At 40.3% G+C, this 69881-nt stretch overlaps 7 protein-coding genes and 1 pseudogene across 8 annotated transcripts; 2 read left to right on the top strand and 6 right to left on the bottom strand.

The window, feature by feature from the left end:
• The first annotated feature begins 5022 nt into the window (after window positions 1-5022).
• On the top strand, window positions 5023-9892 carry LOC115690245 (transmembrane 9 superfamily member 2-like). Its single transcript, XM_030616529.2, has 7 exons — window positions 5023-5285; window positions 6581-6621; window positions 6711-7293; window positions 7429-7566; window positions 7692-7848; window positions 7930-8414; window positions 9471-9892. The coding sequence occupies exons 1-7, from the start codon at window positions 5110-5112 to the stop codon at window positions 9688-9690; spliced, it is 1800 nt and encodes a 599-aa protein (XP_030472389.2). The 5' UTR covers window positions 5023-5109; the 3' UTR covers window positions 9691-9892.
• A 4834-nt stretch (window positions 9893-14726) lies between these two features.
• On the bottom strand, window positions 14727-17724 carry LOC115690241 (zinc finger protein SHOOT GRAVITROPISM 5-like). The gene is made up of 3 exons (XM_030616521.2): window positions 17024-17724; window positions 16500-16914; window positions 14727-15710 (listed from the first exon to the last, which is right to left on the bottom strand). Exons 1-3 carry the CDS (start codon window positions 17142-17144, stop codon window positions 14909-14911), a joined length of 1338 nt encoding a protein of 445 aa, XP_030472381.2. The 5' UTR covers window positions 17145-17724; the 3' UTR covers window positions 14727-14908.
• A 13087-nt stretch (window positions 17725-30811) lies between these two features.
• Window positions 30812-37468, bottom strand: LOC115690234 (putative 3,4-dihydroxy-2-butanone kinase). Of its 2 annotated transcripts, XM_030616511.2 has the most exons (21): window positions 37338-37468; window positions 37139-37243; window positions 36766-36839; window positions 36596-36659; window positions 36135-36247; window positions 35975-36022; window positions 35667-35738; window positions 35490-35579; window positions 34901-35074; window positions 34547-34630; window positions 33841-33896; window positions 33595-33725; window positions 33439-33531; window positions 33168-33232; window positions 32903-33046; window positions 32766-32809; window positions 32467-32547; window positions 32290-32354; window positions 32105-32217; window positions 31914-32009; window positions 30812-31181 (listed from the first exon to the last, which is right to left on the bottom strand). In XM_030616511.2, exons 2-21 carry the CDS (start codon window positions 37176-37178, stop codon window positions 31056-31058), a joined length of 1773 nt encoding a protein of 590 aa, XP_030472371.1. In that variant the 5' UTR covers window positions 37179-37243; window positions 37338-37468; the 3' UTR covers window positions 30812-31055. The 2 variants fall into 2 exon arrangements, with proteins under 2 accessions (XP_030472371.1, XP_030472370.1); XM_030616510.2 differs by having other exon boundaries at window positions 37139-37462.
• A 2949-nt stretch (window positions 37469-40417) lies between these two features.
• On the bottom strand, window positions 40418-43823 carry LOC115690233 (uncharacterized). The gene has a single exon (XM_056314663.1). It carries the CDS (start codon window positions 43392-43394, stop codon window positions 40710-40712), a length of 2685 nt encoding a protein of 894 aa, XP_056170638.1. The 5' UTR covers window positions 43395-43823; the 3' UTR covers window positions 40418-40709.
• A 1252-nt stretch (window positions 43824-45075) lies between these two features.
• Window positions 45076-49372, bottom strand: LOC130138979 (uncharacterized). Its single transcript, XM_056314814.1, has 8 exons — window positions 49169-49372; window positions 48346-48733; window positions 47918-47956; window positions 47758-47828; window positions 46165-46229; window positions 45968-46057; window positions 45748-45840; window positions 45076-45646 (listed from the first exon to the last, which is right to left on the bottom strand). Exons 1-8 carry the CDS (start codon window positions 49206-49208, stop codon window positions 45233-45235), a joined length of 1200 nt encoding a protein of 399 aa, XP_056170789.1. The 5' UTR covers window positions 49209-49372; the 3' UTR covers window positions 45076-45232.
• A 2173-nt stretch (window positions 49373-51545) lies between these two features.
• On the bottom strand, window positions 51546-55782 carry LOC115690235 (uncharacterized). The gene is made up of 7 exons (XM_030616515.2): window positions 54834-55782; window positions 54388-54426; window positions 54228-54298; window positions 52635-52699; window positions 52437-52526; window positions 52216-52308; window positions 51546-52113 (listed from the first exon to the last, which is right to left on the bottom strand). Exons 1-7 carry the CDS (start codon window positions 55469-55471, stop codon window positions 51700-51702), a joined length of 1410 nt encoding a protein of 469 aa, XP_030472375.1. The 5' UTR covers window positions 55472-55782; the 3' UTR covers window positions 51546-51699.
• Window positions 55783-59245: 3463 nt separating this feature from the next.
• Window positions 59246-62080, bottom strand: LOC115690229 (uncharacterized; annotated as a pseudogene).
• Window positions 62081-64177: 2097 nt separating this feature from the next.
• LOC115669218 (mitogen-activated protein kinase kinase 9-like) lies at window positions 64178-65463 on the top strand. The gene has a single exon (XM_030590488.2). It carries the CDS (start codon window positions 64352-64354, stop codon window positions 65294-65296), a length of 945 nt encoding a protein of 314 aa, XP_030446348.2. The 5' UTR covers window positions 64178-64351; the 3' UTR covers window positions 65297-65463.
• Window positions 65464-69881: the final 4418 nt, after the last annotated feature.

Here is a 69881-nt window from a genome sequence, read left to right as displayed (position 1 = left end):
ATTTTAATCAATTGAATCCTTAATTGCTAGCTGAAGTTTACATTAAAAGATATCTCTAAATTATAAGGAGGATTTTTTTGATTAATTTGTTGAAGGGGAATTGTATAACACGCATCATGTCATGATCCCCCCTTGCAAAAGGTCAGTGTGCAAGAGCTGACTACTTGGTAAAATGAGAAACCCGAATCGGACGAACACGTGCGAATTACTTGTATCATCGTCAATGCGGTGCCGCCCCATTTTTAACTTTTCAAAAGGGCAGACAAAATAATGGACTTCTACGTTGTACATTGCTGGTAAAAGGTTAGTTGTCACCAATGTGTCATCATTGTGCATTTCGAATTCACGAAAGTCATTCCTTCTTCGAAATACAGGCTTAAATTTACTCCATTCGTCTCGTTAAACTAATATGTATATTTTCTGCAGATATAAATAAACGATAATCTCGTTGATTCACCGAAAGCTCGCATGATTATTCTACGACATGATGTAATTTAGATAATGGGGCAATATCATCTTGATTGGACCTATAACTACCGAATTCACTTGATTCTAGCATAATACCTTAACAAACCGCAAAATAATGGTGAGATTGATGGTTCTTCGCAAGGCGCGCACGTTTGATCAAAATATAGTTATCGACAGCGACTTCTAACAACATTTGAACCCATCTTCATCGATATGAATCTTAAGTTGATGCCATCATATATAATATTCGTCGTACGCAGAAGTAAAAGCTGATTCTAACAATGCCTCAACTCGATTAGATAGTTATTTTTCATCACTTACTATCCGGAATACCCTCACGGTAATCGTCACAGATAAAATATTACAGAATGCTAATTTCTCCAGCATCTAGCTCAAACCCTATTTAATTGCGTATAACTTTACATATTCATTGATTTGTAATTCTGTTTGAGCTTGTAAGTTCCATTCATATACTTGTAGCGCGAAGATGGTAAAAAGACCTTACATGTCGAGGAGAGTTGCAATAAAATAAGTACATTTGCGAGTGTTCGCTTGCCCAACTCTAGAATACTTTATCCGGGCACCGATAGCCACTTGGTGCAAGATTTGATATATCTATGTCTGTGTATATATGCGCAAAATGCTCGTGCTCTCTCTTATTTGTCTATCTAATTAGGTAAAACTGATTAATCTAACAATTTGTTTTGCGATTGGGTTTCATGTTCCGTCCCCATTGTATGCACCCTTTTAGTTTACACTACTTGTGAGTATTCCCTAATGTAGATAATGGTCCAATGACCATCTTGGGGGTTTATGCACAGATAGAATGTGGGATTGGTGGACTGTACATGTCCAAAGGGATCAATTACTACTCTCAGACAAATCAAAGAAAACTAAAAATTGCTCAAAATCCCAAAAAATAATTTAAAGAAAAAGAGTTTGCACCAAGAAGAACAACGACCTAAAATCTTGCCCGGTGGAAATAGCTTTGACCCTCCAACCCAAGAGCACTGCCATTTCCTTTTCTGGGACAGGCTTCATGTCTTCTTCATTCCTGGTTCGATCGTTGGTATTGTCTTTGCCATTCCAACTAACTTGAGTTGCTACCTCTCTTTCTTTGTGTTCTTGCTTTTGCATAACAACCTTGTACCGATGCCATTCTACTTGTACCAAGTCAACCATCAATGGGGTGGTATTCCAATTCTCCAACCACCATCGAGCCTCTCTCTCGCTTACTTCCAACGTACGAATGCTAATGAGCTCCGGTTTAAGGTTTTTTTTTAATAAGGAAGGGGCTTCGATTAGATCTACTAACGATACGGTAAAAAGGGAAGTTAATCATCAACCGTCGTGTAGATGGGATCCGCTGGCGGAGGCAACAACATAACGAGGCGAAGCCTTTCGGATGTAAATGATAAGAATCTTGTTCGAAGTTTTTACACGAGACATGAATGAGAACGGTAGTATTGTTAGAACACACACGGAAAAATGTCATTGCGAAGAACCGACATTTTAAATTATTGTCGATATTATCTTTGCCAAAAAGAAAAAAAAAACATGGGCAACGAATAATCATGTCTATAATCCGCAACATGTGTCGTAATTAGAAAGCGATTGAGAAATTCGGGCACCACATTCGCACCCCAAGCCCCTAGAACGGGATTATAAACGGCTGCAAATTCGGTCATTATGAGCACCAAGTTTGCTTAAATGCTTTGTTAATTAGATAGATGTTAGGATGATAGAAATGGCTCAGCATCCACGAAAGAATAGTGCTAGGGTTGACTTTTCATCAACAACGCTCGTTACCAAAATAATGTTTCGTAATATAGAGTATGATGACATCGAATATGAAAATTATGTGCTCCACCATTTGATTTTCTATATAAATATTTGGGAAAATGACATGAATAGTTCTCGAACTTTGGCTCAATGTGTAATGTGGTCCGTGAACTTTTAATCTGTTCAATGTGGTCCCTGAACTTTAACCTAACATGCAATATAATCCCTGAACTTTTAATTTATTCAATGTCGTCCTAAACTTTTGATATACTTTCAATGCAGTCCCTTGGAACCATATTGAACATGTACAAATTAAAGACTCGAGGATCACATTGAACATTAAGCTAAAGTTTAAAGACCATATTGAACATATTAAAAGTTGAAAGATTACATATTGGGTCAAAATATAGGGACCATTCGTGTCATTATTCCTAAATATTTCTTTCAGGTTTTTGCACGGGGATTTCGATATACGAGAGATTTTCTTCCGCTCACATGGTCTTTAATGTACGGGCGGGCCGGGCCGGGCTTTGAGCCCAAAGATTCATTTGGGCCGTCCACGTGGCAGAGGGCCCACAATCGGTCTTCGTGTGACCGGAGGCCATTAAAAGAGATCCGACGACGGTGATTGGATGTGAAGGTCAAAGTTATGTTTCCTAGGCATTGACCAGATCTCGTGGAATTCAGGTCAGGCAAAACCACACGTGGCACGCACCAATCACGAGGCGCCAATCATGACACTTCGTACACGAAAAAGCATGTAAAAAGTTCAAAAACTTGACTAGATGTCAACAAAAAGTCAACGGTTAAGGCAGTAGTATTTACTTCGGCCTAATTTCCCCAAAAAAAAAAAACTCTGAACTTTAGGTTATGTCCTCAATTTATTATAAACTTTCTTTTGTTTCAGAAAAAATTTCAAACTTTAGATTAAGTTCCAAATCTACCCCAAACTTTTTTTTGTCTCAGAAAAAATCTCAAATTTTAAGTTCAGTCCCAAATCTGCCCCAAAATTTATTTTGTGTAAAAAAATCACCAAAATTCAATTTATTTTTAAAAATATACCCCCCGATCTAGTCCTAACTTGATGTGGCACTTTCACGTCGATAACAAATCCACATCAACAAAGTAATGGGGTTTTTTTAGACAAAGAAAAGTTCGGAGCAAATTTGGACCGAACCAAAAAATTAGGTTTTTTTTAAATTAAAAAAATATTTTTGGGGGTAGATTTATTATCGTCCATAACTTTCATATCCTATAATGGTTTTATTTTGAAAAATTTCAACAATTTTTATTGGGTTGGATTTGTTATCGAAGTGGAAATGCGACATTGGTCTATACCTATTGTCCTATTACTTTTTTAATGTGTATTTGTTATTGATGAAGAAGTGCCATGTCAAGTTAGGACTGGATCACAAGGGTATATTTTTGAAAATAAATTGAAATTTGTTGATTTTTTTTACACAAAACAAAATTCGGTGCAGATTTGGGACTGAACTTAAAGTTTGAGGTTTTTTCTTAGACAAAAAAAAAGTTCGGATACAATTTGGAACTTGAATTAAAGTTTGGGGTTTTTTTTAGGGAATTCACCCTATTTACTTCCATCACGGGGCAATAGTTTCCAATGGGCTCCGAAATAAGATTTGAAATGACCGTCAAGATAAAAAATCCAAAGAAAAAAACGTTTAAAACACGATGTATTCAAATTCAAACCCGACTCGATATTTAATGAAAAATCAAGCATAACAGGTAAAGATTTCATTCATTTTAGGACCAAGGTGAAATCATCAACTCTAAAAACGGTTTCATATTAAATCATCATTGGCCCATTTGTTTCGTGACAAACAAATGATATGAAAAAACATCATCCCCAAAATAATCGATTGTATCGCTCATGAACTGAACGAATAAAAAAAAAATTTCATTATCCACAAAAATGTTTAGACATAGTTTGTTAACTAATTACTTCAAGCAATACAACTGATTACTTTTATGAAAAATGCTTTCCAAAATTATTCATTTTCCAGCGAAAGAGACGGAGAGCTTAGCTCACTCATTTCGGTCAACTCAAAATAACCTGAGATCCACTAACTGTTTTCTTCACTCAAAAAAGGAAAAAAAAAATTAGGCACATAGAAACTATATGGAGTGATTTTAAAAGGTTAATTATGTAAGAAAATGGAAAAATGACACAAATAGTCCATGAATTTTGGCCCAATATGTAATTTAGTCTCTGAACTTTTAATTTGTTCAATATAGTCTCTGAATTTTAACCCAATGTGCAATGTGGTCCATGAACTTTTCATTTGTTCAATGTCATCCCTGAACTTTTGGTACATGTTCAATTCAATCCCTGAACTATATGAAAATGTTCAATGCAGCCCTTTCCATTCATTCAAGTTCAGAGACTATATTGAACATTTTCATATAATTCAGGGACTGAATTGAACATGTACTAAAAGTTCACGAATGAAGTTGAACAAAATAAAAGTTCAGGGACTTGATTGAATGAATTAAAAGTTCAGATATTAAATTGCACATTAAATTTTAAGTTCAAAGACGATTTATGTCATTATCGTAAGAAAAGACATGCGTCGAGAGTCAAGCGCCAGGCAATTAAAAACCGAAGGAATTTCCAACCCCCGCGGCCCCGCCCATCTCTTTCGCTCGACACGACGGGACGATTAATAAATAATAATAATAAATAAATAAAAGAAAAACAATTGATTTTCTCGTAGATGAAATCTAGGAAGAAACCAGCAAACGGAGGAGAGGTGACGAGCGCCGATCTCTCCGTCTCCTATAACCGCGTCTTCTCTCTCTATCTCTCCCTCGTTGGCTCGGTCTCGGATCGCAGAGGCCATGGCGAAGACGACGACGACGACGACGACAACGATGTCCCCGATCTTCGGCCTCGCCGCCGTCTTGGCGCTCTGCTTCGCTCGGGCCGCCGTGTCGAGTCCCTCCGACCACCGCTACAAGGCGCGACACCCCGTCCCTCTCTACGCCAACAAGGTCGGCCCCTTCCACAACCCCAGGTGAGTCGTCCTCGTCGTCGTCGTCGTCGTCCTCACGCTGGAGCTTGACGCGATCCATCTCGATGTGACTGGCGTTGGGCTCGGGGAATCCCGGGTCTCTCTCCTGTTCCTTTTTTCTTTTCTTTTTTTTTTTTGTGTGTGTGTGGTTGCGTGGGTTCTGGTTTTGACCGGCATTGCGATGTCGAGTGCTGAGATTTTGAAGCGACTCGAGCCTCCGTCAGTTCGGAGAATCGTAGGAGACGGAGGTAGGAGATTCGAAATGTCCAGGGTTGACCTGGTCGAGTCGATTGTGCCTCAGTGGTTTCGCGCGGTGTCTTCCAGAGCTCGATGGCATTGGGAATTAGAACGTCCATCGGAGAGATGCACGCTGTTTGCTTTACATTTGCTATACTGTAATGGAATCGGGCTCGTGTAGAGCCTGAATTAGTTCTAGGTAGGGTCGCTTGAGACGCCGGGATTACTCCTGCTACGGTTTTTGGATTTTTCCATCTGAAATCAATCCGAGAAATGAGCGAAATGGTAAATTTTGAGGAGTTCTTTCTGATGAATCTACGGGTTTCTTGTTTATGCGCTGCAATCATTACTACTTCCTTGATGCTGCCGTTGCTGCGGGTGTTATGCATCCTTATCTTTCGCGAGAGAAGTAGCAGCTGATTGGGGGCGCCATTGCTTTTGTCGCTGATAACCCGTAATGTAAATCTTGCCCGCATCGTCACGAGAAACAGATCTCTTGTGACCTTGGATAACGGAAACCAATAACCTTGTCTTCAAAGGAAAAGTTCTGTCTTCTTGTCCTGAGCAGGAGCAATTTGACCCTGAATAACCAAACTGAAAAGGCCGTTGCATCTGATCATGTAGATACTTGCTCGAACATAGCTAGACCAGTTGATCTTGCGTCCTTCAGGTTTCTACGTGGTTTCTGCAGGATATAAGAGCCGAATTATTGATGGATTCATCACAAGGCCTTGCTAAATCGAGGAGAGTGAAAAAATGATTATGTAATCTAGATTTTTTGTGTGAAAATTTGTTGTAAATTGTGATTCATCATAACTGTGTCATTTGAACCACAAACAAGAACAGATTTTAAATCTAATAAGAGGGATAATTTCGGAGGCATGTAACTTTAAGAATCTCCTAGATTTGCTATATATGTTCTTTCAAGCCTGTACATATCTCCTTCGACTCATAGATTTTTGTCCTCCACTTGTCCATGGAGTCTCTTCTAAGGGTAATAGTCCAAGAAACTTTTATATCTCAAGCCAAGCTAATGATTTGACATTTTTATTTTCATGCAGTGAAACATATCGCTACTTCGATCTTCCGTATTGCACACCAGGTCTGTATGCTGATATTTCCAGAGTTGGGTTTCTTTCTGAATCATTATATCTCAGAAGCTTTGATTCGCTAATTTGTTTCCTATCACAGATCATCTGAAAGAGAAAAAAGAAGCTCTGGGTGAAGTGTTAAATGGAGATCGTTTAGTTAGTGCTCCCTTCCAGCTTGACTTTTTAACGATTAAGGAATATGAAGTTGTTTGCAAGAAAACACTTTCAAAGGTAGAAGTGGCACGATTCCGGTCTGCAATCATCCAGGACTATTACTTTCAGATGTATTATGATGACTTGCCTATCTGGGGTTTCATCGGGAAGGTTGACAAGGAGGGCAGGGATCCAAGTGAATACAAGTATCTTCTTTATAAGCACATTATCTTCGAGATCTTTTACAACAAGGACCGTGTGATCGAGATTAATGTCCGGACAGACCCAAACAGCGTCGCAGATCTTACAGAAGACAAAGAAGTTGATTTTCAGTTTATGTACACAGCAAAGTGGAAAGAAACAAATATTCCATTTGAGAAAAGGATGGATAAATACTCTCAGTCATCTTCACTGCCTCATCATCTCGAGATTCACTGGTTTTCAATCGTAAATTCATGTGTTACAGTTCTTTTGTTGACTGGATTTCTTGCCACAATCCTCATGAGAGTTCTCAAGAATGATTTCGTCAAGTTAGGATCCCTCTTCTATTACTCGTTTGCCTGCCTAATTTTCTCTAAACGTTGATAAGTTGTGTGCCTTCTTTCTTTCTACGAACATGATAGGACCGCTCTGTCTTTTGTTCTGTTTTTGTTTATGACAAATAGGTACGCCCATGACGAAGAATCGGCTGAAGATGAGGAGGAGACTGGATGGAAATACATCCACGGGGATGTGTTTAGGTTCCCAGGGTATAAATCTCTTTTTGCTGCTGCAGTTGGTTCTGGTACTCAGCTGTTTACTCTGTAAGTATCAAGATTATCTGGTGTCTGTGGAAGCACTTTTGCAAGAGGAATTTTGCACCTCCTTTTATTGGACCCATATTCCTCTGTTTATCTTAATTGGGCAATTTTTGATTTGTGTTCTGCAGTACCATATTCATCTTTATATTGGCATTGGTTGGTGTCTTCTATCCGTACAACCGAGGCGCACTATTTACGGCGCTGGTTGTTATATATGCACTCACGTCAGGAATTGCAGGCTATACTGCTTCCTCCTTTTACTGTCAGCTGGAGGGAACAAACTGGGTATGTGATACTGAAATCTTCCTATGGACATTATTTACAGCACATCTGTTTGTTGATTAAATTCCTTTTTTGACGTGGCAGGTCAGGAATTTACTATTGACTGGATGCCTCTTCTGTGGGCCCCTGTTTCTCACATTCTGCTTCTTAAATACGGTTGCCATTGTCTACACTGCCACTGCAGCTCTTCCATTCGGCACAATTTTGGTCATAGTTCTTATATGGACACTTGTAACATCACCTTTGCTCATATTAGGCGGGATTGCTGGGAAGAATAGCAAGGCCGAATTTCAAGCTCCATGCCGCACCACTAAGTACCCCAGAGAGATTCCACCATTGCCATGGTATAGGGAGACAATCCCTCAGATGGCAATGGCTGGTTTTCTCCCTTTCAGTGCCATATACATCGAACTATACTACATTTTTGCCAGTGTCTGGGGTCACAGGATCTATACCATATATAGCATCTTGTTTGTTGTTTTCATCATTCTCTTGATAGTCACTGCTTTTATCACAGTGGCATTGACCTACTTCCAACTTGCTGCTGAGGACCACAAATGGTGGTGGAGGTATGCCATACAATGATTCAGCGTTTGTTTTTCTTTGGCTAATTTTAATAATGTGCTGTAGATATCTGCTTGCTGGTTTTCCTTTGAGTTGCCCTTCACAGTTAAAAATGAATACTAAACACGATGCATGGCATCCCCAGTCACATTTAGCTCGCTTGAGTCAAATTGTTTACCTATGATCTTGTGAGTTGCAAAAGTGACGTGAAGATATTGGAAGAAGATAGCGATGATTGCTAAGCAATGTCACGTCTCTGTTTAGCTTTTATTTACACATGGAAGCACTTTATATGTTGTTTATTACACAAAGACAAGCTTTCAAATTTAGAATTTTGACTGGTTTCTCAGGGGTAAAACTACCTTCTCAGGGGAGATATTCTAACTAGGTCATAAAAAGGTTTAGGTGCCACATTGCTTGTAGGACAATGGGCTAGAAGCAGCACAAAACTGACAATTCTAATTAGGTGTTGGAAAAGGCTTTTTTCTCTGCGAAGTATCTGTTCCAATGATAGGAAATTAATTTGGCTAATGATGAATATTCTTCTGATTTAACTTGAAAAGTTTAATGTTAGATAGTATTAGTCAATGAACTCAGAAGATTTGGTGATGCCACGGGACTGATCGTCCTCAATGCTTTATTGTTAGAGAGCAATTAGGAGAAAAATGCCAATAGAGGCTTCAGATGGGTGTTTGTTACTTTCTTTTTGTCAATAGTTTCTTCACAACTTGAAGGTTCACAAGCTTTAGCTGCTACTAGTTATTGAGTCAACACATGTAAAGATCCCATCGAATGCACGTTTTAAAAGCTGGGTTTTTGTGGAATATGAATTCTTTGTTGTTGACATCTGTGAAGAGCTTCCACATACTCTTGGAGAAATCCTGCACATAGCCATGACGATTGCAATTATTAGTTTATCTTAAGTCATTCGTGCTCAACATAAGGTTGAACTAACTTGTCCTTTTTAAGGCGCTAGGATTTACTCCAGTTGAATATGTACATCATACGTACGTTAGTTTTGACTGTGCTGACAGCAGCCTGATGCCTGTATCATTTGGCAGGTCTTTTCTCTGTGGTGGATCAACTGGATTATTTATCTACGGGTATTGCTTATACTACTACTACGCACGGTCAGATATGTCCGGGTTCATGCAAACTTCATTCTTCTTCGGCTACATGGCCTGCGTCTGCTATGGATTTTTCCTCATGCTTGGTACCGTAGGTTTTCGCGCATCCTTGCTATTCATCCGACACATATACCGATCCATTAAGTGCGAGTAGGTCGGTGGTCCTCGTCGATCTTCTTTTCCTCTTGCCTTTCTTCTTAGCTGCCCTGTATAATAACCTTTTCACAAAAGCATATAGTTCTCCTCACACATCTTGCTACTTGAGAAACATGTGCTTAGCATCACTTATCCTGGTTGTTTTGTGCTGATTTTTTCCAGTCTATTTAGGAATATGATTTTTTTTTGGTTGGTTTCAACTCACCTTGTGTACCTTGTGTCCGATTCTCCATCTCTTGTTACCATCCTCCGGCGCGCTTGATTCAATGTCTACGACACATTTGGAATCTAACCGTCGATCAAGCATCGAGACTATTTGGTTCTCGCAGCTGAGCCAACGTAAAAGGAAGAAACTAGGAGGAAGTTTTGACATGGCAGTGTTACCAAATTCACTGGTGATTCTGCATCCTGGTCTTTTCTTATGAACTTCCAAAGTAATGAATCTTGCTAATGAATTTTCCCTTACCACCTAACGTACTAAGACGTTGACCAGTTGCTAATATCATTTCGAACCCTTGATGATTTTTAGAGTTTTACTGGGAACTTTTCCGTTGGGGAATCGATGTGTTAGATCATTGAAGCGTGGGGCACCAAATGAATATCCACTTTGGATTTTTTTTTTAATTTTTCCAAGCGCCATTGAAAATCTTTCATAATTTGGAATTTCTAAGATTCTCAGTATAATTTAAAATTTTATTAGTCCCATAGAAGTTGCTTTGCATTGGGTAAAAGCTTATTATTCAGTGGTGGGTCGAATCCTGAATCTGGTCACAATTTCTTACAGAAAGTTGACGATTGTAGTTAGTGAACATCTAGTTATTCTTCCATCTAGATAGTCATTAACCACGTGAAAAATGTTTCTAATTATTCATGGGTAAAAAGTTCTTTGTCAAATTATTTTGGACTTGACCAAGGGGCGGGAAATCATGGCCATTTCAACCTTTTTGGGCGAAAAATTGACATGAATGATTATATTAAAATTTTGCGCAAAAATTTAGGATTGAACTGATAAAATTAAAAAAATTAGGACTGAATAATTGTATAATAAGTTAAGGATGGATTAAGTAATTTTCCCGTCAAAGGGCTGTCACGGCCTCTGTTTGAACATGGACCACAAGAGATCTCTTTTAAATCTTCTAGGCTTCATAGTACTAAAAACGTAGAAATCTTCGGAAATTGAGTCCCCTAGTTTGCCGTACTCGTCTCGCGTACACAAATTTGTCCATTATATTCACCATCATCGAGGTTTTACACTTGCGGTCTAATAGCGACAGGAAAAAGAGAACCATCTATCTCTAGAAAGAACATGGTTTCTATTTGTGAAAACTGAACTCCCACACATGAAGCTGTCTGGATTGGGACCCTGCACGCATTTATTGTCTGAAATTGACCTTTTTAGAGTTTGTCATTTGTTAGTCTATATTCGACTCTAGTCGTAGTAGTAATTTTCAGACAAATAGCTCACACCTACGAAAACTCTGCTTGGATTGTCTTACGCTCTCGAATTTTGATGCTTTGCAAATCTTGTAGTGCACGTACTTTGAATTTTTCTATGAGCACTTTTAAATTGCCGTATTATTTTATCCTAACGTTTTACGATTTAAATGGATATTTTAAAATTCGACGGGAAAAATCGAAATATAGTATTTTTTTACTCATAAAAAGTTAGCACCAACTTCAAGGAATGGATTCCATCCCACTTTTGCAGCATCCAACATGTGGTGTTTTTTTTTTTTGACTTTTACTGCTGGAAATGGAGGATGCATGGTGTGGCTGCACGATGGGGGAGCTTCTCCGTAAGGAAAAAAGACAGAGCTTTTTGATCTTTTGGATTTGATGCTTTGACTTTTGGACTTTCTCAGGCAAGATAGCTTTAATTCTTCTCTTTTTCCTTTGCCCTTATTCCCCCACTCACATGCTTCGTCTCTCGTTGAGCCAATCTCCAGCTTTTTCCATGGAAGGGTTTCCAACTCCTGTGGCCAGAACGAGAAACAGTAAGGAAATAGCTCAAAAGCAAAGGGACCCAACACAGCACAAGCTTGATGATTAGAGTTCGTGGGTTACCTAACTTCCTCACGACCCTAGTTATTATTGCTCCATCTTCACCAAGACTGATGAACATCCAGTAGTACTCCGCACATGGTCTCCCGAGAAAGAAAATAGAAAAGGAGGGAAAAGGAAAATTACCCTGTGGCACATACATATACAAAACCCTTTTTCCTTCCAAAGTGTTTTGATGGGCAAGGGGACCATTTTGGAACTTCTTTTCTTCTTCGCTTTTTGTTTGTATCTCTGTCACTTGGAGCTTTGAGTGCACGAAGAAATGATGGAGTTTTTGAATCTCTCGGGTATCAGAAAGTGACGCTACAACTAGAAATTAGATGAAGCTGGGACCTGGGTAAAGCAAAATCATTATCTGACTAGCCGGGCTAGATTGCTTTATCTCTGAGTTATATGTTGCCTCACGATTTTGAACCCTAAAGATAGTCTCATCTTCACCAAAATGCCAGGCTCTTGACCTTTTGATCTCTGCCCAAGCATGGTAATATATCGGGCACAGTATAGTTACAGATAGGTTAACCAAAAGGTATTTTTCTTGAAAAAATTTACGGAAATAATTGTTCGTGTTCGAGGCTCGAGTAGGTTTTAAGCCAATTCATCATATTTTGCCTCTTTTAGATGTGACAGCAAGAGTCAAATATTTATCATCTCCTCTTGTTTAAATATCCTTGAAGGGGGGGTCCTGCAAAGCTAGCTTTTCCTTCCACTTTCTTGTGCGTGTTCTTGCAGTCGTGCTTGAGAAACTTTTTGACTCGTCACATGTAAAAGGGGTCAAATTAACAGAACGAATGTGCTTTTCTGCGCAAACTGAAGCAAGAGCAAAAACCCTTAAACTGACGTGCATTGAGAATTCTTCAAGAAGGTTATTGAAGCAAACAATATTCTTGTGCTTAATGATAGCGTGCAAAGTTTGGACTATCGTTGTTAGATGCACATTAAAAAGGTGAAGCTTGACACTTGAAATTTTTCCACTTTTAGATCGGAGCACTCAATCATACATATGGCAAGTATAGCCTTACAACCCCGCGTCGCCTTACCTAAGGTTGGTGATTATTTTAGCAATACTAAAGTTCCATCTGTCAATATAGCAAAAGTGAGTCTTTCTATGGTTGCGCAACCAAAATGAAGTCTTTGGGGTTTAAGTAAGTTTTCATGTATTTTTTTCCATTTCAAGGTAGCAAATTGACGGCGTGAAAAATCCCTTTTCGCGAGCAGTTATGTTGGCATGAAGTTATGGGTACGTCTCTTGCACAATTTATAATGAACTTTCAGCTGACGTGCACAAAATGCAAGCTCATAAATAAGATAAAATTGCAAAGTTTGATCGAGTGTTAGGCATGCCAGACCGTGTACGTTGTGACAGTCCTATAGAAAGTGAAGAAGAGCTAGCTTCTCTGTGTACGCTATGGAAGCATGGAGGCAACGGAAGAAAGAACGGAAATGAAGATCTGGTATCTAGGCCTTTAGCTTCTCAGTTCAACTTCGTATTATTTTGTTTTATGTTTTATTTTTGACTTCTTTATTTGTTCTGGGTTTTTGGTTTTTCAAGAGGAGTTAGAGAATACATGTCTTTTTGGCCAGATTAAGTGTTGAAAAAACAAACAAAAGTATTGAATGGTGTCTGAATAAACGAGAAAGATGCTGAGCTTTTTCCTCTGCTGCTGCTGCAACTGCTAGCCCCACACTGGTTTATCAGCCTCCCTGATTCTCACAAAAAAGACACAGAAGAGAGAGAGAGAGAGAGAGATATAGAATGGTGGTGGTGGTGATACGGATGAATGGAGCCTTGTTTGTGTCTGTGTTGTTTGAGACTGACCACTGAGCTCTCTCTGTTGATCCTTCTCTCTCAAACTATGGCACTGAAAAACATGGCCTTAACCCTTTTGCATTTATAACCACCGTCCAATCTCTCTCTCTCTCTCCACATGTAAAGGAAAGTTCCACCTAATTTCATGGATAACCCAATTAGGTCTGTTATACTTCTTTTATAAATTATGCGATGCGGTAACAACAAATGCATATATAATATGGATCTTATTTAATTTTATGATTTAAAAATCTCATTTTTTATTGACTTACTTCTCAACATGTCATATGTATGATACTAATGTTGATATGTAAATATCATGCTCATGAAACGTCTTAGTTTAAATTTAGTACTGTACAAAAAAATATTTACTCTAGGCATTAACGCGTTGGAGAATGAAAGCCTCTTGCATATATGTTGAACTGTTATCAGCCTGCACTGCATTGAATTGAAGCTTCTTACACAACTACGCGTTAGATAACCCATTAAAATACTATTATAAAACCAATGCGCGCTCTCTCTCTCTCTCTCTCTCCCAAGAACACATGCTGCCACTTTTAATGCTCTAAGAGAAGGAGACTTTAATTTGACAGGCACCCCCCTGAGACCTCACCCTAAAAAGATCCCCATATAGTCCAAATAGAAAGTCCAACTCTATCAACAGTGGAAGTAAGAAGAAAAATGAGTGCCTCTGAAACTCTCCATTCAATGTCAATATTGGTTTCAGGGTAAAAAGTAATCCCTCATGATGTTGTTGTCCTCATCAAAATATATTTCGAATATTATAATTTGACTAATTCAGGAGGCAAGCAGATTCCCTCCCCTACTAGCAGCTCTCATTCAAGCAACAAAAACTCATGATGATACCCTATCTTCCCGGAAGACTTTATTAATGCAAATAACACCAAAGCAACTGCAAAAAGATTTCACAAGATCTACTTTGTAGGTTTTTAAAATATATTGTCTTTTCTAATATTTCTGGCATTGCTTACCGCAACCGTAAACGTATTCTAACCCCCCACATGAAAATGAGGAACTAAAGTTCCCTAAGATAAATCTCTAGTTTAGAAACTTTATTTAGTCTCAACTTAAACCATATGCGTAGCGCGGCATTTCACCTCTAACCGCAATTATTGCACAATCGTCCTAGAATATCGCCTGCGACAAACCGAAGAAGAAACATATAGGAATTTGCAACGGATGATTTACATGGAGCTTTTCCTCCTTAAACTCAATCAAGTTGATGTTACATTATTACCACATGCATGTGAGGACCAATAAGCATAAGCATATATCAAAGAAGCAGCTGAACTGATGGTTCTATCTAGTAGTAATTCTTGCCAAAAGATCATCTCTCTCCAACCTCTCCTTCTGTAACGACTGATGACATGTAACTCAACACCAGGACAGAAGACTTCTCATCCTTATTAGCCATGTCCCTTACAGCCCTTGCTTGAAACTGCTTCTTGCAAGCATGACAAGTGATCTGAAGGATGGCGGAATTTATTTGCTTAGATGCATGCTCTCTAAGTGCCAAGGCCTTGTCAAGCTCACTTTGTGCTTGTTGCCTAATTCTCTGTGCATTGGCAAACTCCTCCTCGGCCATTTGAATCTGCCTCCTGGCCAGTTCTCTCGCCTCCTCAGCGTAAGCTTTCTCGGCCATCGCCAGTCTAAACTGCTTGCGCGCCTCTTCTCTCATCTGTAAAGTGGCGACGACGCTATTGTGTCTATCGCCCATGTTGCTCATCAAGTGGCTGGCGTTGTTCGACTCGTTCTTTTCCCTGGCATCGCACGACGACCCGATGGAGAGCTGCAAGGGGGTCGAGTCCTTTTCATCGCCCTTGGAGGAAATGGAAGCTGCTTCAGCGGGAATTGATGAACTTGAGAGCTGAAGCTCCAAATTGTGACGGTGGTTGTCCTGACCATTTTTGAAGGAGTAGTCTTTAGTAGGGCTCAATAAGAGAATGGGGTGATCCATTGGCTTTGGCAATATGAAAGGTGGTAAATTAGGAGTTGCACTGAAATTGGTGTCGCTAGAAGGGCTAGGGCTAGAGGCAGTTCTCGAGAGACACGCTGGCTGCAAAGGTTGCAGCTCGGACCGAACGCGACCCATGTTGCAAGAATCTTGGTGCTCAATGAAGCTTTCGACCCTGGAGAAAGGTGTATAGAACTATATGAATAAAGGGTTTATATGCCAAAAGTAAGAATATGCCGTTGCTCTGGCTGTAACAGGAAGTGCAGCAAGAGAGGGTTCTTTCTTTTCCTATCTTTTTTTTGCTTATTTGGCCTGTCTTGTCAATGAAGATATGCAGAGAAACAAGGCAATAGAAGGAGATGAAGTCGTCAACCTCATACAAATATATCATTAACAAAATCACTCATATGTCCTAGTCATTCAATTCATTTTAAAATTGCGCTTTTTAAGGCGAGAGTGCAAATTATGAAAGAAAGTGTAGCAAACGTACGCACATGTTAAAAGACAACTTTGAAGCCCATTTTCTGATCACTTAATGAAAAAGAGTCTCTCTCTCGACCATATTGGCGAACTCTTCAAAACGAGGACGACAGTTACATGAAATTATTTATATGAACTTAAGAGTTGGTCCTTGGGTTCCTAAAAAAGAGATTATCAGCAAAATAACACGACCAACAAAATCTGATTTTAGGGAGCTGTGTTTCAACTGTCCATAAGAAAACTGTGGTTATTGAAACAACCTCAGAATTAAGGTTTTCCATGGTCAGTCAATACCTAGAGCGAGGTATATACCCTTTCCCACTTTCGACTTTGGCCTTTTAGAATCAATCAGGAAAAGGCAATGAAAAGGGTTGAGCAAAGGAAAATGTCTTCCCACATCAAAAGCATCCAATTAAAAAAGACGCTCAATTGCAACAGTATAATAACTTTTAATACATGGTTTGAGTCAAATTCAAGATCCAACCTGGAAAAAACTCTTCCACAGTCACAAGAATGGCCTCTGGTGCCACAAGTCTTGAGATGGGCCTTGTAATCAGACTGCACGGCATAACCCTTGGAGCACCTCTCACACACCCACTGCTTCTGGTTGCTGTGCTTCCTCCGGTAGTGCTTCTTGATCCCAACGAGGTCGCCGAGCGCGTGGCGGGCGTCGTGGTGGAGGCAGGCCGGCTCAGGGCACACGAACACCCGCTTCCTCGCCACTGCCCCCGGTCCCCCGGGATTCTCCCTCTTGAGCAGCTTCCACGGTACCTTGTGCCGCCGACGGTGCATCTGGAGGTTCTGGTCCCTCTGGAACCCCTGGTTGCAGATCTCGCACACGTAGCGGTCCGACTCCAATAGGGTTTTCGGCGATAGCGAAACTACCTCCGCATCCGGATCTGATAATTGGTAAGTTAAAGAAGTCAGGCCTTCTTCTAACAACCCCAGCTCTCTCAATTACCAATCAAATGAAAATGAACGATTGCTTGAGACAAAGATAGGAAGTACCTGGAGTGCCTGCTGGTCTTCTTTTCCTCTTATTGCCGTTGTTGTTGTTATTTCCATTTTCTGGTTCTGAAGAAGCAGGAACAACTGGGGCAGAACTAGAAGTGTTGTTGATGCCTAACATGGGTGTTGATTCAAGGTGATTCTTCTTTTTCTTCGTAGGAACTTTGTAATATACAGTTGAAGAGATGAGAAGTGGAGAAATAAAAGAAAAGCCAATTTCTAATGGTTTCTGAAACAGTTGATCTTGGGTTTCTATCTTTTTGAAGGATTCTTCTTCACTAGATGATGACTCAGATCACTATAGAGAGAGAGAGAGAGAGAGAGAGAGAGAGAGAGAGGAGCAACAAGAAGCCTAGAGGCAAGACTATAGGAAAAAAAAGAAAGCCTTTAACTTTCGGTCATCAGCTTTCTTTTTGGCTTTAAACATTCAGCTTTTCTATGGATCAGCCTTGCTCTCTCTCTCTCTCCCTAGACCCTTTTGATCTTCATCTGATGTTTCTGCGAACTCTCCTACAAGGAAAGACTCCGAACACTGGACGGAGGGAGGGAGAGAGAGAGAGAGAGAGAGAGACAGACAGACAAGCACTGTGGTGCTGAAAGGGGTAGAGCCAATCAATTGCTAGATAAGCTTTTGTTCACGCAACAAGAAATGGGCCAGAAGGAGAGAAGGAACAAACGCTTTTTATGTCAATACATTTTGCACAGTAAAAGACATTCTGCATGCATAAGTACAGTGCAGCAACAGAAGCACACAAGCCTTCCACTCCTCCCCATTATCTTCTTCTACTGATTATGGCAACGTGCATTGACAAAAGTACCCACTTGCCATGGCCGCTCAAACACGTAATTAATTATAATGTGAAGCAGCCTTTTTGTAAAAGTCGAATTGAATATGTCCCCAGTGATGTTAATAAGTCAGCAAGAAGGCAAAACATTAGCTGTCTGCCCAAGGGATTGTGTCTAATTTCTTTGATGATTTATCTTTTCATTTCTTTTTAAAAAGATCGCATTTTCTCATTCCTATTTGGTGGTTTTTTTTTTCTGGCAAGTCATTATATACAACAGTATTCAGTATCAGCCGTAAGAAATATTATTACATGGAAGCTGACCCGAAAATATATCATAATCCTTAAAAATAATTACACTAGATTGACGTCATAAACGCTCCGAATATAATGGAATCGAGTTCTAAACATTTCAAAAGGTACAATTTCTTTATGAGCTTAATGAAATTTATGTAATTAAGTCCTATATGACTTGTATGGATTGAGTGTTAATAGTTACACTTTTGATTCGGGTATTACCTGATTCCCAAAATTTAATGAGGCATGTAATGACCTGGGTCATGCAAAAAAACTACACTTGTGTCATCATAAGTGACTCTCTCTTTGCATTATTGTGGAAAACGAGGTTGATTTGTTGCTTCTGTCTGCGAGAGACATAAATGCCACAGGTATGTATAATTACCCGTTGACTATGGTGAAGAAAAAAGCCAAGAATTAATGCCACATGTTCAATTTTTTTTTTGCCGTGAAAATACTACTCTTTTTGAAAGAATTGATGCTACTGTAGCATGTATAATTACCCGCTATGTGTGTATATATATACATATATACATATATAAGTGGATGGAGCTCGAGGGAGATTGAGCCACATGGCATGCTACTATCACACGCGAGCTTTACCCAAAAATTTGCTTTTGATAGTTACTTTATTAAACCTCTAGCCTCGACAAATTTAAATTCTTATGCATATCTTGTTTATGTGTATGTAGATTTCATTTACTTAATTTGATAAATAAATATCATTAGATGATCAACAACAAATTCATCGTTAAAGAATTATAACCCACCTCTTACATATAAACGAATAATTTTAGAAAATCTCTAATCCTATCAAATGTCTAATTATGCATCTCCAATTCGGTAAACCGTATATGTATACACGGACTCTACTTCCTCTAGCTATCTATTAAATAAATGACGGTGGATGATCAATAGAAGAATTCTTCACTGTAAAAAGTTCATCTATAATTTCTTGATATTTATTTATGTTAATTTATTTCTCCTAATTTATATTGATTTTTATATATGTATTCATCTCCGGCATTACCCTTTGGTAAAAGCAAAGTCGTTCTTGTTTCTTCATCTTATCTTGTGCCATTTATTTTGAAATGTCGTAGCTTTCCACGGATTCTCTATTTTCATTTTTTCATCCATCTTTTTCTCTTTTTGAGAACGAAATTATGAAACCAAGTCGGTCAAGTTTGAAAGGTCATGGTACGAATTAGGCGGAGCTGGAGCGTGCTTAAAACATCATGACATGATGCCGTCAAAATAAAATAACAAAACTAAAAAAAATAGAAATAAAATCATGATACCACATGCACTTCGCCCCGCACCGAACCTCGGGATAATTTCTAAATTAATCATAAATTTACTATACAAATGTCAATTCAGTGATAAATTTTCTAATTTTATCTATGTAATTCTAAATCTTTGCACAAAAGGGACCGTGGAACCAGAATTTTGGCCTTTTATTCGGTGGCTGCCTTTAGCTTAATAAGAATGAAATGGACCTCCCATTTTATGTGAGAATTTTAAGATTTTATGAGCACAAAAACTGTAATGTTTTCCCCAATCGATGTTCTTTTTTAATTGACTTTATATGTGGGAGATATCTGTATTTGCAATCGTATCACCCCGATTGAGAAAAGTTTAAAGCAGAGATAAAGGAAAATACGGCTCTTGTTACATGCACCTCTAGGATCAATGCATATGATCCATCGGATCATTTGGATACCGTCTAGGGTTTGTATGGTTCCGCGGGCCGTATACATTGGGTGTATGCGCTCCGGTGTAGGCAAAATAATCAATTTCTTTGAGCACCCGACCTTCTTATCCAACGGTTTTTCCTAACAGTCCTGTGCCCTCAGTAAAAGTCACTAATGAATGTACTATCAGATCAAGATATTGTGTCGTGTTTTTTCAACATGTGAATGTAATTTTGTAGGCTTACCCATCTCTGTCTAATCAAGTCAATAATTGCATGCGAGCTTGTTATCTTTGGAAAGCTTTAAAGACAAACGGCAATCACTACGACAATTTAGACATTGACTTGAATATATAGAGATGTCGCTCTCTCAAAAGGCTTAAACATTTTGTTTCACTTTTTACCCTCACCGTAATTTCACAACCCTTACATAGTTTTGTTGGATTTACCCGTTTCTATATCGGAAAGTGCATGATCACATGCTATTAAAATTACCAATTCAATCCTAGATTTATTGTGCGGATGTTAATTTAATCCAAAACTTTCCAATTTTACTAATATAGTCCTAAATCTTTATGTGAAATTTCAATATAATCTTTCTGACCAATTATCGCCTCAAATCATTGACGTGGCAGCCCATGTAATTTTTCTTGTCAAATTGCCGGCTGTGTCACGTCAGCAACTTTATGTCAAAATTGGCTGGAAAGACTAATTGGAATTTTGTAAAAACGGCTTACGACTATTTTGGTAAAAGTGAAAAGTTTAGGATTGAATTGATATCTATACAATAAGTATATGACCGATTCGGTAATTTTCTTAGGATGCCAACCTAATAGCCAGGGTCGAGTTTGGGAATGGTGTGTACTCGCTAGAGCTTCGTCTCATTTTCAAATCAAGAACAATTGGAAAGGTGGCTTCGCAGTCGAGACGCGAGGACAAGTTTCAAATCATTTTTAGAGCAATCGATTGAACGCTAAAAAAAGGAAGAGAGAGACTCCACTAGCGCTCCACCACTAATGGAGCGGAACGAGCTCCGAAAGCAATCATACGTGACAACTTTAGGCAAACAATCATGTGCGAGAGCTTTTAATTAGTCAAGAGCTAAGACCATGTCCTTGGAGCTTCGTTCACATCTTGATCAGTCACAATGCAATAAAACAAGTCGGAAGATTATCAATTATTTTACACTCGATAGCCTAAAGTTCTTGAAAAACGAACGGGTTCAACGTAGCATTAGAGCTCCCATCGTAGTTTAAACTCTTAACACTCTCCACGAGTAGTGATGAGGGAGCAACGGGTTCTGTCGATCAGCCCTCAAGCTCCACTCATGTCTCGTTGATCGAACCAAGCCACTCGTTATTTATGCATGCAAAGAGCCAAAGACCACTTTCGGCTACAACCTAATAAGTTGGGTTCGAGGTTGAAGTTGCCGATTATGTGGAAAAGTTATCGAATCGGTGGATAAGTTACTGATTTTGTGGGTGTCATTCGATTACCTCGATGCCGATTTACAAGCTTGTTGTCGATTCCGAGGCTACTAATTAATTACCTAACAATCGGAGGCTCTTTTGGTCGATTTCTATCGCTGTTTGATGACATTTACAATGACCGTTTGGTTTCCAAGACTAGTACACGAATTTAGAGAGTCTTATCGAGTTTTATCAAGTTTTAACGTGTAGCATCCCAGGCCTGCCCCTTTTCAACTTGAATTCTCTAATTCTCAATAATTATCAGATTATTCGCAGGTGAAAGATGCTTCTTTCTAAAGGTCAGCATTTATAACATGAATGTGACATAGAAATATAAACATAAATAAATGTAAGGACACGTAAACTATGAAAGTACCATCCATCTCATATAATAATAAGGGTGATACAAAAGGTGAGTTCACACACGGGGAGACTATAGAACTACTCCAACCCGGCCATCCACTGAGACCCACTAGCCATATCAAAAACAAAAGAAGCTATCACCCAACACTACACGACTCTATCTCCAAAAAGTGACAGTTGTGTCAACTCAAAAACACTCCTTCCTCATTCTCCTCGTTACCGTTCTCACACGACCCCGCTACTAACATTGTCATCTGCTCCATCCTGCCCCTAGTATGGGAGTGGCCCCACCAACTGTCCACCAGCACCAATGTAGACAGCGACAAACCCCAAAAGAATGGGTCCCGCCAGGGACCCAATGTCTACGGTCAGAATAGAGATACATTTCACAAAAACAAGCTCCGAGAAATAAGGATCCACAAATTCATACAAGTGGCCCTCAAAATCGACGGGCACTCGAAGTGGGAAGTATCGGCATGGCTAAGGATCTAAAAAAAAGTGTCAACAATAAACAGTGAACAAAAGCTCAGCAAAGAAAGCTCTATCGCGCCATACTAAACAGATAATGTTATGCACCTCAAGAGAGTCAATTAGATAGACAACTAGACCAATCCACAAACCAGCCATAGCATGCATAGACTCCCTTTTTTCATTCGGCCACTAATCACCAAGCATAAGGATCGTCCATCAATGAACATACATTCACACGAGCACACTTCGCATGTGTTAATAATCAACTTTAATCACCACTCCAAGACACATGTCCGGTGCGCTCTCCAGCCATGCATGGAGGAACATCCCGACTAGTAGGGTCCGGTGCACTCAGTTCGGTCTGCTGCAGTATACGTCGGATTACTCAACAGCCCATGCGGGCTTCGTAGGTCCACTGACCATGGCATCCCGTTCGTACTCCCGGGGCATTTAGGGCATGGCTCGTCCTAGGCAACGTGAACCATCGGCCCACGGTATCCCGCTTTCTCGACGGGCTCCTCGGGGCATCGTCGTCTGTAGACCGACGGCATCAATCATCTCTTAGTCACATAAACACACGCACAAACGATCTTTTTATTTATCACATGCACATTTTGCATAGTTCACAAGGATCTTACCATTTACAAAGCACTCCTCGGACTCCAAAACCAATCATGAGTGTCAAATTTACTTCATCATATCGAGACCATCAATAACTCGTTGGAAAGCTCAGGATGTAAAGAGTTTGACCCTAGAAGACATTAAATCGAAATACCATTGTTTTCAAATAGGAAATGATGGATCATTGAAATCTGCCAAAACTGGGCAGTTTTGCATTGCTTGAGAAATCAGACTCAAAGACACAGTAAATGGGCTCCAAAAATTCTAAATTTCGGATATATTATAAACAAGACCTTAACAAATATTTTCCATAAAAACACAGTTTCTGAATCCTTATGTAAACGCCACTTTCAATGGCTCGAAGACAGACCAAAACTGGTTCGCCAAAACAGGGAAAACGAACCACGAGGAATGCACTTTTCACAAACCAAATTCTTTCAAAACACTTTGAAGTTTTTATATGTTGTAGAAAAGGATTTCTTTAACAATTTTTGTAATGGAAGTGTGACCAAATTCGAACTGGAAATTTTTACAAAAATTTGAGAAGACACAAAGGTCGCTGGTTTCACAAGATAAAACAGATCTGAAACGGTAAATAACTGGGTTTTCGTGTAACCCATTTGAACTCATAAAAATCTGAAATTTAAGTATGTTATATTCCAAGATTTTCTGAACAACTTTTATGAAGAAGGTTTTGCAAGATTCGGACCACAAAAAGCGGTGTAAAAATTGGAAACTAAGGGTGTCCAATAAAACCGGTTTTGGAAACCAAGACCAAAGTTCAAGGAACAATATTAATATGAAACCCACGAACTTGCATTCAAGAAAATACAAAATCAGGAGTCCCAATCAACATGCAACAACCAATTCCAACTTGGTTTAGTGTTCTATACTCACAAAACTCATTTCTAAAAGTCCAAACCATCATACTAGGCAATACCCACTCAAAGCCTCGTTTCTCACAACATTCCAGTCACCCCACTGTCCTATCCGAGACTCGAGATTGACATGCAAACATTATCATGGTTAGTATAGAGTGAGAGACCACGCTTGCCTTCACGGCGAGTGCGGCAGCATGACGTGCGGCTCTTGGCGGAAAGAGAGAGAGAAAGTGAGGTGCTGTGGTTCTTGGACCGAGCTGGCGGTGGCTGCTGTTGACGTGAGGGGACGGGACAACTGGCCAAGTCTGTTGGCCGGCCCGTTTGGCTCGGCCGAGCGTCCTAGGATCACCATAGCGAGATATTAACGGTACGGTAAAAGGATGGATAGAATTTGTGCACCTGATTTGGATTCCATCGTCCTGGATGCGGAAATGACGATGAACCGGTGCCGTAGGTCTTCTCCCCTGTCACCCCCGAAGTCCCGGCGCTATGAGACCGCCTCAGCTAGCTCACGGAAGCCTTAGGTGAGTTTGAGAGCGTTTGAGAGAGATTGGAGAGAGTTGGGTGCAGAGGAGGGACCTGCAGCTCTATTTATAGAGTTTCCAGCCAGGCCCTCTCATAACGGGCCGGGCCGAACTCGGCCCACACAAGCCGGACCTATATCCGACCAATTAAGAAACCTTATATCCAACCTTATTAGACCAGACCCGTAAGCGGGTAATAACAATCTCAATTAATGTAACCCACATTAGAAAAACGTTACAAAGTCTTCTGGTTGCGGATGGAGCAAACAGAGGAGGACCTGAGGTGCGGAGGGAACAGTGGCTGGTCGGACGGACGGGCGGCTATGGACTCGAGCGGCTGGGGAGCTTTGGGCAAAGAGGAAGAGACGAGCTAGAGGGAGAGAGTGAGTGAGAGAGCTGGTGGAAGAGAGTGAGAGTGAGAGAGAGCCGGCTGGAAGTAGAAGGGGAAAAGAGAGGGAAAAGTGAGGGAGATGAAGAGTCATGGACTCTTCCCCTTCCTATGCAGGCAATCCCATTAGCTGGCTTGGGCGGTGGCTGCATGGCCCAAGCATGAGCGCCATTTGGCGCTTCTCCTCCACCAAATGGCGGAGGGGAAAGAAGAAGGAGAAAAAGAAAAAGAAAGGAAGAGGAAGGGGCTGCGGCGGTGGTGTTCCGGCGGTGAGCAAGGGAGGGAAATGGAGGGAAATTGAAAGTGAGGTACTTGGCAAGGGAGTCAGGATTAATCGATCAAGTGGAAATGAATCCGAGAATTAAAATTTACAATTCCAAAGACAACGATGGCGGCATTTGTGCGACATCCGAACTTCCAAATTCTCTTTTCCTGATTTCCGTCATCGAGCGTCCTATCCATCAGGGTATGTACATTCTTTTAGTCGTACAAAGTTCAGGATGTCACATAACGTATCTAATAATTAGTCGCACAAATTTAGTCTTAGCTATTAAGTTTCTTAATTCACAGCTTTTTATTGCGGTGTTGCTTTTAAGAGTCATAATTAGGTGAATTCCCTGAGGGTTTGTTCGGTTTTTGGAAATTCAAAGAGTTTTCTCTTTTGTTTAGCAATATCTCTATAAATAGAGCTGTAGTGTCAATGTAAAAGACAAAGACATGAGTATATGAATATATGAGATTTTCCTCTATGCGAGAGAATTTCTATCCCGGAGTTCTTTATCCTTGGGAGGTAGATTCTTCCTTAGTGATAAGCCAAGAAGCCATTTATCCTCGGCTAGTCGATTTTCTTTAGATTGTGATGGTGAGCTTCTCCTGTCCAGGTTTCTTTATTCTTGGAAAGTGGATTGTTCCAAGAGACCCTTTATCCTTTACTGATGGTTTGTCTTTTAGGCCTTGGTGTTGAGCTTCTTCTATCTCGAAATCCTTTATCCTTGGTGACTGGTTTGTCCCTAGAGCACTGTTGGTGAATTTTGTCAATCCCGATCTTGATCCTTGGCTAGTGGCGCGTCCTTTAGGTCTTGGTGGTGATTGTAATCTATCTTGTATTTACATCCATCCATTGACATTCATCCACATACACTTTGATTTATTCGTGATTCCTTCGACATCACTCAAAACACACTCGCTCGCCTCGCAACCACATCAAGTAGTTATTTAACTCATGTTTCATTGCCAACTAGCTTACACTATCTGATCGTGCATCTTTTGTACGTATACTTCATGGAGAAAATTACCAAAGTGTCCTAAACCTATTATATGATGGCCGATATGGTTCTAAACTTTTAAATTTTGTCAATTTAATCCCAAACCTTTTGGCGATTTGCTAATATACTCATTCTAATCAATTTTTGTTGGATATTGCTGACGTGGACGTCGGTGTTCTACGTGGCATGACTAGCGCTAATGTGAGTGATTTTTTAAAATTTTTAAAAGTTTTCTGAATTTTTTTTTCATTTTATTTTTTTTCCTTCATTGGATTTGCTGCTCCTTGCCCTCGCTGGTGGTTGGCGGAGGTTGCCGATGCCCAGCGACAGGCAAAGGGAAATAAGGAAAAGAAAAAAGAAAAAAGAAAAAGGAAAGAAAAGAAAAGGAAAAAAAAGAAAAAACTTGGAAAACATAAAATTGTAAAAATTGTTTACATCAGTGCCGGCCGTACCATGTAAAACGAGTGGCATTAACTGTACTACCACGTCATCGATTTTCTACCAAAATTGATTAGAAGGACTAATTAGTAAATAGTAAAAAAAAATTAGGATTAAATTGATTAAATTGAAAATTTTATGACTGAATTGATATCTGTACGACATCTTTAGAACTTTTTTAGTAATTATCCATGTGTAATCCAAGACATGGTACTACATGCGACTGGTAATGTTAAGGGGAAATGTTTTAGAGGGAGAGAAAGGAAGCTTTAGATGGTTAAATAATGAGGAAAAAGTCACAAAAAATCTCAAACTATACCTATTATGACACATTTTTTCTGAATTTTTTTATGACATAAAAAATCTCAAATTATGCCCACTGTGACACATTTGCCTTAAAATTTTTTTGGTGACATAAAAAATCCCAAACTTGTACCTATGTGACACATTTACCCTCATTTTGGTTTCCATTAGATGGTTTTTCAATCAAAAAAACTTATTTTTTATTTCACTTAAGCCACGTGGGCGCCATGTCAACACTGTTTGCTTCTAACGTCAATGTACGCAGATTTTTAACGGTTCTCATTGACAAAACTTTAACGGATGGTAAATGTGTCACACAGATACAAATTTGGGGTTTTTGGTGTCACAAAATAAAGCGTAAGATAAATGTGTTGCAGTGAGCATAATTTATAATTTTTGGTGGCTTTTTGCCATAAATAATAATAGGGTATAGAGTTTTAGATACGGAAATCAAGAACCCTAAGACGAAAATGATTACGAAGGACAGTTGCTTCTCTTTTATTATCATTGTAATTATTTTTTGTGGTGATGTTTGCGTGCATGTCATGGAGAATCTGGCTACCATCATCCCTCCATTCGCTTCAAAATAATAATAATAATTAATCAAACAAAAATCGGAAGTTAAAAATAAATTTTACTTTTGTCCTCGCTATTAATTATATGTCATCATGGGCTAAGACCGCTGACAGGTATCAACCTACGTGAGTTCTGTCATTCCATAACCAAATAAAGTTCGACCAAAAAAAAACCAAATAAAAAAAATTTGGAGGGAAAAGAGCATATTGCAAAAATTAATTAAACCTTTTGGTCAATGGGTTGAATGTGAAGCTAAAGATCTGTACGAAGAAGCCTTGTTTTGAACATAAACTAATCAACTTAGCATGGAATTATAAACTAAGAAGATCATATGTAATAATGAAATTTTAGGAGGATTCGCGACATACACGGTACACTAAATTCTTGGTATGAATGTGTTAATGGTCTAAAGTTTAGTCACGAAAAAACTTATTCGATTTCAACATCATCAAGTCAGTTTCCGAATAATCTCTTCATGGGTGAGGATGAGTCGCCGGCCCTACTAAATTCCTGTTCCCTGATGCTCTTGCTGTTCTATGCTTTGTCCGTGCTTTGAAGCGATTGAGGACTCGAACGATTTGTACTTACGCATCATGCATCGTAAGTGAAATTGATAGGTGAAGGCCAAAGAATGGAACCTCGTGGCTTTCTTGCGCGGTCTGTGCCCATGCTTAGATAGGGAATATGACTTTTGAGCCATGCTATTGCTAGCGATATTCGGATCGATATGCCAAATTGAGTTATAAAGTGATGTGACGGATTGTGAAAATCGAGCTGGTGGGGCCTGTTTTAAGCAGCCAATGAAGATAAGCCACGACAGTTTATAAACAAATGCAGTGCTAATGAATTCTTCAAATCTCAAAGTCCGGCTTTTCTTTCCTTAGTTTCCTTTTGCTTCCTATAAAAGTTGGGATAGGATATTTTTTATACTATCATGTGTTTGGTAGATCTCTAGAATAGAATAAAGTCGGATATAAAAGAGATATAACCCTAATAAAAAAATCATAAGGGGGAGGTAGATAGACTCGGATAGGATTTCTCTTGTCTAGCTATTTTTCAAAAAACCCTACACTCTTCTTTTCTTTCTCCTTCGTTCACACGCGCAACTCCTCTCACATCAAAGTTTCACGAAACCAAACTACGAAAGTAGCAAGAGTCGAAACGTCTTCTTCTCCGTAGCTCTAATCTGACGAATTTAAGCTCCATCTCGGTGAATTCGAGCTTCAATCCGTGAAATCTGGTTGGTTACACATTGCTCGGTAGGTATGTTGGAAATTATCCGGAGGCAGTGAGTAAACGTAATTTTCTCAGTGGATCTCAGTACCTGTACCATTTTGCAGCATTTCACCATTAGATGGTGGCGAGCTACTACTATAGAAGACTTTGCAAAGCGAATTAGCATCCTGCATGAAATCCAACCTAAGCTGACTATTGACTGGCAATAGAGTAAAAATGCACCCATGAATTAGCATAGACAACGTGGAATTCGGGTAATACTTTGCCAAAACAGCTTCTCTTGACACCTTCAAACTTATATAGTCCTCCAGCATCAGCCAATTAGTTTTTTTAACATGCGGGCCTTGTGCTTCAAAGAATTCATGAGTTGCTACTTGACCATCGACGGAAGCATCACCAACTATATCACGGGGTTCTCCTCTAGGCTTCCAGAATCCACCTTCTGCCCTTTCGTTCTCCATTGAGTTCACGAAGCACCACATATTTTCTGCTAAGATCAATTATGGCTAGTAATGTTAGTCAGTATGTGCATTAGAGTAGCAAACCTTGTGAATTTGTGACAGTAGTTTTTGTCTTTTTTGGTCAAGCAAAGATATTTTTATGATGATGAGATCGATATTATTTCATGGACACTACGTAGGGGCATATATGTCCTTTATATTGGTATTTGGTTTCTACCAAACAATGGATAAGATAGGATATAAAAATATCCGACTTTAAATTCAAAATTCACCAAACAATAGATAGGATATGACATAATCCCATGACTTCTTATCCTATCATATCCAGTCCTATCTTGATTAGAAATTCGGACGACCAAACGTAACCTAAATATATTGGTTGATGGTCGCTGCGACATTGGGCTGATTTTGTCTTGGGATCGACACCATGAAGTGTGACTCGCGAACATAGAGCGGTATCTAAGTAAGAAACAAATTACGCTATGGTACAAACATTACGTGAAATTCACGCGAGATTTCGAGAAAATAAAAACGCGTAAACTTATTAGATAGTATATGATTGGTTCGATGTGTCGCGTCAGAAATAGACAGTGTCTTACACAAGAATTTCGTGCTTGGTAGGAGTGATGATCAAGCACGCAAAGGGACCACCATCTCAAGATCATTCATAGAACCTCAATTTTATCGGCTTTTTATGTGAGATTTTTCAGAAGTTTCGTTTGTCATTTTCGTGTCCCAATTTGGGATCCCAAATGGACGAACGTGGGAACTGGAATCGCCAATTCAACGACCACGTTCTTCGACTTTTTGCTCAATCCAAGCCCATCGAACCAAGTACAAATGAATTTGGGGGTAACTGAAGACTTTGGAAGTTCACTTTTCATGCGTTTTCCATATGGCGGTGCTATGTGTTCATACTTCGACGTTTGATTTATGGATTTTTGTAAGGTACATCGAGGTTCAGTTCACACGGGTCGGATCAGATCGGATCATATTCTTGTTGTCATATCCATTTTTATTTTCGAATAGTTGATGATTATGCTTCCCAAAATAGCTTTGAAATTCATCGAGGACGGCTTGTGTAATCAAGCTCTTTTAGAAGGCTTATGGTGGAAAAAAACCTTTATTTGTAGGCTAAAATTAATTAAGTTCCGAAAACTAATGCAATCTCATCTATTTTTGAGATTAATTAAGTTCAATAGAAAATCGGTTTATATAAATGAATAAGGCAGATAATGAGCAACCATACCAATATCTTATGACGACGTTTGGTGTTGAATTTTCAATCTTCCCCATGTATTATTTGCGGAGAAAAAGAAAATCAACGAAAAATACTATATTCTAATCATAAATAAGCAAGATATTTCACAAGTAAAAATTCCGATATCGCGTGATCTATAAAATGGACGCTATAAATTCTTGAGGTTCTTGTAAATTCTTGATGTTCTTGTTTGTAACGTTGCAGCATCCACTTGGAATTATTCCATGGTTGTGGGCACATGTTTTCTATATATTCATACTTAATCAGCATCATGATTCATGATATCACTCTTGTCTTCTCAATTCCTGCTTTTGGTTCTATCCTAATGCTCAGTGTAATAACTCAAAGACACACAAAGGAGGAGTGACGCGCCAAATGATTGTCTCAGTGGTTTTTGTAAGAGTAAAAAGACACAAATGATCAATGAATTTTAAATTTATTCAATGTAATCCCCGAACTTTAATCCAATATGCAATCTTATCTCTAAACTTTTAATTAGTTCAATATTATTCTAAACTTTTGGTAAATATTCAATTTAGCCCCTCAACTATATGAAAATATTCAATATTGTCATTCAATTAATTCAAGTTCAAGGATAACATTGAATATTTTCATACAATCTAGTGATTATATTGAACATGTACCAAAAGTCTAGAGACCATATCGAACAAATTAAAAGTTAAAAAATTATATCGCATATCAGGCTAAAGTTCAAGGACTACACTGAACAAATTTAAAGATCAGGGATCACATTGTACATTCAGCCAAAGTTCAAGGACCATTTGTGTCACTATCCCTTTTTGTAATTTTTGTAGAAAGTACGTAAAAATACTGAAATTTACAGATCTTGATATTTTTCTTCCTAAGAAAGAATCTACAGCTAACCTGCTCACTCTGTTTCAGGAGCAACAAAATGAACAGAATCAAGCCTCAAAGACATCGGGCATTGGCCAAAATCCCGGTGATATTCTGGTTTGTAGTAGCATAAAAGGAACTCAAAAGATCAGGAAGCCGACATCTTGTCCTTGACCGCTAATGCAGCTGCTCTATACCATGAAGCCACGGCCATCGCACCTGGATCCGGAACCGATCGGAGGTTTGCCTCAGAGATATAAGATGCACGCCCAGCCTATGCGAATAGTGTAATTATGAATCCACAAGCTTTTACACAAAATGTTGAGAAAATTGCATTGTCAACTATTAGTAGCATTATCCGACCAAAAAAAAAATTATTACTAGCATTCTGACAAAAAAAAAAAACTATTAGTAGCATTAATTTCTTTGACGTAGTCATGCTGTTATGTCAAAACTAAGCATCGATACTAAATCCCCAAGTATATTCTTCTGCACCTAAAATTTAGAAAAGCTTCGCTGCACATAGTGAACTCCGACATCTAAGACCTGATTCTAGTCAAGGTTGTTCATTGCGATATGTGAACTTGTCACCGATCCTCTGTTGCTTAAGTTTTGATGTAAGGTCTTATCCTAATGATGACCGTCGTGGTTTAAAAAGGCCAGGATGCGATGAAAAAATGCAAAGGTCAAGTCAGCCCTTATCAATTTCTAATCCTACGTCCAGTGAATCTCAAGCAAACTCTGCAAGAAATGGCCTAAAAGTTTTTTCGCATCTTCAAATTTTGAAGTCCTTCACACTTATTGAGTAAGATGTCAGATATCCAATTCAGTCGAGGTAATCTAATCTACTAACATTATCTCTTTAGTCAAGTTGTTTGGGACAACAATAGTACAACTTAACAGTCAGCTCCATGCAGTTCTAAAGGTATGCCGAGTCAAGCTCTTTATTGCAGATTTAGTGCCATTAAGTAGGTGAAGAAGACAGTGTTCTAAATAATCATATCACCTGTGCTTGCATCTCTTTTGTTGACTCTGCTCCAGCCAATGCTGCTTCAGATGAGAGAACAAATGCAGTTACCGGATCCACGCCAGCATCCAACTTCTGTTGATGAAAAAAATATTTAGAAACCAAGGGATTGTACAGTGAACACGTCAACAACAGAGGGCAAAAACAGCAGCGTATTTATTATCAATGACCTCATGAAGAACTCTAGATGCTGGAATCAAGGCATCCAACATTGTGCGATAACCAGCACTTGCTCCTCCATACTTACTGATAGCATTGATGCCGGCTTCAAATGCTTCGGCCCCTGAATCAAGAAAAGGAGTGAGGCCAGGGCCATCAAACATGTCAAATTATCAGAAGGAGAGCGTAATCTCACATTGTTTTGGTGAAATAGCACTCCCTTTCAATTTCGCGTATACAGCCTTAGAGAATATGTTATATCTGTTCCAACAGGGGGAAAAAGGGTTGCACCCTTTTAGTTTTTTAGTTGGAATACACATGCAAAGATAAAACCCAACCCTCAACTAAGAGAGAGCAAAGGAGAGTACATTACATGATCCCACTAGTTCCACCCATCACTCTTATGGATGTCCCGACCTCGTTTACTGTCTCTGCAGCATCATTGAGAGGATAGCTGGGAAGTAGAAGGAAACGAATAAAGCGATCAGGCAAATATTCATATATTGGTGTTACCATCCAAAAGCTACTTATTTGTTAGATAGGGCAGCATTTCATTGCAACAGAAAAGTCAACATTTCATAGTCATGCCCTTTACTTGAACTTCATTGATGACAAAAAGGTACAAGCAAAATCGAATTTAATGGAGTTGGACTTAGTTTTAACCGAACTCACTGGTTTTTCAAGTCCTCCAAAATAGCCGTTGCACCTTTAAACAACTGCAGAACATGTAAATATTGAGCCGGAAGCCAAAAGGGTGGGAAGAAAAAATGCGCCAATGACAAACAAGAAGAAACTTTTAAAGGACTTACTGTTGACCCACAGTCGGCGTCTCCTGCTTCGCCATCCCACTCATTCAACTGGTCTTTAATATCAATAACTGCTTTTGCTGCAGCTTCAATAGCTGCCTCGAGAAGCAGGCCCTGTTTGCTCAGCTCCTGTGGCCGACTTGATGACTAATCAGAAGTAAATCATAATCAATGAGCTTTGATCAAGGAGATAGTCATTGATAAACTTCAATAAGTGTACAACAGTTATAGAAAATCTCAAAAGTCCTCTTGTACACAAATTTCATACCACATTCATAGCTTTTAAGGAAGATGGTGGCATCGGAACCGGAAACTTTGGTGTTGGGCGATTCCCTGCATGACAAACCATGCTGATCTCCATGATCGTATTTTAAAACTACTGTTGCACTAGTAATAGAAAATCAACATGTTATCGAAAGCATGCGCATCCTTACTCTGAAGGTTGGTACCGACATCAGTAAAGTAGCTTTTATCTCTTTTTGTTATAACCATGGAAAAAGAGTAACAAGGAGGGGGGAAAAGCTTAAATGCACACGCACCATCAACTCCAACAGGCCATGCCGGAGCCCTAGTTGCAGCATCTAACCGCTGCAAAATTGATTGATCTGCCTTCATAATAGTGATTGAAAATCCTGATAGAAACACAACGATCAGAACTAGTCCATCATAGTAATAGCACATAAAAAGTGACCGACCTGCCATATCAAGAGAAGTCATAAGTGACCCAACATATACTCTATCAACAGCTAGTCCATGTTCTAGCTGCAGTTTAGTTATTGTTTTCCCCGATGCAATCATGAGCTCCATAATTGGGGTGGCACCGAGCCTATAATTCAGAAAGGAAAAGTGTAAGAGATGTTTAAAACTGCAATCACATTGTCTAAACAGCATCTAATGGTTATCCAGTACACCAGAAGAAAAAGGTTAGAGAGTAGACTCACCCGTTTATCATAATAACCACTCTATGACCTCGTGAAATGGGGACATAGTTCGACTCCTGAGGAGATCAATCAATCAACCAAAGATTGCTAATTTACGTTAAACTCATTCTTCTGCCTCATCCATGATGTGAAGAAATTCGCTAAGAGAGTACATAGAGTCATGTACAGAATATTCAAGGAAGAAAAGGACTTGTTACATGATGATAGTAAAAGTTGCAGAACCATCAGTCAAGCTGCATAAATGGGATCGTAAGGTGTCGAAAAAGTTTATCAAGGTAGGTAGGATAAGTTATGGCTCAAGAGAAGTAGGAATGTCAAGAAACAATCAGGGAAAACTGTCCCATCTGTTCTTGAAGAATTGCTCTCTCGTATCGAAAAATCACCTGTTCAAGTAATACAAGCCCACGACCATAAAAAAAAAGTAAAACAAGCCAATCCATTTTGCTTATAAAAGAGAACTAAAGCAGTCGCTGGTTTTGTTTGAGGTAGTTGTATAAGCAGACAACAGTGTGTACGAGCAAGTATCATGTGGATATGTTAACACATGAGGTCAAGACATTTAAAACTTCAGGAAAAAAGAAAAAAAATTATATTATCGATACAGAGAGAGCCCAAGGAAAACGATTTTGAATGGAGTTAGAAAAAAGGAATATTGACTTGACTTGATCTGCTACAAAAATTTTAGTACCCTAGTTAAAGGTCATACCGGTGACAATATTTTTGTTAAAACATGAGAAATCACTATGTCCACTGGCTGAATGTCAGCCACAGCCACACCTGGTTCTCCATGCTGCCAGAGAAAAGATTGTACTGTTTAGTCAAAGAATTATATGGAGTAGAATCATAGTCAAAAGATTTTAGACAAGCACATACACAAGAATGCTTGCATTGGAAAGGGACATTATAAAGGAGACGCTTCTCATGAATGATAGGGAAGCTCAACATAGCTTGAGCTATGTGAGTAGTGGAGCCATTGCCCGGTATATCATTATCACTCATTTGTAAGCTTGTGCTTACTGCATGGTCATAAATATAATGCAGAGAATTCAAGATAACTCACGATTCCGAGGCCAAGTTCCATCTTTCCTGGTCCTAAACGATTTGAAGTAGCCTGACCTGGTAGCGTGCAAACAGATAATGCAACACCCATCGTCCCAACCATTTCTGATGCACGCTTTGCCTCTGCTGCAACATCCTTAAGTGAGAGCCCAGCTGTGGCTGCAGCTCCAGCGACCTTATATTTACAAATCAAAGCAAAGAATCATATCTGTATTCTTCACTTTCACAAACCCATAAATGTAGAGCAAGAAGTGCAGAGTCTCTCAACAACAATGAACCATAGACATTGCCAGATGCGCGAAAACTTCAGAAAAATAATCTGAAAGGGATGCCCTTCTGACTTTCTTAATTCAACAATTTAATAATTTTCTACAAATTAATTCACCAGAACTGGAGCTTCCTAATTTAAAGATCAATTACAACAAAAAATTACGAGAGAAGGTAAGGTTGAAGTAGTCTATGAAAGTGAAAGTGGCAAAAATTTAAGCATACAAGCGTGGACCATGAGAAGGGGGGAAAGAAAAGATTATTGTTTAGCACCAAAAGGGACATTTACAGAACAACCTTTCAGAGAGATAAAGACCTCGAACCTTGTGAACTAGAATTGTCCCTGCCAATCCTCTCCTCCCGACTATGCCTCGAGGGGGAGGTAAAGCACAATCATCTCCGACAATCACCATCTGCAATGAGGCATAACCTTTTGACACAAGTCTCCAGCATATATTAAAATCACAATTCATATCTGCAAGTAATCACAGGGTAAGTACCTCAACCATGTAACCTTCGGATTTAGCCAGCTCAGTAGCCAATCCGAAGTTCAAGCGATCACCGGTATAATTCTGCAAAAGGGAGATTGTAATCCTTCTTCTGTTAGATCTTCTGTTTTGGACAGATGTTATAGTGCAAGGAAATAAGTACTTGTGGTCTATGCGGCTGCTAGAACTACATAAACTCCCCAAATTTCTGTGGCAACAAAAATGCAGTTCTCAAAATTTTCATTTTTTCCCTTGTATACACGAGTTTACATATATGTCAAAATACTCTATGAGGTGGCAGGATAAAGTAAAGTAAGTACCTTGACAATAAGTAGACACCCCATTGGACCAGTTACAGCTCGGATGCCCTGAAATATATACGATAGAGCAAAACAAATCTCATAGACAAGGAGACAAAACATAAAGCAAGACATCCATGACATTTTCCTTGTTTAGTCGTATAATCGTGAGAAAACATACAGCTAGAACGGCATCAACTGGTGGAGAAGCAAAAACGTCACCACATATTGCAGCTGTCAGCATCCCTTCACCCACGAATCCAGCATGAGCTGGCTCATGGCCGCTACCGCCACCTGACAAAGAAATAGCATAGATCATTGAACTGGAGATCCTTATGCATAAATTGTGGCCTGCTGTTGAAGTCCATTGGTTTCCGTTTCCAAGATGATTGAACCGTAAATGAATTAATTAGGCAGATGAAGTAGGAGCTGTGGGGAATGAGGAGTTGCGAACAGATCGACGGTTCCTTAATGAGAGGAAAAAAGTGCCTGAACGTAGAAACATCGGCAGGAACTGAAAGATAACAACTATATCACGTCCATGTCATGGACGTCACCCACAAAATAAGAATCCAAGAAATTCAATGAGCATAATTAGATTCTAAAACAATAACATAGAAATGCAGGGGAGACAACATTAACCTGATATAACGGCGACCTTGTCATACGTAGCAGGCGAAACATCAGCCCGCACCACAACCTTCACCTGCATTTCCACCAATAGGATTGGATCGCGTGAGTCACTGCATAAACTGCAAGACTCACAATAGAAACATAAAAAAAAACAATTTTATCGAGAAAGTCGTAATCACCTCAGGAAAACCGTCCAAGTACTGCAAATTAGGATAAGTTTCCACAAGACCCTCGATGAACTCGGTCACCACATCTGCAATTACATCAAACAGATGAAACAGATACATTTCCTTTCTGTTTCACTTTTCTTTTCTTTTTCATCCATCAGCGACACAGATAAATTCATGTCGTCGAACCACGTAAATGCCCAGAAAGACGTGAAATAACACGCCAAGAAAGGAAAAAAAAATCAACGCCCAAGATTTTAACGACAACATCACGCAAGATTACTATCTTTCTCATTCACATCAGACCATGAACAGACCAAAAGCACCAAAGAACCACACAACGAAGCGAAATGTCAAGAGGCAGAAGAAGAAATGGTGTGCAAACCATCTGGGTCGTTGATGAGTTTCTTCCCCTGCGAAGCCATGTTCGTGCTGGAAAAAAGCTCAAAACTTCGAAGAAGAGTGATGATGGGTCAGGTTGACTCGACACCTATATAAACATCGAACAGTTACGAAAGTCCCCAGAAAAAGAGCTGTGATCGGCGACGGTGGCTGATTCAGATGTTGGTGTCAAACAAGCTTACCAATCTCGATCTTGTAACAGCAGATGCCACGCGAACCAAGAAACAAGGAGACACCTCAGTATGCTTCTCGAGTCATGAGAAGGTGGGGTTGGGTTGCTCCTGAGCACCTTTCAAGTGTCTCTTGGTTGATTTATGTGGATCTTTATCTCCATTTTTTCCGCTTATTTGGGTAAAAGCTTATGCAAGAATTGACTTGCATGGGGGTGGAGTGTGCTATTTTAGGGAAAAATTCAGGCTCGGTTCATTTCTAAAAATAATCATTCATATCGCTTGAAATAATTAATAAATAAAATATATTTTATTACCGACAATGATTAATAAATCTATTAATTTTGCAACAGATTACATCAGAAGTTGAATATTAAAAAATTAACTATTTGATTAATAAATATGTTTTGCAGTTGGAAGTGTGGAAATATTTCCTTGTTACATACAAATTTATGAATAGATAAGAACAAAAATATGTTACGGATTATTTCCTTATTAATTTCAATTCATAAAATAGAAACAACACAATCATATTGAAAGCAAATTACTTTTATTGCTAGTTAAGGTAGAATATCAAAAAATTAAACAGCTTCTAATATATCTTGTTGATTATATAAGCTTGTCGTTATTTTTAGAATTAATGAAGATCGAGAGAGAAAGAACTTATCAACAAAGACAACTTTAAGCGTTTATTTATTGATAATTCTTCATTATTAACTCTAAGAAATATTCAATAAAAAAAACTCGGAAATATACTTTATCAATATAGGATATCTTTCTAGAATGACTTTTAGCTTGAAGGTGGCCCCTCAATGTTATGCCTTGCAGACTCGAACCATTGGTAAGGAATGGCAAGCTGGCCCTATTTTGGTTAGATCGTTGGATCATGGATATATCAATATATTTTCCGCTCCAACATGGGCCCAATTCCAAAAAAAATCCTCAACTTTACACTTTGTCCCAATTATATCCTTAACTTTTTTTTGTCTAAAAAAAAATCACAAACTTTTATCCAAGTCCCAAATCTGCCCTCCCGTTATAAATCCGTCCAATTACCGTCGGAAAAAAAAAAAATAGAGAACCGAGTTGCGGCGGCCAAGCCTTCGCCGGTGGCCGCCACGGGAAGGAGCGGCGGCCCTCGCCTAGGCCTTCCGAAGGCCTCGCCCCGGCGGTCGCCCAGGGCGTGCATCCCGATTGGGGGAGGTCGCGCCTCCCCGATCGGGCGTGCGCCCTCGCCGGGCTCGGCCGGGGCGCCCGAGAGGCCCAGCCGCGACCTCCCCCCGAGCGAGTCGCCGCAGGGCGTGCGCCCGTCGGGGCGGCGCCACCGCCTTCGGAAGGCCGGTGAGGCGCCGCTCCCGGCCGGCGCGTGCGCGCCAGCGCGGCTTGCCACTCGCGTTCTCTATTTTTTTTTTTTTTTTTTTTTTTTTTTTTCCGACGTTAATTGGATGGATTTATAACTGGAGGCAGATTTGGGACTTGGATAAAAGTTTGTGATTTTTCTTGAGACAAAAAAAAGTTCAGGATATAATTGGGACAAAGTATAAAGTTGAGGGTTTTTTTTGGAATTGGACCCTCCAACATGTATTAATCAGAGCTATTTAGTTTTTAAATTATACTTGAACTAAAAGTAATGAGAAGTTAATTCACAGTTCAATTGCAATTTCTCATTTATCGATTAGATATTATAATATTTTTTATATTATTATATAACTAGTACTATATTACGATGCTTTGATAATCATATTCAACATAGGCTACTTAATTTAAGTTGTATTTTAAATTACTTTTTATCTATAATTTTAATCTAAACTCCATGGGAAATTGAATGAGCAGAATAACAAATCAAAAAATTAAATCAATCTTTGATTATGTGCAACTTAATTTCGATTTTAATTGTTTACGGTAATAAAGATTGTGCAAAATATTTGATATTATCTTTTAAGAGAGATGTAATGGTGACTAGGATGAAAAGGGTGATGACTAGGCAATGTTAGGGATAATTTGGCAATGACAAGCTAATTTACGAATTAATTCCGGGAGAGATTTATTTAAGAATTACTTTTTCAAAGTAATCTATTTTGGAAAAAAAGTCCAATCAAATGGACCATTTGAGGATAAGACAAAAAGTAGAGGATGTGTGAAAGGAAATACACATAGATATCTTTTATGAATTAATTGAAGAATGTCTTTGTTCTACATAATTCAAAAAGATCACGAATTCGAATTTTTTGGACATTATAATAAGATGGGAAAAAAGTATATTTCGTAACACAATAAATTGAAGACTATGTGTTAAGAAAAAAAAAAGACTCATAACATGGAAAGAGCCTTAACCATCCGCTAATTCCACTGCATTCGCTCTAAAATTTGTACTTTATTAATAAAAAAATTATGGTTCTTGCATGAGCTCCAGACCTATTTAGAAGAAAAGATGCCGAGTAATTGACAAAAGAACCGGGACTTTCAATTTCAGTAATCGACAGAAGAAAATAGACGACCATTTTCATCAATTTCTTGAAGCAGGTTGCATCACAGTAGGCATAATTTAGGATTTTTGGTTAGTTTTTTTCCTAGATTAAAAATGCATCTAGGGATAAATTCGACTTCAGCTAGAAAGAAAATGGTCAAAAAAGGAGGCAGCTGAAAAATGCACAGCCAAAAGAACATTAACCCCTATCAAACTTAGTTCCTTATTGTTACAGAGATACAAGAATTGAGAAAGAAGCTTTACAAAATCAACCTCCCTCACCCCTGAGCTACAGAAGGACAACATACAAGACAGAACGACTAATCAAGATCGCCGAACCTGTGACTGAGAAGGCATAAAGCAATATATGGGACTTCCTAGTCAAAAGCATGTTAACATGTGACATGAAAATGTCTTTGGCATGAACAAACAATGGTAAGTGCAGAGACCGACCCGAAGGATGTGAATGACTTTTTACCCTAAAAGATTCATATAACTAAGGGCATCATGAAAGAAAATACCCTGAGTTTGTATCACAACATAGGACAATGGGATGGAGGCATTCAGATAGACCATCTTTGTAAAAGAAAAGCAAGGGAAGAAAAAGAACAGAACAAGTTAGAAGTATGGAACACAAGCAATCTTCACATATTTCAGATTCTTAAATTTTTGTTCTCCTACATCAGATGACTATCATGGAATCATCATTCCTGCTATTAAATAATACTTGCCTTCGGCATTTGCTTATAGCTTTGACTAGGACTAATCCTAACAATAATATTAGATCATGATACAACATAAACTTTGACACCAAAGCAGTCTTCATAACTTACTTTGTCTAAACGACAAAGATCAAATAGGGGTTGGATCAAGATTTCTAAACACTGTACAACATACTATCTCACTCCCCAAATTTCTCAGACGCTGCTTCTCCACTTTTGAAGTTTGCACCGACTAAGAAAGTCTTGGTAGGGATCGAAGCTTTCTTGCTGCTTTAAGTACTGTCCTTTCAATATGTTGTAGATAGCTAGTTCCTTAGACCCAAAATCCTGTTGACTGGAATTGAATGTCATCTTGATTGGGCATATATTATCGAAAATTTCTAACCCAGTAGCATCGGTGCTCTTGCTAGAAACGGCCTTAGAGTCAACCACTTTGGAGACCATACGAGAACATACAGGATGCACATAAGGCTTAAAAGAACCTGTGTGGTACAAAAAGAACGGTTTTTCTTGTTGTGACGCGGTCCAGGTCTCTTCTCTGTCATCTGCAAGCGAAATGGCATGCTCATCATGAAACTCAGGACCTGAGTCCGACATGGCCATTTTGGTAGCCACCTGCATAACTTCACCGAATTGCAGGCTAAGTTCTGTCTCTGAAGAAAGGCTGACTGATGCTTCTGAAGAGCTGTCTCTGACCCGATGAAGTGTTGATAGGAAGGGGACAGGAAGCACAGGACCAACAAGACCATCGCTTCGATGCACTTTATTTGACCACTTATTGCTGCGGAATGAAGGCTCTCTCAAAATGAAAGGCTGCAATTGCACCGTCTCTGGAACAACCAAGAATTCCAGAGACACTTTCTTCTGGTCCAGAAGTACTTCAAGGGATTCAGAGTAGCTGGAGAATGCTAAAGATAAAAGCTCCATGGACAAGCCTGCACACTTTTTCCTCGATATAATCTCACCGATTGTAGTTGGCAAACGAATGTTGTCAAAAGCCAATGTTGAAGGTGATCCGAGTTGGAAATCAGATGCCTTGAGCATTTTACACAAAGCTACATGACAAGCAGGGTCAAAAAATTCCTTTCCTTTGGGGCAACCAGAAGTTTTTTCAATTTTTGCTTCTAGCACTGAAGCTAGATTGCCCTTTAAAAAACTGTAGAGGTAGTCAAGTTTCAGATACTTGAATCTTTTGGGAAACTTGTAATCGTCTTCCACCACTGAACACAGACCATCATCCACGAATGAGAGTTTAACATCATTTTTGCAACTTCTTGCAAAGTCCCAAGACGCGGAGTATCTCTGATATTCAAGCTTCCCAGAGGACATCAACCTGATAAGTGTGAAGCTACCATATTCATCATCATCAGAAGCTGGTGAAGAGAGACCGATGCCTAAAATTCCAAATCCCAATACCATTTCTCTTTTCCGTTGCCAATCTACCCATTGAGGTGGAGATTTCTTTAAGAATTCTTCTTTCAAAAGGCAGCTTCCAGAGCCACACTCACGACCTGAAAGTGAGAGTTCTGAGGGGAGGCCCCATGCATAAAAAGAGTCACAAATCCCTGAAACTTTTGAAGGAAACGATCCTCTGGCGTCAGGTAAAGGAGGCCCATAGCAGAACAGGTTCCACTCACAGTTCCAGAGAGATCCTAGTAAGATACAGAAACCCAGTTTGGAAGCATGCTCATATGTGTCTTGTTTAGAGTTTGATCTCAATTTGGACAATTTAAACACATCGATGTAGCATGGCCTATCAAGACCATGGGACCATTGCAACACCGGGTTCAGCGGCTTACGTGTATCGCACAGAAGTAAAAGCTTGTCTGTAGCCAAGGCAAAGTGAAAACCATCGGACCCGGCCCGAGAAAATGCAAGAAACCGATCCTTCTCCATGGACGCATAACTACTCGACATCCCAATATTTGCTATGCATCGTACAATGCATTGCTCAGATCTAAAATCCACTAGAAAGACCGCATCTGATCGTACAACTATCAATATTTTCGGATGCCAGCTGAATTCACATCCCAACCATTTAGCACTCTTTGAACTAGCGGTATGATCCCACAAAACTCTCAACCGAGTACCTTTCCAATTATGCTCTAAACCAACCTTATGCAAGACACACTCGAGATCAAACAAATATAGATTACCACTCTCCAACAAAACCACACTCCATTCAGGCAACTCAGGACACCAACAAGCATGCACAACAGCGCAAGTCTTGAAAACCTTACTACCCAAAGAGACCAAGACCGGTATCCCGGAATTTCCAACCCTCCTCACAACAAACCAGTGCACTGAGTACATCGTATATGCCAACAGATACCCGATATTGCTCGGCAAGCAATCCCCTGAATCCGGAATTGAGTTAACGACAATCCTGACAATGGAGTGACAAAATCTCTTCTTGGACCTAAAGACATCACCATCCTCACCAATATTGACCTTAAACTTCCCATCCTCCTCAGACAAATTCAAGAATCCAACTTGGTCAGAATTAGCACCTGTTGGGAAGAAGACAATCACCTTGCTAGTGTCCGGGCAGCAAAGGAACTGGAGGCGGTTGTGCGCGAAGCCGGAAGCCGCGTCGGTCTGATCCGGGCCGAACAAACCTTCGATCTTGGAGGACGCCGAGGGTGGCGCCGAAGAGCTGGTGCTGATGAATCTGGAGAGGGAGAGCCGAGGAAGAGGGGGTATAACCGGAGGCGAAACAAGAGAAGGAGAAGATAGGAGTTCGGCTCGAGAATCGGGCTTGGGGTTGAAGATCAGAGGACCCAGTTGAGATTTTAAGGCGGAGGGGTCCGCTACGAGAAGTGGGGACTTGAAGACGGTGTTAATTGGGAACTTCGACTTCCATTCCTGGTTGAAGTCCATGGTCGTCCAAACATCAGAGAAAACTGCGTTTCCAGAATTGGTTGGGCGGAGGGGAAAGAGACCAAGCGGCCGTTGATTCAGTCCACGGAAGAGTTTCTTCTGGGCGTGATCAAGGTTGGAGCTTTACCGCGGATCGCTGCACCGATGAACGGAAGGGGGCGCAAACCGGTGAGGAGCTCAACTTCACGGCGACTCTCGATGCTAGTACTCTCTGCAGGGCACGGTCTCTCACCGACCGTTCTTAGCCTCAAGGGCAACAATGTGGTGGGAGGGATTCAAGAATTGGTTCTGCAACCAGCCAAACTCCAACTCCGGTTTCGCAGGTGGCAAGATTGCAGGGACAACCTCGTCAAGGGAAAGAACAGAGAGCTTTGGAGGCGGGCGGCTGAGGAAGCGGAGATTATTTCATTAAAAGGCTATGCCTACATTGATATATTTATCTGATTTTTCTCATGTCACACAAAAAATTCTAATTTGTAGTTATACAACACATTTACCCTCCGTCGAAATTCTGTCAACGAGAATCGTTAAAAATCTGTCTACATGAATACCGAAAAGCAAACAATCTTAACACGGCTTAAGTGAAATAAAAATGATGGTATTTTAACCAAATAAGTTGAAAATTTCACATTAAGCCAGATTAGGGATTCGAATAAAAGTTGATGTTTTTTTATTGAGACAAAAAAAAAGTTTGGATCAGAATTGTTGCTAAAGGTAAAGTTGATGCTTTTTTTTTTGGACTTAGCCCTATAAAAATATGAGTTAAATTAGATAAATATTTTTTTATCATTCAATTATATTTATATATAACGAATAACTATTAATGTTAATTGAAATACATATTATATTTTAGTTAGTAGTTAAATATTACTGTTCTAAAGATTAGAATTTCTATTTCCTAGAACGTAGAATAAAATTCTAATCCAGTTATTCTATGTTCTATTCAGTATTTCGATTTAGTTTGATTGTACCTATTCTATTTAGTTACATCGTATTTCGAACTTCATACAGAAGATACAATAGTAAATTAAATTATGTAAAAAAAATGTCGGTTCGGATTATGAAAACGGTCCAAAGATCTCCAAAAAAAATCACAGGCGCCATATATTCAAATAGTGTCGTGAGTTCAAAGCTAATTGTGGAGTCCCGACCCAAATGGACGTGTCTCGTGACATTTGAGCATTAAGATTTGCGATCGGTTGCTCTCGCTCTTACTTTCACAGTAAAAAAGGAAGGGAATTCTAGACGGAAAAAGTGTTTAAAGATAAAGAGAGACAGGGACTCAAAAGCGTTTGTATTACTAAACGAGATAATGGCACAAATAATTTTTAAACTTTGGTTCAATGTACAATATGGTCTATAAACTTTTAATTTGTTTAATAAAGTCCCTGAATTTTAGTCTAATATTCAGTACGATCCCTGAACTTTTATTTTGTTCAATATGGTCACCGAACTTTTGATACATGTTCAATGTAGTCTCTAAACTATATGAAAATGTTCGATGTAATCCTCCCATTAATTCAAGTTGAGGCAGACCAAGCAAATCGTCAATCCTGAATTCGGATCTTCCTATTTTTTTTGTTTTTGGTCGAAAGAATCTTCCTATTTCACAACATGTACAATGGAGTTTACTTGGAACCGCAGCTACTAGAATTTATTAGCCGTAGGTCAACTTCAGTGCTTACGATGGATAGGATCCTTTTTTCTTCTCTTTCATCATGAACTTCAGCTGATCTTTCAGATGAAGAAAAATACTGGAAACTCGAAATTTATTTTTTTGAGTCAGTCGATTCCCTTCAAATGCATTGACAAGAAGGAACTGAAATTGCTTCTCTTTCCTACCTCTCTACTCTACTATTCAGCCACTCAATTATTTCCTTCATAATGGCTTCGCGCTCCGGCTCTGGCTCGAAGAGCAGATCGTGCAAGTGCCCTTCCAACAATCTGATTGTCTTGTCCGTCGCGGATGCTTCCTTGTGCAACTTCACGGAAGCATCCGGGTCGGTCACTCTATCCGCGGTGCCGTGGAGGACCAAAAAGGGAACTCTCAGTTTCCTGAGGTTCTGCTGCAAGTAGGATGCTATCCGGAGGATCTCGTACCCCGTTCTCACGCGGATGGATCCAGTATAGACCAGGGGATCGGAGTACTTGGCCACGAGCGCTTCTGGGTCCCTTGATACCACCAAGCCCTTCTTATTCGCAGCCCCGACTTGGTATCTCGGCAATAAGAGGGAGACGATCGGAGCGAGTATCTGCACAGGTTATTACAAAGGCAGGGATGCATTTGCTCATTTTCCAGGGTCCTTGTATAGTTTGGGGCCTGAAGAAAAGAAAATATCACTCGGGTCCTTGCCGTGTAAATTGGGTGCGATGGCTGAACTCCTACAGCAGGTGAAGTTAGCACAACGCCTGATATACATGCTTCGACTTTTGGGTCAAGAGCAGCCTATATGTGCATTTCAAAAGATGAGCGATTCACTTATGAGAAGCAGATCAGTAACCAATGGGGAGAGAGCATGATAGGCTAAAGATGCTGCGCCGAGTTTTTCACATTGCTCACTTAAAAATCTTACCTTAAGAATGATCGCCGCACCTGTTGAGTGCCCAAAACAAAAACAAGGGAGCCCTGGATTCTCAGCCAAGACTCTTCCGATGAATGATTTCTGCAAGAACAAGAAATGAAGAAAATAAGGAGATCGCATAACACTCCCAAAATTTTAAAAAGGAAAAAACGCTTTATTAACATGCATGAAATGGACATCATACTTACCAGATCGCATACAGGGTCATCAAGAGAACGAACATAAGCATGCAACCCATCGCTTCCACCGTGGCCTGAGAGATGACGACAGAGTCGAACAAAAGCACATTAGAGCAACACCAGTCAAATTTTTAAGGAAGGTATCTGTCAAATTTAAAAGAGTCACAACAAGTAATGTATGTTGTCGACTACACAGACGCTCAAAGCCTTGCAATTGTACACTCGCCTAACAATCTTGTCATCCTCATGAGACCATTCAGCATTTTCATAGCCATGACAATTCAAAACCCGTTTTCATCCACTCAAAATACAAACTATACAGATGTTTCTCGCAATTGCAGACACCTAGTACCACAATCTCCAATTAGACACTCGACTCACTGTGAAGAGAGGGAGAGGAGGGAGGGAGACAGGGGTGGGAGATGGCATTTTCAGTTTGCACAATGTAGAACGTAAATGCAATGCAATTTCCGTCCGATCAGTTGTCTCTAGGGTTTAACTGAAACATTTAGATAGTTTCTCCTCGGCCTAATTTATCAAATATATGCACGTTACATCTACATAATCATAGAAGTTCAAGGCCAGGCAACATTCTAATACTATGCTTACACATAAGCAGAGGCTTCCCCCCCAAAAGCATCTGAAATGAAATACTCATTTCCTGCATCCAAATATAGATGCATTGTTGATAATAAATTATTCTTCTCAATGCAATAACTATGAAACATTTGAAATTTTTCTAAAGGAACATCAATAAATAAAGCACATTAGAATTATGAAAAGCAGTTCACTGTTTTCGAAAGCAGCCATCTCTTGATGGGAGTTTTGGATATGAAACATTATTATACATAGTGAACAAAGAAGTACAGGGAAACGAAATTGCTTGTGTCAAATGGATGGCATCTGACATTAAGAGCACAGGAGTGCAAATTCTGTCGAATTGCGTCATTTTTGTAACACTGGAGCAAGTTATCACCTCATCAGACACAGACTAAGCAGCAGACACAGGTAAAGAAACTGTAAGTCTCAAGCCAATCGACAAAATTAAAATTTTGTTCATGCAAATAACACTCGACCCCGTATATGTGAAAATGTACATTAGTGTGCGAATGGCCAGTGATGGTGCAAAACAATCAGGAATTCATATGACTGAAGTTTCAAAAAGCGACTCTATCCTGAAGTTAAGATGGAGTTTTGAGCGCCAATCCATCAGATACTTCCTTCAGAGTTGAGTCTACTGTTGAAGCAGTTATACCACTTTAAGGTGAACTTCATATGTAATTTCTGCACTTTCAGCTTATGATAAGCTGCTAACTTAACATATTTCCTGTTGTTCGCTTGCCAAAGAAGAGCGGTTTGTTTTCGTAAATTAGGACATCCTCCGTTCCATAATCAGCTTCCAGTTAAAACTGGGTCACTAAAACAAATCAGAAGAACAAGGAGATTGCGTGGAGTAGCTCACATTCTAGGAAAACAGGGACGAGTATCACAAACTCCAGGTTTCTTTAACAATACAAAGAGGACAATTGGAATGCGAACATTTTGGTTCCCAGGAGCAAACTCTGGCTTGGATTATGCAAACTGAGACACATTTGGACTTACCAATCCAATCCATTCCGTAAACTTTGAAACCATTGACATTCAGCTTCTTTGCAAAATTATTGTACCTCCCACTGGCACAAGAGACGAAAAGAAATCTCAATCATCAGGTCCAGAGATAACCAGCAGCATAGTAACACCTAAGCTCAGATGGAAAACAAACCTGTGTTCATTCAGACCATGCAAAAGAATGACCAATCCCCTGCAAAAACATAAGCATGCTTTGTCATAATAGCGACCAACACCAAGTTTGCCATGTATGTTCCAGTGTTAAATGCACAATGTAAGAAAACAAGATATCACACAGAAGAACATGCAGAGTATGAGCTCACCTAGGTGAATAATCAATGCAGAAATGTGATTAAACAATCTTAAAATGTTATCAATGCAAATTTCACAGATTGTCTTTTTCCTGGTCTGACAAAATGTACATTCCACAGTGCAGAATAAATAAATTCTCGATAGCCTACAATTTTAAGCAAATGTGACAAACATCCTTTCCGAAAAATCAGAACTCAGCAGGCAAATTTCGAATTAAAAATCTTAACAAAACAGACAGCAAACCAAAAACAATTTGTGCTTCTAGTTCACCTGATCTCTACATTAACAGGTCTCCAAGATTGCGTGAACAATCCATTACCCCTCGCTGTCATGAAAATTGAAAACTTCCTAACGACAGTTTCATCGGCATTCTGCACCACCTGCTTCTTTGCCATCGCTCTCCGTGCCGCCACCTTCTGCTTCACCGATGCTGCTGCCACTCTCCTCCACGAGAGTGCCGTTGCTGGGACCCTCACCACAGGCCCACCTTTCCGGTTACTCCCACTGTTGCTCTCAATCCTGTCATCCTTGGACTTCTCTACCACGGTCGCCGAGACAAGAACGACCCGCTTCCGGCGCCGGAACGGGGCGCAGGTCAGCATCAACCGGCTCTTCAATGTGCACAGCGAGAACAGCGTGCGGCAGCTTGTGTGAGTCACTGCATAAACCGTAAGTCTCACGAAAGAAGCATCCAAAAAATTATTTATCACGCAAGTTGGAATCAACTCGGGAAAATCATCCAAGTACTGCAAATTAGGATAAGTTTCGCCAAGACCCTCGATGACTCGGTCACCACATCTGCAATTGCATCAAACAGATGTAACAGATACATTTCCTTCCTGTTTCCCTTTTCTCTTTTTTCATCCATCCGTGACAACAGACAAATTCATGTCATCGAACCACGTAAATGCCAATAAAGACATGAAATAACACGTCAAGAAGAAAAAAAAAAGATTAACTCCCGAGATTTTAACGACAACATCATGCAAGATTACATCTTTCTCGTTTACATCAAACCATGAACAGAACGAAGGCACCAGGAACCACAATGAAGCGAAATGTCAAGAGGCAGAAGAAGAGATTGTGTGCAAACCATCTGGGTCGTTGATGAGTTTCTTTCCCTGCGAAGCCATGCTTATGCGGAAAAAGCTCAAAACTTCGAAGAGTGATGGTTCAGGTTGACTCAACACCTATAACATCAAACAGTTACGAAGTCCCAGAAAAGGCTGTGATCGGCGACTATGGCTGATTCAGATGTTGGTGTCAAACAAGCTTACCACTCTCGACTTCGTAACAGCAGTTGCCACGCAAACCAAGAAACGAGGAGACACCTTTGGAGCATCCCTTGGTCGATTTATATCCATTCTTCTTCCCGCTCATTTGGGTAAGAGCTTGTGTAAGAATTTGTTTGCATGTGGAGCGTGCTGTTAAAAGGGTAAACATTTAAAAGGAAATCTCAAGAAAACGTCAGAGGATCCTTCTGCTGAAGTAAAGTAGTCAAAAGCTGTTTCGCCATCGCTTCGTACTCGCAGATTTCTTTCCCTTTCTTGGAAAGTGGGGACGGGGACAGTCGATCGCTATTTCTATTTAAATTTTTCATACAGAAATTGAAGACCTTTTGTTCAAAATAAATCTCTCTAAAAAATTAATTCTCAAAATAAAAGTACTTAAACTGCATTATAGACATGCATAGCTTATGGGGAACATAATTTATGAAGTATCGTAAAATAAATAGATTACAACAAATTGAATCAGAAGTTGACTGGTAAAAAATTAAATTGTTTGATTAAGAAATATGTTTTACAATTGGAAGTGTGGATTCATTTCCTCACTTCATCCAAATTCATAAATAGATAAGAACAAAAATACGTTACCAATTATTTTCTTGTTAATTTCAATTCATAAAATAGAAAGAACACAATCATATTGAAAGTAAATTACTTTTACTGCTAGTTAAGGTAGAATATCTGGAAATTAAATAGCTCGTGATATATCTTGTTGATTATATAAGCTTGCCATTATTTTACGCATTAATGAAGATCGGGAAAGAAAGAACTTATCGACAAAGACAACTTTATGCCTTTATTTATTGACAAATCTTCATCATTAACTCTCATAAATATAGCTTATCAATCTATTTCCCGCTCCAACATGTATTAATCATAACAAGGTATATTGTTGATTAAATAAATTTTGTTTAGAACTTGATTATCAAATATTCTGCTAAACAAAAATAGCTTCATAGTGCACATAAGGCTTAAAAAGAAGCTATGTGGTACAAAAAGAACGATTTTTCTTGTTGCAACGCGGTCCAGGTCTCTCTTCTCTGTCATCTGCAAGCGAAATGGCATGCTCGTCACGAACCTCAGGACCCCGAGTCCGACATGGCCATTTTGGTAGCCACCTGCATAACTTCACCGAATTGCTGGCCAAGTTCTGTCTCTGAAGAAAGTCCAACTGATGCTTCTGAAGAGCCATGTCATACAAGATGAAGTATTGATAGGAAGGGCACAGGAAGCACAGGACCAACAAGAGCATCGCCTTCGATGCACTTTATTTGACCACTTATTGCTGCGGAATGAAGGCTCTCTCAAAACGAAAGGCTGCAATTCCAGAGACACTTTCTTCTGGTCCAAAAGTACTTCAAGGAATTCAGAGTAGGCGGAAAATGCTGAAAGTAAAAAAGTTCCAAGGACAAGCCTGCACACTTTTTCCTCCCATACGATCTCGCCAATTGTAGTGGGCAAACGAATGTTGTCAAAAGCCATTGCTGAAGGTGATCCGAGTTGGAAACCAGAAGCCTTGAGCATTTTACCCAAAGCTACGTGACAAGCGGTGTCAAAAGATTGCTTTTATCTGGGGCAACTAGAAGTATTTTTTATTTTTGCTTTTAGCACTGAAGCAAGATTGCCCCTTAAAAAACTGTATAGGTAGTCAAGTTTCAGGTACTTGAATCTTTTGGGAAACTTGTGATCGTCTTCCACCACTGAACTCAGAACCTTATCCACAAACGAGAGTTTAAGATCATTTTTGCAACTTCTTGCGAAGTCCCGAGTCGCGGAGTATCTCTGATATTCGAGCTTCCCAAAAGACATCAATCTGACAAGTGTGAAGCTACCACATTCATCCTAGTTACGATTTAAAGAGCTCTTTTGAGTTTCCTGATTGTAGTTAGATCCAATTCCATACACAGAATATCAGATTTAGCCAGAGAGTATATGTCTTGTAAAAGTTCACGTGAGGATTAACTGTTCTGTCGTGAGTCTGTTTTATATGATCTAGAGTCAGGAATACAATTATGTATTTAAATTGCTCGATTGTGATTGTAGAACGTCAGTAGTAATTGAGGCAGGTCGACCAATCGTCAATCCTGTATTCAGATTTCCCTATTTCACAACATCTACAGTGTAGTGTAGTTTGCTTGGAACCGCAGATACCAAAAACTGTAATCCGGAGGTCAACTCCAATGCTTACGATGAATAGGATCCTTTTTTCTTCTTTTTCATCAAAAACTTCAGCTGATCTTTCTGATAAAGAAAATTACTGGAAACTTGAATTTTTTTTTGAATCAGTCGATTCCCTTCAAATGCATTGACAAGAAGGAACTGAAATTGCTTCTCTTTCCTACCTCTCTACTCTACAATTCAGCCACTCAATTATTTCCTTCATAATGGCTTCACGGTCTGGCTCTGGCTCAAAGAGCAGATCGTGCAAGTGCCCTTCCAACAATCTGATTGTCTTGTCTGTCGCGGATGCTTCCTCGTACAACTTCATGGAAGCATCTGGGTCGGTCACCCTATCCGCTGTGCCGTGGAGGACCAAAAAGGGAACCCTCAATTTCCTGAGGTTCTGCTGCAAGTAGGATGCTATCCGGAGGATCTCGTACCCCGTTCTCACGCGGATCGATCCGGTATAGACAAGGGGATCGGAGTACTTGGCTACGAGCGCTTCTGGGTCCCTTGATACCACCAAGCCCTTCTTATTCGCAGCCCCGACTTGGTATCTCGGCAATAAGAGGGAGACAATCGGAGCGAGTATCTGCAGAGGTAATTACAAAGTCAGGGATGCATGTACTCATTTTCTAGGGTCCTTGCATAGTTTGCTAGACTGAAGAACAGGAAGTAGCACTAGGGTCCTTGCCGTGTAAATTGGGTGGGATGGCTGAACTCCTACAGCGGGTGAAGTTAGCACAACGCCTGATATGCAGGCTTCGACTTTTGGGTCAAGAGCAGCCTGTATGCGCATTTCAAAAGATGAGCGATTCACTTATGAGAAGCAGATCAGTAACCGATGGAGAGAGAGCATGATATGCTAAAGATGGCACACCGGAGTATTTCACATTGCTCACTTTGAAATCTTACCTTAAGAATGATTGCCGCGCCTGTTGAGTGCCCAAAACAAAAACAAGGGAGCCCTGGATTCTCAGCCAAGATTTTTCCGATGAACGATTTCTGCAAGAACAAGAGATGAAGAAAATAAGGAGATTGCATAACACTCCCAAAATTTTAAAAAGCAAAAAAACGCTTTATAAACATGTATGAAATGGACATCATACTTACCAGATCGCATACAGCGTCATCAAGAGAATGAACATAAGCATGCAGCCCATCGCTTCCACCGTGGCCTGAGAGATGACAACAGAGTCGAACAAAAGCACATTAGAGCAATGCCAGTCAAATCTTTAAGGAAGGTATCAGTGAAATTTCAAAAAGTCGCGACAAGTAATGAATGTTGTCGACTACACAGATACTCAAAACCTTGCAATTGTACAATTACCTAGGAATCTTGTCATCCTCATGAGACCATTCAGCATTTTCACAAACATGACGATTTAAAACCTATTTTTCATCCACTCAAAATACAAACTATACAGATGCATCTCGCAATTGCAGACACCTAGTACCATAATCTCTAACTAGACACTTGACTCACTGTGAAGAGACGGAGAGGAGGGAGGGAGATAGGAGTGGGAGATGACATTTTCAGTTTGCACAATGTAGAACGTAAATGCAATGCAATTTCCATCTGATAAGTTGTCTCCAAAGTTTGGCTTAAATATTTAGACAGTTTCTCCTCGGCTTAACTTTCCAAATATTTGCACGCTCAATCTACATAATCATAGAAGTTCAAGGCCAGGCAACGTTCTAATATTATGCTTACACATAAGCAGAGGCTTCCCACCCAAAAGCATCTGAAATGAAATACTCATTTCCTGCATCCAAATATAGATGCATTGTTGATAATAAATGATTCTTCTCAATGCAATAACTACGAAACATTTGAAATTTTTCTAAAAGAAACATCAATAAATAAAGCACATTGGAATTATGTAAAGCAGTTCACTGTTTTCGAAAGCAGCCATCTCTTGATAGGGGTTTTGTATATGTCTGCTAGGAAACATTATTATACATAGTGAACAAATAAGCAGAGGGAAACAAAATTGCATGCGTCATATGGATGGCATCCGACACGAAGAGCACAGGAGCGCAAATTCTGTCGAATTGCGTAATTTTTTGTAACACCGGAACAAGTTATCACCTCATCACACACATAATAAGCAGCGGACACCAGTAAGGAAACTGTGAGTCTCCAGCCAATCGACGAAATTAAAATTTTGATCATGCAAATAACCCTCGACCCCCTATACTAGTATGTGAAAGGCCAGTGACGGTGCAAAACAATCAGGAAATCACATGACTAAAGTTTCAAAAAGCGACTCTATCCCGAAATTAAGATGGAGTTTCGAGCAAAGCTGATCCATCATTTACTTCCTCCAGAGTAGAGTCTACTGTTGAAGCTGGTATACGACTTTAAGGTGAACTTCATATATAATTTCTGTATTTCCAGCTTATGATAAGCTGCTAACTTAACCTATTTCCTGTTGTTCACTGCCAAAGAAGAGCTGTTTGTTTTTGTAAATTAGGACATCCTCCGTTCTATAATCAGCTTCCAGTTAAAACTGGGTCACTAAAACAAATCAGAAGAACGAGGAGATTGCATAGAATAGCTCACGTTCTAGGAAAACAGGGACGAGTATCACTAACTCCAGGTTTCTTTGACAATACACAGAGGACAATTGGAATGCGAACATTTTGGTTCCCACGAGCGAACTCTAACTTGGATTATGCAAACTGAGACAGATTTGGACTTACCAATCCAATCCATTCCGCAAACGTTGAATCCGTTGGCATTCAGCTTCTTTGCAAAATTACTGTACCTCCCACTGGCACAAGAGACGAGAAGAAATCTCAATCATCAGGTCCAGAGATAACAAGCAGCATAGTAACACCTGAGTTCAGGTGGAAAACAAACCTGTGTTCATTCAGACCATGCAAAAGAATGACCAATCCCCTGCCAAAACATAAGCATGCTTTGTTATAATAACGACCAACACTAAGTTTGTCATGTATGTTCCAGTGTTAAATGCACTATGTAAGAAAACAAGATATCATACAGCAGAACATGCAGAGTATGAACTCACCTAGGTAAATCGTCAATGCATAAATGTGATTAAACAATCTTAAAATGTTATCGATGCAAATTTCACAGAATGTTGTCTTTTTCCCTGGTCGGACAAAGTGTACATTCCACAGTGCAGAATAAATATATTCTCGATCGCCGATAATTTCAAGCAAACGCGACAAACGTCCTTTCCCAAATTAACGTACTGAAAAATCAGAACTCATCAGGCAAATTTCGGAATAAAAATCTTAACAAAACAGACAGCAAATCAAAGACAACTTGTGCTTCTGGTTCACCTGATCTTTACATTAACGGGTCTCCAAGATTGTGTGAACAATGCGTCCGCCCTTGCAGTCGTGAAAATTGAAAACTCCCTAACGACAGTTTCATCGCCATCCTGTGCCACCCGCTTCTTTGCCATTGCTCTCCGTGCCGCCACCTCTTGCTCCACCGACGACGACGACGACGCCGCCCTCCTCCACGGCAGCGCCGTCGCCGGGACCCTCACCACAGGCCCAACTTTCCGGTTACTCCCACCGTTGCTCTCACTCCTCTCATCCTTGGACTTCTCCGCCGCGGATGCCGAGACGACAACCACCCGCTTCCGGCCCCGGAACGGCATGAGAAGAATCAGGACGAAGGCCCGGATTAGCATCAACAGGCTCTTCATTGCGCGCAGCGAGAACAGCGCATTTATGCGGCCACTCGCGCCCGAAGTTAGCATCAAGGTCGACGGTGACGATGCGCCCTGTTTTGGATCCATCACCATTAAAATTCTCGCAACTGCCAGTGATTTTTGGTCGGGCGAGCGAGTTTCTAAAGATGGGTATGTCTTTTTGGGCCTAAAGCTGCCGACTTTACCACGGAATGGAGGTTCTGTCTCGCGGGTGCGGATCGAAATGGCTGCAAACGCTGTCGTTCGCAGGGAGACCATAAGAGAGAGAGAGAGAGAGAGAGATCGAATTCCTCGACACCCAAGAATAACCGATCGGCTTAAATCAACGGCGGGGCTGAATATAGAGTTTCCTGGTGAATCGGAAGTAGAGAAATCCAGAATTAGGAACGGAAACTATGCGTTCTTGCGCATGACATGAAGCCGGAGAGCGGTTCTGGAAATGGGGAAAGTCAAGTTGAAGTTGGGTTTCGTCTCCTTGAAAACCGAAGCGATCCGTTGGGCGAGACGTCACCGGAGCCGTAATCTGGACGCTTGCGGCTGGACGGTTCTCGAGACGACAGCTGCGGGCGCCACGAACGGAGGGGGCCAAAAAAACGGTGGGGGGACCGAAGGACCTGAGAGGCGACACGTGTCGATGCGGGCTCGCTCCACGTGGCGGTCGCGGCGGCTTGTCGTCCTCAGAAAGTCGTGGGGAAAAGGTCAAAAGAGGCGCGATTGGAGTGGGCGCTTGACACGTGTTGCCGTCTAAGTGGGGAACGTGAGCGCCTGGGGTTACGCTCTTTCGACACGTGTCCGGCGCATGGGGGAAGAGCGACGTTGCTCATGCTTAGTTCCCCAGGAATATGCCCGGTCCGGTCTTGTGGACATAATCGACGGTGTCACATGATCCGATGATTATTATATGTCTGATTTATCGGTGGTGCAATAAGCCGTGGCCGAATATGCGGACAAAATTTTTTATAACGAAATTTCGTTTGTTTTACGAATAAAAAAAATAAAAAAGATAGTTTTACTGTTCATAAAATATTTAAATATAAATTATTATCGATAACGATCGCGTTTGTGGTTATTTAATTATTTCAAATGATATAAGAGATCGATTTTAGAAAAATGTTCTTTAGATCGCTTATTTTTCGTTAAGCAAACGGAATTTGGTTATAAGAAATCTCCTTAAAAGTGTGAGAATTTTTTGATTCAATTAATAACATAAATTTGACCAAAAAAATTAACAACTTTAAAGAAAAATGGACGAAGTCACTCCCCTAACTTAGATGAGGTTTTCATTCGTAAGTTGGCAAGTCAACGAAATTATTCCAAATGGGTGATCGAGATTTCGACATGAGATTCATTACATTCAAATTGAAGGCTTGATAACTCGATCAAAGATCTGCTCTCTTGAAATTCTTGAGTGTGCTCGTAAAAGACTCTATTTCTATAGAGACTTACTTTTATCGAAAAAATAAAAGGAGATAACCCATGATAGTTTAGTACGATAGCCTATTTGATGGATGAGGATTCTTTGTCCAAAATGCTCCTTTCGAACAAGCTTTGCCTTAAGTTCTGGAGAGATAAAGAAAGAAGGCTTGTGAATATTAATGAAAATGTTAACCTTGATTTATTCCTTAAGTAGCATGAGGAGAAGCTCATGGTGTACCCATCTTTACATTAAACCAAAAACCATTCAATTAATTCATTTTTACATTCCTTCCAAATCTACCGTTTATAAAGTAATTACATAAAATTAACAATTAAATTCTACCCACAATCTAAGCACCCACTTGCTTTACTCACTCATTTTCCCTGCTGAAAAAATAACATTTTTTTTCTTTTTTAGACAACTCTCAGTCTAATACTTTTTTCGCTTTTACAAATTAATTCAAGTACACACGCGTATTGTGCGCTAAACTCTTATATAGGTCTATTTGTCTCGTAAAAACTTAATTACTTAAAAAAATTCTTAAAAATGATCGTTTGTGTCACATGAAATACTTAGTCAATGAAAAATATTTTTATTACCACCAACAATTTGCATCTAAACATTTTCGTCAATGCGGAAAATATATTTTGTTCATTCACTTTTATAAGTAATATAAGAGATCATTTTTACAAATTTTTTTTTTCAAATTATTCATTTTTCGCGAAATAAACGAAGTCATATAATTATTGCATCACTCCATAAATTAACCTTGTAAACTAACACCAACTTTTTCTATGAATAAGTTGAAACACTAGAATGCAGGTGAGTTTTGTCACGCTACAAACTCACTCTAAGAATACATCGGGAGAAAAAATTCTGGTTATATATGCAAAGATCAACTAAACAAATATACCCCATTTCTCAATAAAATCTTTGTAAAAATCACATGCCATCTTTCTTGCTGGACACCGTACATGAGTATTCTTTTTATTTTATGGGTTAGGCAACATATTTTTATTCTATGACCAGTCTGACACATAAACATCTAGAGGAAGATTGTTCAAAAAGTCCTAAACCTAATATACGGTAGCCAATTCAGTTCTAAATTTTTCAATTGTCAATTTAGTCCTAAACCTTTTGATGATTTGTCAATTTAGTCATAAATTTTTAACAATTTGCCCATTTAGTCTTTTCGCCAATTTTGACTGGAAATCATTAACATGACGGCCTAGTTAGCACTGACTGTCTAACATGGCACAACTGGCGCTAATGTGGACAATTTTTATAATTTTTTTCTTTTTTTTTCATTTCCTTTCCTTTTATTTTTATTTTTTCTTTTCCCTCCGCCGGCCATCCCCAAGCCTCTTTGACCGCAGGCCTCAGGCGAGGGCTACCCTCACTAGCCTAGGGTTGAGCGTCCCTCGGCCAAAGCCGGAGAGGCCGGCGGGGCGAGCCGGCGAGGTTGATTCTCACTTGAGGCCAGCAGAGGGAAAAAGAAAAAAGAAAAAAAAGGAAAGTAAAGGAAAAAAGAAGAAAATTTTAAAAATTATTCACGTCAACGTTAGCCGTATCACATAGGATGACCAGCATTGACTAGATTACCACGTCAGCGATTTTCAGTCAAAATCGACCGAAAGGACTAATTTGGCAAATTGTTAAAATATTTATGACTAAATTGACAAATTATTAAAAATTTTAGGATTAAATTGGCACAATTGAAAAGTTTAGGACTAAATTGACAAGTTGTCAAAAAATTTAGGACTCAATTGAAAAAATTGAAAGATTTAGAACTGAATTGGTCGGCGAACAATAGGTTTATGACTTTGGATATTTTTTTCTCGTTCGAGTAACCCACCTTCATCGAACAAGAAGTGGGAATAATCTTGTCACGTCACTGGATTAGGGTTATATCATAGATTATGGTCTTTTTGGGCCGTGCATTACCAAAAACAAGATCTTCTTAGGGACATGTCCATGATGAATCTCTCTCTATAATAAGTATAGCTCGTAGTTTACAATGTAAAATAAGGTCAAACATAAGTTGAACCTCATCTCTCTCTCTTATATTAAAAAAGAAACAAAGAAAGAGAGAGTTATTACTCTTAAAATTTATCATCAATGATATTTCATAAGATACTCTTATGTAATATTCTCATTTTTTTTTTATCTGTTATACTCTAACTCTCAACTCACTTTTAGATTTTTGCCCTGCCTCCTTATAGAGCGTGGGAGTCGAAACCCACATCTGAAACTAAACGTCTCCACCCTTAGTCTCCCTGAAAAGGTGGAAAATCGAACTCCACACCTCTCCCTCCCAAATAGGAAGGGTGGCCACTAGGGGTGTCAATGGGTCAGGTCGGGTTGGGTTTTCATGATACCCGACCCGACCCGACCCAAATATTGGACATATGTGTTCGACCTGACCCGAGATAAGACCCAAACAAGATAAAGCTACACGATTGGGCCGGGTCATGTCGGGTCAGGTCGGGTCGGGTTTTGTGTTTCAAACAATGAATTCAGAGATAGAGATAGAGAGAGAGATGCCATTGTTGCGGATCCCGAATTCATCATCTTCCCAGCAGCACCCTGTGCATCATTGCCCCGGCCTCAGCTATTCAACCGCCGCCGCCGCCTTCTACGCCAGCCGTCCCGGCATCGTTGCTGCCGCAGCAAGAGGACTCCGCGTCATCGACGAGCCCGCCGCCGCCGCCGCCGTAGGCGTCGGCTTCGGCCTCGTTGTCCTGGGCAAGGCCCCGCCAGATGTGGTTCTCCGACAACAGGGACTTCACTTGCTCTCAGAGGAGGTGATTCAATTGCCCCATCTTCGCGATCTCTTGGTCTTTTTCCTTGATTTTTCTGGCCAGCCCCTGCGTCTATAAAGAAGTCAAGAACAAAGTTGTCAGGGTTTTGCTTTTGGAAATCCCAGAACCAAGTCATAAACCCTAATCAATCCATCAAAAACTTGTCGAAACAACATAAACTGACGACGACGACGACGAGGACGACAAGGAAAGGTAAAATTTGAAAAAGGAAAGGAGGAAAGAAGGGTCGTTACATACATGTTGGGAAATCAAAGGGTCGATCTCCGATTCGTGCCCCCGAGATGGCGACGCCTTGGTCATCTTGCGAGGATCGTGAGTCGCCGAGAAGCGATCGCCGCTCAAGAGGTCGTCGCCGATGGCGTCTCTGGACCGCTTGTGGTGGCGGCTCCCAGGGACAGAGACGGCGGCGGCGGCATTGTTGTCGCCGGTCGATGATTTCGCCGTGCAGAACTCGGGAATGATGTGGTATTTCCGGAGGCGGCGGCGCGATGGCCACAAGATCTGGTCGGGCGGCGTGGTCTCCGGCAGAAGGATGAAATCCTCCGCCGCCTGGCTATGGTAGAAACAGGTCGTCTCGTTGGTGAGTTTGAGGACGCCGTGGCCGTCGATCTCGGCGACGCCGCTGAGGGTGATGTTGCCGGCGGCGGCGGAACCCGGGGAAGAAGAAGTCGGTGGCAGGGTCCTGGGAGGAGGAGGGATCTTAAGGGTTTTGGTTATTATTTGGATTGGCTTATTATTTGGGTTGGGCTTGGGTACCCAAGCCCAATAGATCCAAACAATACCCAATTCTTTTTATTGTTACCCAAACAAGTTGAGACCCAATCCGACCCAATAAGAAAATTTCGTGTTCGGGTCGGGTTGGTTCGTGTTTCGGTTCGGGTATTGTGTTTGGTTTTGACACCCCTAGTGGCCACTAGGATAAATCTCAGTGGTTGTAATATTCTCATTTACTTGACTAGTTTTAAAGCGCACACTATACTCGTGTCATTACTTTTAAGATTTATTTATATTATGACGATAGTGCCCCTCACCATTTTGGTACTAGTGAAAAATGAGATCAAATGGTAATTACATATACATAGAAAAAAAAGTTGGTGGCTTCTCAACGGATAAGTATTATATTTAACAAGAAGGTAATTCTGAAAAGTGAAAAGTGAGACCAACGGTGGCGTTGGCTTACTTAGATAAATATAGATTAGATATAACCATTTTAACACCAAAAACCCTCTTCTCGCTCTTCTCTCAAAGTACGCGCTTCTCATTTGCCATTCTATTTTTAACTCGAGTCACCAATCCATGATGATTTTTGCTTGATGAAGAAATCCACACGTAAAATCAGTTCTTCATGTACTATGGATGAGACACACGCATGAATAAAAGGGATAGAGGAGACAGAAGAACAATGCTGGAGACAGAAGTATAGATTGAATATACAAAGGATTGTGAGTACAATCCGTTTGTTACTAAGTAGCTGCGCTTCACCAAAATGACTTCGAATCCATCTTTGTACCCTAAGGAAGGAAGGAGAGAGAGAGAGAGAGAGAGAGAGAGAGAGAGAGAGAGAGAGAGAGTTGGTAAGCCCATTGCTGAGGGTGGTGGTCTTCCCTTCGAAGCTCAAACTTCAGTTGGTAAGCCATTGCTGAGGGTGGTGGTCTTCCCTTCGAAGCTCAAACTTCGGGGCCTTGATGTCTTGGCCGTTAAGCTTTGCGAAAATCGAGCACGGCATGGCCACGCAGCTTTCCTTTTACAGATCAACCGTTCTCTTTTCCAGCTTTCCCAAAGTAAGGGTAACTCACGAGCTCACGTATCATCACTGCCTTTGCCTTACTTACGCTTTCTTTCCGTTTCGTGAATTTGGTCGTGTACGCTTTAGAAAAGAGGAAAAAAGAATATCACATCGGTTTATTTTTGAAAAAGTGAAAAAAAATTACGCCAAAAGTCTTGAACGTTTTACCAAATGGTGCAATCAAAACCCAAACGATCGAAAAGTACAATCAAACCTTAAATACTCTAAATCAGTTACAATCAACAACCATTCCTACAATTTCAGTGACATGGCATACCGTGTACGGTTTTCATGCTCTCTTTCGTGTTTTTTCCTTCTTTTTACTCTTTATTTCTCAGCGTCTCATGGTATGTATACCGAACAGTCCAAATGGCATTGACGTGGTAATTTACGGCAACGACTTTTTATATCCTAAACGAAAAGAGCCAATGTGAGCTAAAAAAGAAAGTTGTTCAAGTATCCAATGAACAAAAGAAATTACAAACCTCTTTGATCTTGAGGCCGCGTTTGGTAGTCCAAATAGAATAAATTATCTTAATGTTTGGCAACGTCCTCTGAATTAGATCAACCCGTATATATCCGGGACAGGGGTGAGATAAATCGAATTGGATAATTTCTTTTTAAAAATAACTAAAGAAACTCTGTTATATTCTAAAGATGGAGTGATGGAGTGAGTTATCCGGATATTGCTTCGTTGACCACCGTGTGAGGATCACCGCCACGATAGCCGATCATCGTTACTTCCGACTACCGCGCGGGCATTGTCGCCTCCAACCATTGCTGATCACTATCAACGGCGAGCCGATCCTGTTTTGACAACCGAGAGTATCCTGCTTCGTCATTGCCTCGGGATTCTCCTCGAAATTTTTTTATCTCAGATGGCTCTTCACTTTACCCCACATCCTCCCCTTCTCCTCAGCAGGTTCGCTCGTTGACAAACTGATTTTCCCAATTTCCACAGTCGAATCAGCTAGAGTTTCACCGTTTTCTTCGACCACAAAAATTTTTGTTCTGCCATCAAGCGCTCTGCAAGCATCCCCGCCGGCCAAAGCACGTTCGCTCAGTGTACTTTCGAAGCCCTCTGCATCCTCATCGAACCCAACCGATGGCACGATGACCCATCTTCGATATCGACACGGATCGACCCATTTGAGCTCTACCTCTCCGTCTCTGAAGCATAGACAGGGGGGCACAACACTTGCGCGAGGTTTGCATAGACAACGGCTGCCAAGAGAAAGCTGATCGAGAGAGCAATGGATGGAACGTCAGACTCGGGGCACTCTAGGGAGTGTCGGACGTGGTGGGTGAAGGTCGAAGTAGCTGGATACAACAAAGGATTTTTCAATATTTTTCAATCTTATCTTAAATGACACCAAATATATTATAGGAATTTCTATAATCCGGAAGATAATATGAGGATTTTCAATCCCATCTAATCCTATCTTATCCCACTCCGAGTTTGGATGACCAAAGGCAGCCTTATTCATTTGAAATACACACGTGGGTTCCACCCATCAATGAATGCATTGATCTCTTTTTGATGATCCAACTTTAGTCCTCTTCTAGTACTATTATTGATGCATTAATTGCATACATACATCCACAATTTGGGCAAGTTGTGCCTGAGGCGGCTTTTGAAAGAGGCAGATCCAACGCGGTGGATCAAATCCCATCTTCACAAGTAATTGCTAAGCCGATGCATCAGAGTCATATCTATCTGTATCATTGTCAGTCCACCTCCATTGACAGAGAAGACGAAAGCTTCGGACCACCATTGGCTAGTGCCCGATGATTTGGTCCGACTAGGGCTAATTGCCAGGGTTGTGTGCATCCTCAAACAAACGTAATATACCACCCTTGTGACGATAAGTTGTCCATCTAATTTATATTCATATGAATCTTGTATTGATATGATTTGTTAGAGACCGTTTAAGAAGTAAGCACAACTACCAGTTTACAAGTTTCAATGAGAATGAACTAGTTAAAATTGAGGGTGCGTTTGTTTTAGGAAAAGTGTTTTTCGGAAATTCGTTTTTCGGACTTTCACCTGTTTGGTTCGCAAAAAATGATTAGTCAATCGAAAACACTTTTCGGTCAAGGAAAACATTCATGTATAAAATTAGGAAAGTGAATTCTCTAATCTTAGAAGGCGAAACTACTTTCCGGAATTGCTTCCCTTTACTTTTTTAATATTTTATTCTTTTCTTTCTTTTATTTTATTTTTTCTTTTTCTCTTTTATTTTTAAAAATAAAAATATTTAAAAATTCGAATTTTTTTTTCCTGAGATAAAATCATGGGATCGATATTATTTTCCAAATGAGATCCAAACACCAGAAAATGTTTCGATCACATATCACCAAATAAAGGAAAACTAACTATTTTCGTGAAAAATGATTTTCCAGAAAATATTTTCCAAAAACATTACATTTTCCATGAAACAAACACACCGTGAAGAACCCTTTTATCCATTTATGTTTAAGATTCTTTTATCTTTGTTTGCCCCGATTCATCAATCCATTATTACCTTCTACCAAATCGCCCTTTGTGGATGGGGATTCTCTATCCCTCGCATGGTACTCTTCTTACCGACCCAATGAATCTTAACCATCGTTTAACGAGAACGGGGTTGTTATTAACTGTTATTCGCGCAAGACACCGGAGGACTTTTACTAAATCAAGGAAAATCTTCGAACCGGTAGAAAAAGGTTACCTCACTATGAAAGCCCGTCTTGTAGAAAAGTAAGCAATCTAATGTCATTTGTGTTAAAGTCGTTATGAGTCTTATGACAGCCTAATTTGACGATACGATCCATTAAGAAATTGGAAATTTGACGCTCCACTCGCACGAGTCACTTGCACTGTAGTTTGGCCAGTTGCCAGTGGAAAGACTTCGCCTCCATTAAAACTTGTGGACCCCGTCCCCCCTCCCCCTCCTCTCGCCACCTTCCTCCTCCCTTCTCCTCCGCCGCCGTCGTCTTCTTCTTCCAATCCTCCTCCGCCGTCACTCCCTCTCTCTCTCTCTCACTCACTTATATACACCCCCCACTTTCTCTCAAGTCCAAGCACTCTCTCTATTCATTCTCTTCCCTCTCTCTCTGTTTGCTGCGTTCGCATGGCCCTCGTCCGCCACCGCCGGCAGCTCAACCTCCGCCTCCCCTTGCCGGAGCCCTCCGACCTCCTCCTCCTCCCGCCCTTCCCCGCCCCCGCCGCCGCTCCCCCCGCTGCCATCTCCGCCTCCGACCTCGAGACCCTCCACGTCCTCGGCCACGGCAACGGGGGCACCGTCTACAAGGTCCGGCACAGGCGCACCTCCGCCGTCTACGCCCTCAAGGTCGTCCGCTCCGGCTCCGACGCCTCCACCCGCCGCGGCGCCCGGCGCGAGGCCGAGGTCCTGCGCCGCGCAGCCGGGTGCCCCCACGTCGTCGGCTGCCACGGCTCCTTCGAGGAGGCGTGCGGGGACGTCGCCATCGTCCTCGAGTACATGGACCTGGGGACCCTGGAGTCGGTGCTCCGTAGCTACGGCCCGTTCGGCGAGCCGGACCTGGCCGACGTGGCTCGCCAGGTCCTGAACGGTCTCGACCACCTCCACTCGCGCAAGATCATACACCGAGACATCAAGCCGTCGAATCTGCTCGTGAATTCGAAGATGGAGGTCAAGATCGCTGACTTCGGAGTGAGCAAGATCATGTGCAGGACGCTCGAAGCGTGCGACTCGTACGTCGGCACGTGCGCTTACATGAGCCCGGAGCGGTTCGACCCGGACTCCAACGGCGGCAGTTATAACGGTTATGCCGGAGACGTGTGGGGGCTGGGGCTGACCCTGCTGGAGCTGTACTTGGGCTACTTCCCGTTCCTGGACCCGGGGCAGCGGCCCGACTGGGCCAGCCTCGTGTGCGCGATCTGCTTCGGCGAGGTGCCGAGCCTGCCGGAGCGGGCGAGCGGCGAGTTCCGGAGCTTCGTCGAGTGCTGCCTGCAGAAGGAGTCCGGCAAGAGGTGGACGGTGGCACAACTTCTGACCCACCCGTTTGTGTGCAAGGATCCGATATCCGGGGCATGAAGGGCGGGTCGACCCGAGTGAAGAGTCCGACATCATTCGGACCTCCTCTTTTTTTTTTTCCCCTTTAGAGATTTTGATTTTGTGCATAATGGGCGAATTTTAGGATTTACATTCCTTTGTCCTAAATTTGATCGATGAATGTTCATGACAATGGAAGAGCATCTTTTGCAATCCTTTTCTTCTTAGCTAGTTTAATTATGGTGTTCATGACGTGGTATGACTACAGTAAGATTTAAGAACGAATAATTGAAGAAACAGGACAATAATCAATTCATTACAAATAAATAAATACGTAACATGAAAACGAAAAGTTACTGTTGGACCCGAAATAGTAAAGTTATTCGCATTTTGATTTGCGCACAAGTTTCATACCAAACATAATCTTATTTTGGAAAAAGTTCCGACGGGGAAACTAAAGGGGAAATGCAAAAGGGAAACGTCGATTATTTTTTCCTCAAGTTTTATACACAAGAGCACAGGTGCGGAGACCCGGTTAAGTGAAAGCCTACGAAACACCTAACAAGTCTCATGAATCGATTATGTCCATACTTTTGGTCTACGCTGATGGCCCTTACCTAAAGCAAGTTTGACGCAGGTAGTGAAATTCAAATGAGGAACTTCTAATTTTTTACTAGGAAATCTCTCAATTCACAATCAATCGTACTAATCGGTTAAGTCCAGACTTTTGGTCTACGCTGATGACACTGACACAAAGCAAGTTTGACGCATGTAGTGAAATTCGAACGAGTAACCTTTAATTTTTTAACCGAAAATCCTTCGTTTCCCAATCAACCGCAATAAACTTTAGGGGGTTAATTTTGAAATATTTCAGCTTTCGTGGATTTGTAGGTAGGTCCTAGTCTTTTATTCTAATTTTTTTTTTTTGGGTAACGCCTCGAACTTCTTCTTTTTTTATGAGTGACGAGAGACCCCGCACCATTCTTAATGGCGCCAATTGCGGCCCCCTCCGACTTTAATACATATTTCTCTTCTGAATCCTATCCTCAAGTCTTCGAACAAAGTAAAAATCCTACTAACCCATCAAACCATATTTTAGTATTGCACAAATCCATTTTGGCAGTTTGACAAATTTTCAAATCTATGAAGCATGAAAGCACGGATCACCTTAACCCATGAGCACACGTAAGTAGAGTAGTATTTCACCTTCCAAGGACCGAAAGCTGTTTGAGAATCGGTCGATTCAAGTTCAATTTGTCTGGTTAGGGACCGCCACCGAAAGCCGTCTAGCAATGTCTAACTTTGCAAGTGACTGGCCCATATATTTCTCTTTAAGTCGGCCAACAGTTGTACGACAAATATCCAATTTAATTTATAAAATAATGTAGTGAACTTTGGTTGGGCGCTCAAATATGACCCATCAATCGAATTTTCTCGTTGGTAAGTTTGACAAACCAAGACGAGACAAAAAGGATAATTTGGCCAAGAACCGAACAAAGACGAAAAAGTTATTCGAAAACGATGTTCTAATCCTTCCTTTTGTATCCTAATCTTGGCCCTTTAGTGGAAAATTATACAAGAGAAGGAAGTTCACTTTCGTGGGCAAGCAACCGTCCTTAGGCCCACGAAAATGTTGAAACAACGCGTGTATGTCGAGCATATAAATCCTTTGTCCTTTTCCTTCTATATATATATATATATATATATTAATAGGACAGCCAAAACAACTAAGATTACGGTGAAATTCAATATAAATCCGTTGTTCTTTTCCCGCCGTTGACAGAAGCGGACGGGGGCTTAAAGGTGGATTAGGATCGTGGGATTGTGCGTCGGCCTCGTACGTCTCTTCTCGATCAAATTGAAGTGGTTTGGTGCATGAACGTGAACGGAACGTCACTACTAGACTTGTTTATCACACGTGAAAGTGGAACTAGAACGGTCTTTGGCAATGAAACGTCAAATGAGGAGAAAGAAATTGCATTGCACGCTTTCTCGTGAATGGTGGTGATAAACGTGGAGGAAGGATTGGGGCAAAAAAAATCATCCCTCTACATTTTCATATCTCAAAACTCATATCTGTTAATGAGTAATTGTGTTAGTGAAAATACTTCACTTACTTTTGTATATAGTATCTATACATGTTAGAGTGCCTATTTATTTTCTATTGGTATCTATGGATTGATCACGAGTCGAAATATGATTAGGGTCCTTATGTGTCTTGAACTTATCCTCAACGCAGTGAATATAAATCTCGTAACATTTTTCAGATTTTTTTGATAGTCGACAATTGAAATGAGATATTTTTCTCCATTTTTTGTTATAGCTATTGCAGCCTCTGAAGTAGCTATTGGGTTAGATATTGTTTCGTGAATTTATCATAACATAAAATCAACTAGTATCAATCAATCGAAGTTGTTGAATAAATGAATAAATAGATTTAAGACATATATGCTATTTCACAAGATCTATCATCGATCTCGGCCATTGAAAGAGCCATTAATCTATCATCTATGTGTTAATTTATAACTTTTAATAGACAAGCGTTGCTTAATAATAAAAAATTGCGGAGTAACTTTTTGTAACTGCGGATAGGATTAAAGAAGTTATTAACCGTTGTATCTAAACATTGTATGTAGTCTCTAGAGATAATAAAAATCCCAGTGTATTCATTGTAAACCCCTTTAATCAATCACATAACTCAACGTTTTTATGTAAATTTATCTTTATCTTTATTTTTCTACGATTTACATGGCTATCCGCAATTGTCTCTGGTCTCCGTACCTTTAATTTTCTTGTTAATTTTTTTCATGTCCAAAATCAATAAAGAGCCCTTCGCAACTATTGTCGATTTACTTGTTAATTCATCCTTATTCTTAAAGGATATTTCAAATCTTTTGTGAAAGAGTGCGTAATTAGCGAAATGGAGTTCATGATGATGGAGCTAACTCGTATAACGTGAAATTAATAATTGTAACATGTTAATTAAATTATTCCAATGCACCGAATGTGATTGAAATAATAAAGAGTGTTATAATAATTGTCATCGTGCCTAACATTCCTCGTGTCTTTATTCGAGCCATGGAAATACTCTATATATTATAACTCTTTCTCAGCTTCGACGTCCATATAAGCACAGTGGACTAGGGGTGAGTAAGATAGACCGCCCAAACTGGGATCGGATTGAACCGGACTGGATCGACCGATTCGGTCCGGTTGTCGAGAATATCAGTCCGGTTCCCAGTACTTAAAAGTGGAACCCGTTTTCGAGCGGTCCAGTTTCCGGTTCTAAGGTGGGAACTGAACCGATAAATATATATTTTTCTAATTTTTTCATATATATATTTATTTACTTTTTAAAATTTTTGAAAAAAAATAGAAAGCCTAATCTAATTTTCCTAATTCCCTCTTGCCTTTACCAATAAGTGATTGGTTCCATTGGAACCGGTCCACGGTCCCAAGATTAGCCGGTCCGGTCTCCAGTCCTAGAAACTGGGAACCGGTTCTCTCGGTCCGGTTCCTGATTCTTAGATTGAACCAGACCGGACCGGGAACCGTTCACCCCTACAATAGACAAAAAAAAAAGGGTCCCACTTAGAAATTACGCAATAATTAAAGGTAGATAGGCATAGGATCATGGGAGTGTTGAGTCAGCCTTGGACGTCTCCTCTCGATCAAATCGAAAGTGCTTTGGTGCATTAACGTGAACCAGAACCATACGTTACTAAACTCGTTATATTGGCATGGGAAAGTGAAAATGAACGAGTCATCTTTGGCAATCAAGGGTCAAATGGGAGAAGAAAATTTGCATTGCACGCTGTCCGGTAAACCGTGATCAATGATACTGAAAAGTAATTAAGTTCCTTCCACGACATGATGATCAAGCTCTTACTGTCGAAGCTTGCCTCTATGATCTACCCTCATAACATGAGATCATTGAGATGTGTCCTCATTTATCGGTCAGTTGCGCGCAAGAGGAAACGCAAATATCAAATCAATTCTTCCTTGACTTTGCTCCTCTCTCTCTCTCTCTCTCCACCAACTAGGGTGATGCAAAATAGTTAATAAATCATATTTAACTCGTAACTCATTGCCTAGCTCGGACTTACTCTTAGTGATCTTCCCAGGTAAAGGTATCGGCTTTTGCTGTCTGCTCCCAATTGATGGTATCAGATTGATTGGTTGCCACTCCTCAAGAAAAAATCTCTCGACCAACGCGATGATTAAGGTGGGCCCACTTCCAATGTGTATTGATATATGGTGAATATCTCGAGAAAGAAATCTCGTGACCAACGCGAGCAATGGAGATTCAAGTTAAGATATATAGGATACTTGAATTGAGGAGGTTAAGATGCACCTGATATGTTGACACGTTTGGATTTATACTTTCTCTTGGCGATATCTCCAAATAAAGGTATCGAATTCGTGCTGCACGCTCCCAGCAAGAACGTGACAACAATGACACAAGTTCATAATTTAAGTCTTCGAAAGAGCACTACCTTGGATTTTGCTCTCGTTAGAGATGGTGGGAGTAAGCAACAACAATGGCAGAGGTATGGGACGATCGAAACAACAATGGCGGAGGCATTGGTCAATCGTGGGGGCAAGGGCACCCGACCATTACAAAACG

This window comes from Syzygium oleosum, unplaced genomic scaffold (genome assembly GCF_021117445.2).
Source record: "Syzygium oleosum isolate NSW1041296 unplaced genomic scaffold, Sole_v2.1 Sole_v2.09, whole genome shotgun sequence".
NCBI lineage: Eukaryota > Viridiplantae > Streptophyta > Magnoliopsida > Myrtales > Myrtaceae > Syzygium > Syzygium oleosum.
Note: the sequence above shows the minus strand (reverse complement) of the source record. Positions and strands in the feature narration are given on the sequence as shown.

Excerpts from the sequence above, each read along its gene's own strand:
- LOC115690245 (XM_030616529.2), top strand. The coding sequence starts at position 5,110 with ATGGCGAAGACGACGACGACGACGACGACAACGATGTCCCCGATCTTC. Across the intron at positions 6,622-6,710 it reads TCTTCCGTATTGCACACCAG|ATCATCTGAAAGAGAAAAAA; the intron begins GTCTGTATGCTG and ends TTCCTATCACAG. Across the intron at positions 7,849-7,929 it reads AGCTGGAGGGAACAAACTGG|GTCAGGAATTTACTATTGAC; the intron begins GTATGTGATACT and ends TTGACGTGGCAG.
- LOC115690241 (XM_030616521.2), bottom strand. The coding sequence starts at position 17,144 with ATGTTAGGCATCAACAACACTTCTAGTTCTGCCCCAGTTGTTCCTGCT. Across the intron at positions 16,915-17,023 it reads AAGACCAGCAGGCACTCCAG|ATCCGGATGCGGAGGTAGTT; the intron begins GTACTTCCTATC and ends ACCAATTATCAG. Across the intron at positions 15,711-16,499 it reads TGTGGAAGAGTTTTTTCCAG|GGTCGAAAGCTTCATTGAGC; the intron begins GTTGGATCTTGA and ends ACCTTTCTCCAG.
- LOC115690234 (XM_030616511.2), bottom strand. The coding sequence starts at position 37,178 with ATGGCTTCGCAGGGGAAGAAACTCATCAACGACCCAGATG. Across the intron at positions 36,840-37,138 it reads ACTCATCAACGACCCAGATG|ATGTGGTGACCGAGTTCATC; the intron begins GTTTGCACACCA and ends ATGTAATTGCAG. Across the intron at positions 33,726-33,840 it reads GTGGTTATTATGATAAACGG|GCTCGGTGCCACCCCAATTA; the intron begins GTGAGTCTACTC and ends TCTGAATTATAG.
- LOC115690233 (XM_056314663.1), bottom strand. The coding sequence starts at position 43,394 with ATGGACTTCAACCAGGAATGGAAGTCGAAGTTCCCAATTAACACCGTC.
- LOC130138979 (XM_056314814.1), bottom strand. The coding sequence starts at position 49,208 with ATGGCTTCGCAGGGAAAGAAACTCATCAACGACCCAGATG. Across the intron at positions 47,829-47,917 it reads CATGGTCTGAATGAACACAG|TGGGAGGTACAATAATTTTG; the intron begins GTTTGTTTTCCA and ends CTCTTGTGCCAG. Across the intron at positions 46,058-46,164 it reads ATGACCCTGTATGCGATCTG|AAATCATTCATCGGAAGAGT; the intron begins GTAAGTATGATG and ends TTGTTCTTGCAG.
- LOC115690235 (XM_030616515.2), bottom strand. The coding sequence starts at position 55,471 with ATGGTCTCCCTGCGAACGACAGCGTTTGCAGCCATTTCGATCCGCACC. Across the intron at positions 54,427-54,833 it reads CCCGTTAATGTAAAGATCAG|GGGATTGGTCATTCTTTTGC; the intron begins GTGAACCAGAAG and ends ATGTTTTGGCAG. Across the intron at positions 52,114-52,215 it reads CATCCCACCCAATTTACACG|ATACTCGCTCCGATTGTCTC; the intron begins GCAAGGACCCTA and ends TTACCTCTGCAG.
- LOC115669218 (XM_030590488.2), top strand. The coding sequence starts at position 64,352 with ATGGCCCTCGTCCGCCACCGCCGGCAGCTCAACCTCCGCCTCCCCTTG.